Source organism: Lutjanus erythropterus, chromosome 11, assembly GCF_056507025.1.
Source record: "Lutjanus erythropterus isolate fLutEry1 chromosome 11, fLutEry1.hap2, whole genome shotgun sequence".
Taxonomy (NCBI): domain Eukaryota; kingdom Metazoa; phylum Chordata; class Actinopteri; order Lutjaniformes; family Lutjanidae; genus Lutjanus; species Lutjanus erythropterus.
In genome coordinates this window covers 31429892-31501980 of record NC_139327.1, presented here as the reverse complement: position 1 = coordinate 31501980, position 72089 = coordinate 31429892, and the positions used below count along the sequence as shown (strand labels likewise).

General features: G+C 39.9%; 14 non-coding genes across 14 annotated transcripts; all 14 read left to right on the top strand.

Moving 5' to 3' along the window:
- Window positions 1–41111: 41111 nt before the first annotated feature.
- trnay-gua (transfer RNA tyrosine (anticodon GUA)) lies at window positions 41112–41200 on the top strand. Its single transcript is given in 2 exon segments — window positions 41112–41148; window positions 41165–41200. It is a non-coding gene; the product is annotated as a tRNA-Tyr (tRNA).
- Window positions 41201–41592: 392 nt separating this feature from the next.
- Window positions 41593–41681, top strand: trnay-gua (transfer RNA tyrosine (anticodon GUA)). The gene is given in 2 exon segments: window positions 41593–41629; window positions 41646–41681. It is a non-coding gene; the product is annotated as a tRNA-Tyr (tRNA).
- Window positions 41682–42134: 453 nt separating this feature from the next.
- On the top strand, window positions 42135–42223 carry trnay-gua (transfer RNA tyrosine (anticodon GUA)). The gene is given in 2 exon segments: window positions 42135–42171; window positions 42188–42223. It is a non-coding gene; the product is annotated as a tRNA-Tyr (tRNA).
- Window positions 42224–42561: 338 nt separating this feature from the next.
- Window positions 42562–42650, top strand: trnay-gua (transfer RNA tyrosine (anticodon GUA)). The gene is given in 2 exon segments: window positions 42562–42598; window positions 42615–42650. It is a non-coding gene; the product is annotated as a tRNA-Tyr (tRNA).
- Window positions 42651–43076: 426 nt separating this feature from the next.
- trnay-gua (transfer RNA tyrosine (anticodon GUA)) lies at window positions 43077–43165 on the top strand. The gene is given in 2 exon segments: window positions 43077–43113; window positions 43130–43165. It is a non-coding gene; the product is annotated as a tRNA-Tyr (tRNA).
- Window positions 43166–43586: 421 nt separating this feature from the next.
- trnay-gua (transfer RNA tyrosine (anticodon GUA)) lies at window positions 43587–43675 on the top strand. Its single transcript is given in 2 exon segments — window positions 43587–43623; window positions 43640–43675. It is a non-coding gene; the product is annotated as a tRNA-Tyr (tRNA).
- Window positions 43676–44069: 394 nt separating this feature from the next.
- Window positions 44070–44158, top strand: trnay-gua (transfer RNA tyrosine (anticodon GUA)). Its single transcript is given in 2 exon segments — window positions 44070–44106; window positions 44123–44158. It is a non-coding gene; the product is annotated as a tRNA-Tyr (tRNA).
- Window positions 44159–44493: 335 nt separating this feature from the next.
- On the top strand, window positions 44494–44582 carry trnay-gua (transfer RNA tyrosine (anticodon GUA)). The gene is given in 2 exon segments: window positions 44494–44530; window positions 44547–44582. It is a non-coding gene; the product is annotated as a tRNA-Tyr (tRNA).
- A 426-nt stretch (window positions 44583–45008) lies between these two features.
- Window positions 45009–45097, top strand: trnay-gua (transfer RNA tyrosine (anticodon GUA)). The gene is given in 2 exon segments: window positions 45009–45045; window positions 45062–45097. It is a non-coding gene; the product is annotated as a tRNA-Tyr (tRNA).
- A 454-nt stretch (window positions 45098–45551) lies between these two features.
- On the top strand, window positions 45552–45640 carry trnay-gua (transfer RNA tyrosine (anticodon GUA)). Its single transcript is given in 2 exon segments — window positions 45552–45588; window positions 45605–45640. It is a non-coding gene; the product is annotated as a tRNA-Tyr (tRNA).
- Window positions 45641–45977: 337 nt separating this feature from the next.
- trnay-gua (transfer RNA tyrosine (anticodon GUA)) lies at window positions 45978–46066 on the top strand. The gene is given in 2 exon segments: window positions 45978–46014; window positions 46031–46066. It is a non-coding gene; the product is annotated as a tRNA-Tyr (tRNA).
- Window positions 46067–46468: 402 nt separating this feature from the next.
- Window positions 46469–46557, top strand: trnay-gua (transfer RNA tyrosine (anticodon GUA)). The gene is given in 2 exon segments: window positions 46469–46505; window positions 46522–46557. It is a non-coding gene; the product is annotated as a tRNA-Tyr (tRNA).
- A 455-nt stretch (window positions 46558–47012) lies between these two features.
- On the top strand, window positions 47013–47101 carry trnay-gua (transfer RNA tyrosine (anticodon GUA)). Its single transcript is given in 2 exon segments — window positions 47013–47049; window positions 47066–47101. It is a non-coding gene; the product is annotated as a tRNA-Tyr (tRNA).
- Window positions 47102–47437: 336 nt separating this feature from the next.
- Window positions 47438–47526, top strand: trnay-gua (transfer RNA tyrosine (anticodon GUA)). Its single transcript is given in 2 exon segments — window positions 47438–47474; window positions 47491–47526. It is a non-coding gene; the product is annotated as a tRNA-Tyr (tRNA).
- The last annotated feature ends 24563 nt before the right edge of the window (window positions 47527–72089 follow it).

Sequence of the window (72089 nt, the reverse complement as noted above, 5' to 3'; positions counted from 1 at the left end):
TGTTTTGCTTGTTAGTAATAATAATAATAATAATAATAATAATAATAATAATAATAATAATAATAATAATAATAATAAGTAATTTATAATACAGTGTTATTTAAATGAATTCTGTGAGAAAAACCGTTCCGGTGTGAAAGGTTGAGGCTTAAGACTTTTTATGAGCTAAACTTACGCAGGTTGTCTGGAAAAAACTGGTTGGCGGCCTGGAAAAATCATATTCATTAAATTATAATTATTATTTTATTATTATGATTTATAATATTTACAATATTTAACTTTGTCTCCGTTTTATTGGTCTGCCGCCTGACCCACGTGGAAACATTAAACACACGTCTAATATTTTAGTTTTCACTTTTCTAGATATTTAGGTATTTATTTAACAAAGATCAAAAACAGGCATTCGTTTAAGCTTAATTGATCACACTGGCTTTTTTGAATGTGTTCTCATTCACGAAAAATCACAATATTTTAGTTGTTGGGTTGGCAGCAGTTCATTTCTATAAATAGCGTGATTTACAACAGCAGGCCGCTTTTTGTTTGGATGCAGGCACTAATAATGTTTGTCTTCTCGATAATTGATTGATTCGGCGAACGGGATGATTATTTAAAGAATTAATTGTTCCGATCCAAATATTTACACCAGGTTGAAGCGATGTTTTGTTCTGCTGTTGCTTTAACATTAATCACAACATTTAATTCTAACAATATTTTTGTTTGTCCTGTGGCTTAAATGCTTGGAAAATACTTGAACTTGAATTTTTCCGTTTTGAAATAAATTGAGATTGACGATAATTAATATTTTCTGAAGAACAAAAGAAGATGCTCGGATGGGAACATTCAGGCCTGTGTGTGTGTGTGTGTGTGTGTTTGAGCTGCTGTAGCGCAGCGGTGGGGGACAGAAACAAAGACACAAAACACAACGGAAACGACGGAGACAAAAGACTTTTATTAACCTTTGAGCTACAGCAAATAAACTGATGATTCGGGTCAAATCTTCAGCGTTACATCACAGCTGTATTGAGACGCAAAAGGTCTAAAAAAGGTAAAGTAGGAAGCAAGTAGCCAAGACCGAGATTAGAGTGGATTTAGACTTTAAGATCACTAATTGAGACTTTTAATAAATAAAACCATGAAAATAAAAATAAAACGCCCATAATGAACTATTTAAAATAATTTTGTTTACATGCACAGGATTTTAAAAGTTGTTACACGTGTTATTTTTCATGCATGTCCTTATCAACATCTCTGCTGCAGAGTGTTTGATTGAATCGAGACAAAAACACGCTCTAAGGCTGGTTTTAAGTCGTCCACAGCCAAGATGTTCAGCCCACGCACAGCCAGCCCAGTCCCACCACTGAACCACCACCACAGCGCCTGTGTGGCACACAATATTTCCAGCTCCACATACTCCTCTCTTTACAAGCTCCTTCTTTTTGGCCCGAGACATGGGAGAAAGTGTGAAATTTGTCCCACCCTTACACTTTCCTTTTTAACTCGGCCAAGAGCTGCGCACGAAGCAAAGCCCGGCTCTGAGAGAGGGATCCTGGAGGGATTAAAGGGGAGCTGCGGGCCTCCCTCCAGGACACGGACAGACCTCCTTCCCATGGTGCCTGTCGGAGAAACCGAAGGCTCTCTCATCTGTCCTCACGTCAGCTGTTTTTTTCCCCCCTCACCGGGTTAGTCCTGCATCAAAATGGACGCATCAATATTCGTATACTGCACATACAGGTGAGATGCAGTGATGTAATCGAGTGCAGAAAAATTCAGACATACAGTTTGGACTCATTTTCCCGCAGCTCTTGCTAAATTTTTATGTCAAATAAAGCAAAAGTCAAGATTAATTCGCCTAAATTATAGAAGAACACAATACTGATGAGCTGCAAAACACTTGTGGCACATAAAAGTTTAAATTAAAGGAACAATCCACCCCCAAATCAAAAAAATACTTATTTTTCCTCTGGTCTGTAGTGCTGTTTATCCATCTAGATTGTTTTTGTATGAGTTGCAGAGTTTTAGAGATACTGGCCTTAAGAGAAGTCTGTCTTCTCTCAAAAGTAATGGAACTAGATGGGACTCAGTGTGTGGTGCTCAAAGCGCCAAGAAAAATGCATTTGAATAACTCAACAGCAATGTCTCTTTCCAGAAATCATGACTCAGTGATAGACATGAAACGGTATGAAAATTGTCAAAATCATCACCAATATTATTATTGTGTAATTAAAATGTGCTGAGACACTAAAATCACTTCATTTTTATTGAAAACCTCTCAACAGTTTGAAAACATCTTGACCTTTGTGATGTCACTGTTTTCACTGATTTTACTGTGGGTTCTTCAAAATGCACTTACAGCGATTATTCAGACCTGAAACCGTATCATTGTTTATCATGAAATCGATTATTGTTTCATCCCTAATTCAAGATAAACCTTGTGCTGAGCAGTTTCATGCATGCAGGCACGTTAATTATTAGTCACTAATCAATCAATTGTCCAGAAGAATTTGACCGATTCAACATGTATTAACTGAAAGTAACTGAATCTAATCTGTTTTGTTTGGCCGAGGTATTTTTGAAGGACATGTGGACAAGAGCAGCCGATTAGAGCGACAGGCTTACTGTTGTTTCATTATTCTGTTTGTGCTTCATAAATGGTTTGATTTGACTAATGAATTGAATACATTGTTTAAATGAAACTTAATCTGAGGGAAAAAAAGTACATTTTGTATCTTATTAAATTATGATGTATAATTAATTTGGATTGTTAACATGTTAAAGTATCAGTTAAGGAAAACGCAACATTAGCAACAATAGCAGAAACCATTTTCTTTTTCCCAAACTACATCCACCAACTGTACCACTGCACTAATCATCTCAGTGGTGCTAACGCTACAGCTCAGCTGAGCAGGACGCCATTAATCATTTATCATTTACACACCATGTCCCGAGGATGAGCCTCTCATCTATGAGTAGATGCACACTTCCTCCCCTGCAGTGACAGGGTTGGTAGGTGTAGTCTGGTAATAAAGAAAATAGTTCCTACATGAAACTGCTCATAACAAGGTCTATTAATTATCTTGAGTAACCGGTTCATGATTTCTGGAAAGAGACACTGCTGTTGCATTTAAAATGTATGTAAAGAGGCATTTATGTAGAGTAACCACAATTTACTGTAAACAACATGCAGATGTCCTCTGCCAATATGAATTATTTTCTTATTTTTTGTTGATAAATGAGTCAGATGAAATCAGACTGGAAACTGATGTTGTGCATTCTTATTTTTGTCCCTCTCTGTTGGGGCAAAAGAAACATAAGTGCTGGTCAAATGTGATGGTTGAATGAATGGATCACAAAATAAGTATTTAATATTTCTGGCATATAACACTCACTGGGCTTCAATTAGTCCTCCAGGCAAATCACTGGGATTCTCTCTAATCAATTTATCATGGTAAATTACACATTTGTGTCAAATTAGTCCAACGCATCAAATCCACCTTCAAGCTTAATCGCCTCTTACAAACTGTCCCTCAGATAAAACAGCCTGACAAATTGTAGCACACATCTGGACTGATGAGACCTCTGTTGGTCTTCCTCATGCCTATCCTGGGCACTTGTCCACTTGACCCTGGCTAGCACCAAGATAAGCTAGCATGATAAATTAAACCGTCATTGATACTTAGCCTGTGGATCACTCTTACAGATGATATACATTTATAATCTTCAACGTAAACATTACCATAAAAACAGAAAACACTTTCAAGTTATTACTTTTTTTTTTCAAAGTTAAAATGTCTTTATTTTTTACTATAACTCTGGTGAAATGCATTGGAATCGGCTGATTTTCGCCTGTGGACTAAATGACGTTGTGTACTTTGTCTGGACTGAATGACATGTTCCTGACTTCCATGTTACCCGGCTAATTTTGCCACAGCTCTCCACTACATCATTTTCGAGAGGAAGCACAAATCTCTAAAGCTGATGTGTCCAGAACTTTGCAAACTCGCACAAAAACAATCCAGATGTATAAATAGCATGACCAGCCTGAAGAAAAATATGTATTTTGGCATGTAGTTCCTTCAGCCTGGGGGTGAACTGTCCCTTTAATACAGAATTTGACCAATTATTAAAAAAAAAAAAAGCATAATTTTAGACTAAATATAAATTTAATTTATCACTGCAACTGTAAAATGGCTGCACCTCATGCTTAAAGACGTGTGTGTCATCCAGAAGTGTGTTCATGTGTCCCATTACGCCTCAATACTGACCCCGGTTTCTACAGCATGCAACTGTATCCACAAAACTGTAATGATAGGCAATATCAACCTGTCTACCTGTGAGGCCTGCATTGCTAAATAATGAGTCTTACACACACACACACACACACACACACTCTCTATAATTAGGCAGTAGGCAGGCAGGTAGGAGAATGCTGTGATTACTCAACGAGTGACTCGAGGAGTTAAGTAGTGCCCTGAAGGTGAGGCCGTGGCCTCATCTCTCCTGTGTAAATAGGTGGAGGGATTATTTAGCCCGTTTGGAGTGTGTGTGAAGGGGGAGGAGGTGTGTGTCTGTGGCCAGGGCCTGTCTGATGGTCACCCCCGCAGCGTAAATAGTTATTCCTAAATAACAGAAGGGCTGATACCCACGCTGCTGCTGCTGTGGAAAGGTGGAAAACAAGCTCGCACACACCCCATCAGGACACGAGTTTCAGTTTGGAGGAGGCTGGATGCGCGAGTGTGTGTTCAGGATACATTTAACACACACAAGCATCACACACAATTGCAGAGTCATGTGTGTTTTGTTCTGAATCAGGTGCAGAGCAGAATTGGCTTGTTTTAATCTGGTCTAACACACGAAAAAAGAGGACTCATCACAGGTGGGATGAAGTTGTTTTGCAAGACACAGGAAAGTTTAACAGGGTGATTTGTTGGACCCGGTTTTTGTTTTTGGTGGCTTTGGTGCAAATGTTCCCATTTTTCACTTTATGTTTAGGAAGACTGACTTTGAAGAAGGGTGAGGGAGACAGACGATAAAAGGTAAAGATATGGTTACAGGGCCTGACAATTTCTTATTCCAAACCATATTTTTGAGATAAAAATAAAAAATGAGGCAAGCACTTGAAATTTAACCAGTATTTTAATAGTATTTTCTTTAATAGTGTACTGTTTGTTATTAAAGACTGGAGAGGAAGGAGAAGACCATTATACTGTAAAGTATGATTTTCTGACATGTTACTTGGTACCCAGTTTTTATAATTTGGTTTGCACCATGGTTTATTACAGAACAACAGTTACCATGGTCAAAATAGCTTTAGGAAACCATAACTGTCCCTCTTTTTTATTTCATAGATAATAACATTTGATATATAAATGATGTATTGACTGCCAATGTGGAAATTTTCAATATTTTCATTTCAGAAATTCTCCTGTGGCCAAATCACTTAACCACTGTCACTCTTTGCTTCTTGTCTTCCTCTGTGTCTTTGTTGTTCATATATGTCTCAGTGTATCTGGCTTTGGAATAGTCAAACTAAGTCAAAGCACTTGTGCATTTGTCTACAGAAAGAGGCTTCCTGGAAGCTCCTTGCTGGCAGCACACAGCCTGTAGTTTATATGACATTTCATATGAAGCATTAAATACACTGAAATTATGTCTTTGTGTAAACCAGATTTTACCTACCAGTGAAATGCAACTTTGGACTGATTTAACAAACGTGCTTTGTGACATGCCGATTTTGTAACCACATTTTAGCTGGTTGAAAAGTGGGCAAAAAGATATCTTAGACTTTCAGATCTAATATCAACCCATTTGCAATGAGAGATCAACGTTTAAATCCCAGTTGCTGCACTTTTTGCATGCTGCAGTTCATTTTTTGTTGACCACATTTTAGTTTTTGTATGCAAATGAAATCATCTCTGCTATCAGTTTTTCCAACTGGAGCTCAGTAACCTAATGTTAGTTCTTTATGGTTCTCTCCTGCAACTTGATTGGATGCTGTCGGTTTTGTACAAACAAAGTGGATTTGGTGAATTCATAGTTCTTTGACAAGCTCCTCTGATGGACCTGTTTCCCCGTTATTCCAACTCTGGTGTATTCATGAGTCCATCCATCCATCTTCAACCGCTTATCTGAAATCGGGTCTTGGAGGAAACAGTTCCCAGCTTTAAAGTCGTATGTGGAAAAAACATGGATGCTACTAAGGGTGGGGTAGATTATGTTAATGCTGCATCCATGTAGAGCCTATCAGACTTGTTATCAGGGTTAATATCTTTTACAACTAATCCAGGTCACACGTTGTGGACAGCAACTATTCGTTACAACCTAATATAATATTACAAATTACATGTGAACAAAAACTATGCAACAGCACACAACTCGGCAACTCCTGTTACAAAGTTGTCTCTGACTTTACTAGTTGTTGGCACTTTTTAAATAATCTTAATGTTTGGGCATAGGACAGGGTGTTTTTAAGTCAAAAAGTGAAAGTGATGTCACAAGTACAAGTTGAGTTGCAAGTCTTTTTTGATTTTGTGAAGTCTAAATTCATCAAATTTGTGACTCGAGTCTGCAGCTCAGGGACTTGCTGTTCTTCCTCCTCACTGTAGCCCCTCAGTGAGCTCCCCAGCCAGGACAATCATAATAAAGCCGAGCTGGTGGCATTAGTATGTGAGGCCTGTTTCCGCTGAGCGAGGAGCAGAGAAGTGCTTTTCGACCGCGTGTCGTCCAGACTCTGTAGAATCAATCAGGAGGGTTTTGCGAGTTTGACGCTGGGCAGCTCGACAGCATGGAAAGCCTCTCTGTAACGTCGCAGCCGTTTTTCTAACTCGGAGCAGAGCCGGAGAGTCCGCCTGCATGTCAGCAAGCCAAACACCCGACCAGCCCCCAGACTGATACACAACGGCCTGATGGACACACTGCCAGCAAACCATGATATTTACAGCATAAAGTTTCCACTACTATGGATATTTATCTGCTTTGAAACATGTGAGCGGACGAGGATGAAGTCACCCTCTCATCACTGCAGCTATTATGAGGAATGGATGCTTCCCAGTTGCTGTTTTTTTTTCTTTGTAGCAATCCCCCTTGAAGTGTGTTGAAAACGCAGATGTCACAGTTTCCAATCGGCAGTGAAATTAGTGATGTTTTGATTGCGCAGGGCTCGGAGATTACCAACGTAAACAGGTCTGGTGCATAGATCATCGTTTCAAGAGGAGGCATCATCCCCTTTTTCCACTTTATCCAAACTCGGCGGGCCTCTTTGGCTTAGTGCTGATGAGAAGCGGACGTCCAGCTTCCAGTTTTTCATCTGAGCATCAACCTAATGCTGGCTAAAGCAATATTTCCTTTTGGTAGAACATTTAAATGGCCGACCACCAAAACTGGTTGCTCTTGCACCACATTTGGACTGAGCTTGTCTGCAAAAACATCTTTCAATCACTTCTGTTTTTGGATTAATGAATAACAACAGACATAAAAAATATAATGTCATCTTCTTTTAAGCCAGATTTTAACTTCACCAGGCATACTGATTTTGGAGGTCGAACACTGAACTTAATGCTATTTTAAAAGCATCCACCAAAGTAAAGCGACAGAGGTTTTCAAACTGGAGGGGCCAAGAGGGGTCCTTGAGTGGGTTGAGGGGGTTCCCAGCAACAGGAAGAAAAGAATATTTTAACTTTTACCACATTTTTTGGAGGTTAGAACAGCAAGGGAAGAAATAGTGTTTTTGATTTTGATCAAATGTGGTCTATAGTGATCCTAGTTTTATAATTGACTATACAAACACTTATCTTCAAACCTAAGAAAATACTCAGGGGATTCCTAAAGAAATCCTCTCAAATTGGAGGCCTGCGGTCTAATCTGTTGTGGGCATGTATCAAACCTCCAACTTAAAATACTCAACTCACTCGTGATTGACTGCTTGTGTGAAAATGCAGCACAACCTGAGTTGTAGTTGTAGTTTAGAGTCACCTGATCCTAAAATAATTCTGATCCTATGATATTTCATTGTTTATAATAGATTCACATTATTTTTTTATTCATCTCTATCCATTTTTTCAACACTCCAGACCCATTAGTAGTTCCATTTATCATAGCATATTGGATATATTGGAAATGCCTTGCTGCGCCCTCCTCTTCTAGGCATGTAGGAGAGCCTACAGTGGGCATGAAACATGGCGGCTCAACATCTCCCTGGAAGAGGACGCTCTCCCATAAAGAGCTCATTCAAAGCGAACAGTAGCACGATGATTCCTATCTTTAGGTGATTATACATTAATGAAAACATACTTTTGAATCCTATATTCCATTTCTGCTATATTCTGGCAATAGATGCCTGCAAGTCTTACACAGTGGACCTTTAACATGTCATAAAAAATGTCTAAAATCACATTTACTTTGTAATTTAGCCACTTTCTTTGGCTAATAAACATGGAATCCAAAAGTAGAAAAAGAAGTTATTTACTTTCTGTCTGTGTTTGAGGGATGTCAGGAAGGAAAAACTCGCCAACAAAGAAAATAATCTGAAATATATGAGCTGGACCTGCATGATACAAGAATAATACTGTATGTACCAGTTCTTGCAAACCAAAGCTTCAACAGGCTGTTGTGCACGCTGGCCGCAACAGGTAAATGGTTGAAAACTGTTTGATCCTCGTCACCCAGAAATCCTTAAAATCCTATGATTTGATGTCTTTAAGCTGCACACATCTGTCTCACCTTCATCAACCCGGTGAGTCAGTTTAGACCAAAGTGAAGAGCAAAAGATCATAAAACATTGTGCAAACATGCATTTTAATAATCAATTTCCTGCTTCCAGTGACTTACTTTCCTTCATTTAATTGAACCTTGGGCAGATTATAAGCGAATCTGTTGGGAGTTCTACTTGTTGTACATGTGTGTGTTTATATAAAAATCCTCTCTACAGTAGCTGTAAATCCCTCCAATACTCTACTTCCTCTGTGGTACAGCATGGAAATTCAAGCTCTTAAATATCAAAAATGTTTTGCAGGAGTCTGAGTAAACCGCTCCCTTTGTCTTGTTTTGTTTGAAAGCCGAGACAGACACAACAGCAGCAGGGACAAAGCCAGGATACAAATAGGTCCTCCAGGATCGAGTCCCAGGCCAGCAGGAGTTCATGTCCAGAGGCAGAGGTCTTAAACAATAAACCATCACTATGCTCTGCACGGTAAGATTTTAAGCCGTGGATATTTATTCCACAATGAGGTTTCCATATCTGTTTATCCCTTCAATCCACCTGCATCTATAAATGATAAAAACTAATCCAGAGAACAGGCCTGTTTTGTATTCAGAAACACCTTGAGCTACACGCAGCGCATGGTGCTATAATATCTGTGTTGTCCCAAATGGGATTAAAGTACTGATTTCACTTACTGAGGGAGTTTGTGTTGGACATGATGTATGTCTGGTTGGTGCCGTATATCCCACACAACCTCATTGATAATCGCTTATTTCCAATATTAGTTGCATGAAAATAAAAAAACTTCCTTTTTTCCTTCTTTTTTTGGCTCTTCAGTTTTGATAGATTGTTTTATTTACCGTCTCTCTCCAACATCTGGATTCTGGCCTCTGGAGCGGCACACAGCACTGAACAAGCTTGGCTGTGGCTCGGCGAGCTCGGAGATTTATGGCGGAGGCTTATAGCACTCTGCTGTGTTTGGGATAGCGTTGCCCTGCGCCGTCCCACTAAGATCACTGTACTCTCTCCTCCCCTGCTTCCCCCGCTTTCAATCCAGCCTCTGGCTCATCGAGCAAAACTGTCCGCCCCCTTCTTCCCCTCGCAGTCTGCTTCTGTCACCAGCGAGGGACAATAAAAACCACAAGGTCATGTGGCTGCTCTGATTACAGGAGAATGTCGGTTTGTAGGAAAGGCGCTCGTCGAGGCTGCGCGGTTTTTCACATTTGGGTGATTTAAGTGATCCTTCAGCAATACAAGATGGATTCCTTTGCCGTACATAGCTATTGATTATCTTTTGACAGATTAAATCCATTTTGTACACTTATCCTGAGGTCTAAATTAACAACAACAAAAAATTAGAGAAAACACAATTCTTCTGTCAAGACTTGTTGAAGCCACAAAAATAATTTGTGTGATGAGCAAAGGTAGTAGTCGCGAGACATTGCTATCATTTGGATAATGTTGGTCTCTTCTAAACTCTGACCAAGATCTTTTTTCAAACCTGAAAGAAATTGTTTGACATGTCGGGAAATGTGTTTATTTGCTTTCTGACATAAAATTAGATGAGAAGATTAAGCGACACTCTGTGCTGTCTGCTATTAAAGACAGCATTGTAGTCAACAGCTAGTTACCTTAGCCTGTAGACTGTAGACTGTAAACAAATTCTTCCTACCAGCTCACGTAAGAGTCACTAATTAAATGTTATATTTTCTTTGTCTAGCTCAAATAAAGCCTTGCAAATTGATAAGTTTGTGTTTTGCTGGCAGTTATCTGCCGGACTATTGCAGAGTAGCTGCTAAACAGCCAGCAGAGATTCCAGGAAGTTCAGCTCAGAGCCAAGAAATACTCTGGCATATAAACCCTCATAAAATGGTGAAATGGCCCTTTTAACACGTACATTCTTGTAGGGTTTAATCGAACAAGACCTAATATGTTAATTAGTGAGCTTTAGGGCTTGGGCACATTGTGTGTTTCCAGTTGTTCCCAATGAGGAGAAAGTGTCTGCAGCAGCGTGTGGTCGCCTATAGACAAAAGGTGCTGCACTCCACATCCCTACGCAGAGCGCTTCACCTTTTTTGTGCAGTTGCTCTGAGTGCTTCTGGCTGAAAATCTCTGAACTTTTCAACTGACGCTGGTATCAGCACCGTTTTCAGGCAACCAATCATACATTATATACATACACCCTGCTAACCACGAAAATGGAGGAAAAGCTTAACAGAGACAGAAAAGCCCATTTGTGTGCAGCATTTTTTCCCTCTCATCGCACATACATCCCCGCATACCTTAGCTTCCTGCCAGCAATTCTGTGCCAGAAGAAAAACAACAGAACAACAAAACCAACAATGTAGATGTGAGATGGGTGGAGTTTGATAGCTTTGGACCCCAGTTTGCAGTCTTTATGCTAAACCAAGCTCTCTTGCTTTAGATTTATACTATGCACTATACTTTAGATTATATTTAACAGGCCGAAATGTAAAGGTATCAGTCCTCTTCTAACCCTCTGCCAGAAAGCAACCAAGCATTCCTGAAAATATCAGACTTTTGCCTTAATAAAGTAGTTCTACTGTAATTGCTCAAACCTAAGTAAACCTTAACCAGAGGTGGAATATCAAAAAATGTTCATATCATTTATTTTTGTAATGGTTATTTCTAACAAATTTTGCAACATCATCCTGCTGGAAGGGACACCAGATCATTTTTGGAAGGCAATTAAGAACTACCTACATATTTGAGACTGGAGGCTTTCACTTTATGTCCATAAACTCTCAGTAAAAGTGTTTCATTGGAAATGACTGGTTTGATGAGATAAGATTGTTTTTTTTTTCTTTTTCCAAAAAACAGAAGCTTAAATTATCACGTGTTTAAGCTTATTTAAGTAAAATTGATTCATGATTGTATTGGTGCTGGAGGTCAAGGTGACTTTTTTGAACATCGCTGCCAGTGAAGATTTTGTACTTGTTCTCTGTTTTTCTGGCCTGTGTCGATTGTTGCTGCTCCACTTCCTCATTTTTGGGCTAAGAGAAGGGAGTACGTCCAATTTTCCATCATTTGAAGTGAATTACTCCCCCTTACTCTCTTTGTCTGTCGACTTAACCAGAGCTGCCCAGAGTGTCTGTAAAAATCCTTGTGGATTTGTATTAAGTGTTCCCATAATAAGAAATAAGTTTAAACATAATGAAATTGGACTTGAGGACTGATTTCTAGATAAGTATTGGGTTTTACCGTAAGTGCTAATTAAACTATTAAGCTTACTCAGCACATAGCTTGATAATTGGATTTTTTGGCACCACTAGGGCTGTGATGGTATGGATGGAGGTTTACTGCAACTACAGCAATATCTGCATTTTATTTGACTTCACTGAAACATAGTGTCATAGCTCCTTTAAGTCATAGGGCAGTGTGCAAGTGTTTGGAAATGAAGAAATGCAAGTGACGGAGTGATGGAAAACTTAAACTGAGCAGCAAGCTGTCAGTGTGGCAGTAAATGTACGGTTTAGGTTACTGTGTGTCAGTGAATAAAGGATGCAGATGCTCAAGACCACGAAAAGTTTTGTCTGTTGTTTCTTAACTGCTGGAAAAGTGATGGGCTGAGCAGGAAAGGCTAATGTTATGCTAATACTAACGCTAACATTGTACCTTTACATAACTTTGGTGCGATCACATCCCTTTCAGACGTTTTGTTATCCTGCCCTGAACTGCAGCCTTTTTTTTTTAAGACATGGAGAAATAAATCCATAATGGTAAATCCAATACCAAATGTCTTCTGTAGCTCTTAATCCAGTTTTTCATCTTGAAAACAGCTGTTGTTGTTGTTAGCATGTTGTTAGCTGCTCACTGGCAATCCCATGCTGCCTTGGGTTGAGTCTGTTGACCAATCAGAGGCTGTGTTCCTCCCTTATGTGTGACAGCACTGATGGGACTGACCCTAGAAAATAAAATTTGTAATGATGGTGGTAATGAGCGCAACCCCGCGGCAGGCATCGCGGCCCACTCCACCACTAATGTTAGATTTCACAGGACATATTCGAGTTGTTTATGACAAAATGTTTATGGCATGTGTATACTAGTTTATAGGCCTGCAGATTCTAAGCATCTTGCTCTAACTGGGCATGTAAAGGTAATAAAACAGGGCATGAGAACTGCCAAAGGTTACTGAGATGAAGGCTCTGCACTGGGCCTGATACATGTGTATATAAACCTACTGACAGCAGGCTGGAAAAACAACCTGACAGAGAGAGAGAATGGAAAGTAGAGTGGAGAGTAAACGAGGAAAAGAGAGAGAGAGAGAGAGTGTCCAATCCGACCCGCCCAGGTTTCGACCTATAGCTCTCTTTGTGTTCCCCTGACACAAAGATTTATTAAGCAAACATTACCGTTCCCAAAAATACATATTGAAACAATTTTTGGACAAACACGGCAGACAAAGTGAGCGTCCTGCACTGTCACGGGAGTTTGGAGCTCAGGGCGAGGTGGCGAGGCAGCGAGCAGACCAGCAAGTGCATTAGTAGTCTCGCTTCAGGAGCCCTGAAAAGGTAAGCAGGCCGGGGCGGCGTTGTGGGCCGTCACACAAGAGCGAAGGACTGTCAAAAGAGAAACAAAAAAGAGGGAGAAATGATTAAGAAGCTGCCACGGCCTCCCTGCCTGTCGGTGTACCTGCCGGCTCAGTGGAACCAGGCCGAGCAAAGGCTTGAACCCGCAGAGTGTAAACAGTTATAAACACACTCCCATGTACATGTGCACGCACTCGCTCACACACTCGTACAGCTGTATGTCCTCAAAGCACATGCACTCACAGACATGCGTCTACGCGGTTTTCAGGTCACTCACTCACTACAGGCTTTGTGTTGATTTATACCTTTGAACTGAATTATGGTACCTGTTCTGCAGGTACCTGTGGTGGCTCTGTGGTGAGTAACTGATCCACCTTTTCAAAAAATAGGTTATTCAAACCATACAGACAAGGGAGAAATTGTGATTGGCCTGCCTCTGCGGGACTCCCTAAAAACTTGGTATTTCGTCGAGGGGTAGTGCCTCATGTGTTGCATCACATCTTGTGTGTCTGATGTGCTCGCATTGGTCTTTCTGTCAATTTCTGGATAAACTAGCAAAAAAAAAGTTGTTTATTACCCTAATCTTTGCCTTAACCCTATTAAGACCTAACGCTTGATTTTAATTTCAAGCAGAGATTATTTTTCATTTTTGTGACCTTCAGTTTCCATAAATACACTGAGATTTTTACTCCTTGTAAAGCTGACATGGCTACAACAGAGACTAAATTTCCCTGCAGATTTTCAAATGACTTTCACCTGCCTGTAGATTATAACATTATACTGGAAAATATACCTGATTAGTGTTAAATTATATAAAATATATAGACAAGATGGACTAAATTAAGTCCAGCAACATGTGGGGTCTATATTCTGATAGCAGTGTAGTATTGGGCCCAAACAGGCTTACAAGGCTTACTAATATAAATAAACAGATCTCATATTGTATGCAGGATTATTCAGTCAAGTTGGTCTAATTTTTCAAGCTTTATACTCAGCACTCAACACTCAGTCCAACTATTCTTGTGTACTCAGAACATGAGCTGAAATGGTAATGGAGCTCACCCATAAGCTTGCCGAAGCGTGCACTGCCGCATCCTGCAAAATCACACCCATCTGGGTGATTTTAGACAAGTCCCCTGCTTCCACTGCTTCAGAAAACTCACTACTTCCTCCAATGGTCACACCAGAAACTAACAGAGTTGTTGTCAGATGTTGTAAAATAGGAAGTACTTGAAGCTTGTTAGCTTTCCAGTTAAATCACTTGCAGTTGACCATGCAAGTCAACGACGCAAAGCAAAGCACATGTCAGAAACTATGATGGCAGTGTAGCTGTGGCTGCACTAAACAATAAACAATCTGATTATCTGGAATATAATATGATGAGCTTGGAGAATAGCTTCCAGTAGTGAACAGTGGAATCCCTTCAGAAGTAAACAATCCATCCATCTGTCCATTTTCTGCTGCGTATTTGAGTTTTGCTGCAGTGACAGGAGGGTAGGCAAGGTTACCCAGGTGTTCTTCTCCTCAGTCATGTTCTTCAGCTCCTCCTGGGGGGGGATCCTGAGGTGTTCCCAGGCCAGATGGGATATATAATCTCTCCAGCGTGTCCTCAGTCTGCCTGAGGGTCTTCTCCCCATGTCAAGACAGTTTGCTATTCTTAACGTCGCAAATTTGTCTGTCAAAGTTCACTAAACTTGACGCTAAACCTCAAATTTGCTTCGCTGCTGTGAGCAAATCCTCTGGTCGCGACAGTTTTGTTCAAATTAACTGAATTTGGAGAGAATTTAGCAAACTGACCAGCTCCTTTTTCAGTGATGACGCGTTCCCAGTCTAGCAAATCAATTTCCATTCGATTACCACAGCCAATAGATACATTTGTAGAACTACAAATGACTCCCTACTTGCTCCACAGGAATATAATTCATCCCGACTCCAAAACCTTTTACTCTGTCAACCATAGAAAGAACTGTAAGAAAGATGTGTTCACTGTGGTTTCAGCTGCTGTCGTCTGGCTCTGCTACTATTTCTCTCCTCAGCTCCATCACATTCATATCAAAGGATGTTTTTGTTTATATTTAGCCCTTTGCCATTTTGCTTTTAAGAGCTGGAGAATAATATTTGTTGACCTCCTTCTTCAGACGTCTGACATGTCCCGTGTTTTCCCTGAAGTTATAGCAGCTAGCACGGCTAGTAGGAGACACACAGTTACCTTAAATAAATCAGATTTCTCTGGGTTTGAGAATTTTTGGAAACATTAGGAATAATGTATGTACACAACTCAACAACATATAACATATGTCTAGTATTTTTTTTACATTTTAATGTGGAAACATTACAGTTTTAAAAGAGGAACAGTTCGATTGCTACTGATGCTGTTGCTTAACAACCACAGCCCAAGTTTAGCTAGAGTTAGCTAGTTTCTTCTTAGCTTTAATGTTTCAGTTAGGACTTTTTTTTATGGTTTACATGCCTAAACTCACTGATGTTGGTGTCCACTTGTTTGCTGTTACTTGCTTTGAGTCGTCTTTTTCTTCTTGATTTGTTGGTTTTTCTTTTGTTTGATGTCCTGATCTTTCTCTGTCTCTGAAGTCGTCGTCCATCTGTATTTCCTTTCTTTTTGTTCCCATTCTTCTTTTTCTTTCTTCTCTATATTACTGCTCAGACAGTTGGGATGTAACTGCCTCCGTAACACTTCTGGAAACGCTTGTAGTATTCACTTTCTTGCCAAGAGTGAGGTCAGAAAATCAATACCATTTTGATAATTCATATCTGTCTCCTCAATATGAAGCTAAAGCCAGGAGACGGTTGTCTTACAAAGACTAACCGGGGGAAAGAGCTAGCCTGGTACTGCCAAAAGGTAAAAAAAAATCTACCTACCAGCATCTCTGAAACTCACTAAATAGACAGACGAAATCACGCCACTTCCTGTGTGCCACTTGGGACCTTACAACGACAAAAATATGAATGGTAGTCAATGACAGGAGACAAATAATTTTTTGATCCTGTTTGAATTGTGTCACAAATTTCACCTAAGTTGTTTGTCAATATAAAAGATAATTTTGCAAGACAAAGCAGTCGCAGTTTGTGGTAAGACTCATTACTCGTGTGACTACATCCTGGTACGAAAACACACAGTTGAAGTATTAAACTGTGAAGATGTGTAGTTAGAAAGACTTCATAACTGGCATCATGACTTTCTCCCTCCTAAAACTAACGTCAGCTGCTGAAGCTACAATAACTGTCTTAAAAGAAATGTTTGTCTGTTGCTGTTGACTGCCGTTGATATTTTTTCCAAAGTAATGTCCCTTGGTGGTCAACTGGAAAGGGCGTGACTTTGCCTCTGTATAAGACATTATATCTTGTTTGTTTAATCCGTACAAAAACTGAAGTTATGTTATGTGCAGAACTACTTCTTGGCTGGATGCAGAGACTTCCTGTAGTCTTGTCATCACAGCTAATAAGCATATTTCTCAAAATAATGAACTATTTCTTTAACTGTAGGGACACTGATGGAGGCCTTAGGATTTTTGCTGTTGTATGTTTGTAGTTAAAAGTCCAGTGTGCCCTTTTGTCTCACTTTTTTGCAGGTTTGCTGCATTATTACTTGAGTCACAAAGCTGGAAAAACCTGAAACACTGTCAGGTTAAACTTTTAGACTTTTATGGACTCAAATGTGGGTCTCACATCCAATAACGAATGCATACGGTGTATTGACTTACACCTCAGCTTTCAGAGAGCTGACAACACACCCTGAACTGACCACAGAGTCGCTTTATAAAACCACATGTGGATTTCATTTCAGAGAGGTCAATATATCAAACCATCTATTGAGGTGACATGTTCTTGGCGAGGTTCAAACTTCACGGCATCATGTAAGGTTCACGTATTGATCAAGAGAAACCACCGATGTTGAACGAGCCTCTTCTACATATTTGCTCAGGAACCTTAGTTTGTTTGTCCATCAACAAAAGGTCAACCGCATATTTAATTTCTCACAAAACACCGCGCTCCCTATTCGCTTAATCTGGGAAGCTGTTGGACCTGAGAAAGTCATGGACTGAGTGCAGTCGAGCACATATTTACATGCACACACACACACACACACACACACACACACACACACACACACACACACACACACACTCAGGCTCACATCCTCCCTTTAACAAAAAAAAAAAAAAAAGAAGTGATGTATGTGTTTTTCAGAAAGGACACGTAGGTGAAACTCAACATGCCTCTTCTCTTGTCTCTTTTTCTCAGAGTGAAAGGTATTCAGGAGGGAGAGGACAACGTCGCCCCGCTGGACAATTTACTGCCCTTCTCTGGGAATTCCACATGATCCAGGTATGGGAATGGAGAGTGGGAAAAGCCGGAGCGGTGAACTCACCCCGACAGTTTTATCTTGATTGTCAGATAAAATGGTATCTGCTGCTCCAAAGCTGTTCATGAGAGTCTTTAGCAAGAAGCACTTTAGCTCCTTCTCACATTCTGGCTTCTGATAAAAAAAAGAAAAAAAAGGCACAAACACTGTGTCATTAGCGAGGCCAATAAAAGTGCACAGAGGCCTGGCTTCTTCTGAAGGCTTCTCTTTAAAGCAGCAACATACTTGTGGAGAAATAAAGCCCTTTCTTTCAAGTTCATCAATCAAAATCTCTAAAATACTGAACTGCCACTCTGCAAAAGGGATATCATGAGCACTGCGTCCTAATCTAAGAGTAAGGATAAAACTACCCATAAAGATTTAGCACTATTCTGTAATTCTATAACAATGATGATTTACAAAATAGGACAGATGCCTTTTTTTGTCAAGAGATAGGGTTAGGTTAGTTAGGTGATGATCTCTCATGGCTGTGGTAATTATGGCTGGAGCTGTATTTTAGGCAAGAAAGTCTGCGTAGGAAGAAACTCACTGTTGAGTTATTTAAAGGATTATTGTGTTTATGTTATTTTCATGATATGAGATACCATACGTATTTTGACCCAACCCACAAGCTTTTCCTGAACTTAACCAAGTTTTTAACATCATTACACCACACGTCTTATATAACGTTCCTGACGCTGGTACCCTCTACCAGTCATGTTGCTTTGGGAGTCCATGACAATCGACCTATTCTGATTGTTTAGGTACGAGGATGTGTTGAAAATAGTGACAAATTAGATTGAAGCAAATTTTGTATTTCCATACATTTGTGTGCATCACATGACTAATGCAAAGCAATGCAACATAATGTAAGGTAACGCACACAAATTTACTAGTTTTGGTGCCTAAACCTGACTTTATGCCACCAAACTGTGACAGTTTTGCAACGATAACCATGTGTTTAACATCACATGACCTACATAATATAGATGCAGAGTGTTATGCCTGTTGCTGTAACTCTCAAACGGTCATATTTTTTTTTGTTTTGTGAGTCACTGGCAATTTAGATATAAAGACATGTTGACTGATTAGATTGATGCAGCTACAAAGACTGTTGTAGACTGACTTACAGAAATAACAACACTTAAATCAAACACATTTATTAACAGTCATCACAAGCCTAGAGCAGCTAGACATTGCTAACTGCTAACTGCTTTTGTGTTTACTGAACTGTCAAATTTAATATCCACATAGGTTTACTTACATCACATGAATTGTGCAACACAATGCAATGCAACTGTAACATAATGTGCTCATTTACCTCAAACTGTGATCGCTTCCCAAACCTAACCAAGCAGTTTTGGGGCCTAAACCCTACTTTAAACCACCAAACTGCAACTGTTTTACAACATTAATCATGTGGTTAATGTCTCATGACTCACAAATTGCAGTTCAAGTCTGGTATGCCTGTCGTCTGGTACGTTTTTCGTTTTGGGAGTCACTGGCATTCGATCAATTCTGTTGTTTGGGTATGAGGATTTGTTGAAAATGGATGATGAGCATCTTTTCACAGTTTTGAAGCACCGTTCAATATCTGAAATATTGCACTTTTAGCACCAAGATGATACTTTTCACTGCGCACCTGCTTTGGCTAAGATTTGCTCTTAAGCTCAAATGTTGTTGATGAGAAGCTTCCATAAATTTTAGCCCTTAATGCAAGAGGGAGCAACTTGTTTCCTCCCTCTCTCTATTTTCTCCTCTTCATTCTTTCCCATACTGTGTGCTGAGCCAGACACGCAGACACAGGTATGGATTAACACAGGTATACACACACACACACACACACACACACACACACACACACAGAGTAATACAAACACATACACACAGTAGCCTGACAGAGCAGGCCAGGTTAAAGAGGAGTTAGGGAGGAGGAGTAGGAGGAGGATGAACTGAGGGACTCTGGTTATCCTCAGTCAGGAAAGAGTGTTTTCCCACAGCAGCTCACGCAAACAGCTTCACATGACTTCTCGTGTAACACAGTGTTGAACTCCTCTGTCTTTACTGCTCCCCCTCTGTCAGTCTTATCTGATGATGTAGTTTCTATAAAAAGTGACCTCTCACTGGTGATCACCATAAAGCACAATCACTGTCCAAATACCGCATAGCCCCCCAAAATATTATGCTTTAATGCATTAATTTATGCTGTTTTCTCTCTTGCTACTCTTATCTTCACATTCCCCGCTATAAATTCATCTCAGAAAAGTCATGAAAAGGCACGCAAAGCTGAGTATGGTACTTAAGGACTTAAATCACTCCTCTGGCTCCCCCGGCCAATATAGAATCAACTTCAAAATTTTATGTATAGTCTTTTTAAAAAATATCCTTAATGGTTTGGCTCCTCAGTACATTTCTGACTTGCTTGCTGACAGCAATTCAACTAGTGCACATCAGACCAGCACATATGGGCACTTCGCCAAAATGTCATGGCCGCATCCCCTTTTGGGGGATAGAAAACTGAGGATCCCATAGACAACAATGCAATTTTACATGATTTTGAATTACAATAATGACAAGTTTTTATTGATTCATGTTGAGTTAAACAAACCTTTGTTTTATGGACAGTCAGCTGTCATGACAGTGTGTACAGTGGCCAGACTCTATTAATACGGCTGAAGTACCAGGTAATGTGAGGCTAAGTGCTTAAGATAGGCTGAGATTTAGTTAGAGACGATAGTCCAACACTGCTATACTGTACCAGCAGCACTCAAACTAACAGTAGCTCTCCAGCAGTAGTAACTGTTAGACGCACAATTCAATTCAGCCCATCCTCCCCAGCTCAACGAATGAGAGAGAGGGAGAGCGCGAATGGAGTGAGGATGCAGCCAGAATAAAGCAGTGAATGAGATAAATAAAATGCTATTTTCCGATTGTTTCACAGGTGTTACGGTGTGCACCTCTGCATAATGTCTGATTTTGTGTAAATGCAGCTGAAGTGAACCTTTATTCTGTCACTGTGTCCTCAGTCTCCTCTGTCCGTGTCTGTGTGTAAAACTCTTTCTGCAGCTCTCACAGACAGAGAGCAGACAAGAGACACAGATGGTGATATAACCATTGGTTGCTACGTTTCCATAGTCTAGAGATTTTCTTTTTTTGTTATGAAAAAGCTGCATGGTATTTACCCCCCAAGGCAGCTGGATTTACAAGAATCACTCAAGTCAGGATTCAAATTATCTGTTTGTGATCGCACCAAAAGTGGTTCAGCCAGTCAGCGTCCCAGGAGGGACTATTGGCAGCTAGGGGCGTGGTTTTAGGTGTGAGGACAGTGAGAAGCATCCATGGAAGCAACTCATCTCAAACAAACAATGGCAGCTGCAATAGCATCAGTTCCGTCAGAACCAGAGAGTATTTCTTCATTAAACGAGGAGCAAAGAATGACACTTAAGGCTTTTCTCCATGGAAAAGATGTTTTCACTCTTCTTAAGATCGGCTTCAGCAAGAGGTTGATTTCCATTTTGGCTCCACTGGTGGTAACCTGACACGCCAGATGGATTGTTACAAGGAACCAAAGGGTTCTAGTGTGATCTTGTGATCTCTTGAATCCAACTACCTTACAATGTAACTCTCCTACTGTGTCATATTGTTTGTTGATCAGGTTGGTTATAGTTAGCTTAGCTTAGATGTGATAAATAAATATTTAATCCAATCTCCAGCCAAGTTTTTTTTCAAAGTGTCTGCCCTTTTCTAAGCAGTTTCTGAGCAGACTTCCCTGATGGTTCTGTGTAACAAACCATCGAGCTCGTCAGGTTAGCATAGTACGCCTTTAAATAAAAAAAAATCTCTTCCTTGCCCAAAATAAAAGGGTTTTTAAGCTCTATTATTAGACATAACAATTGGATAAACAATATTACTGTAAAGCAAAGTGAATCAAGTTTCACCATTTTACTTTCTATCCAAACTTGCTGTCCTCCTTTTGTTTTTCTGTTGTCTGTTTTCTGTTCCAGTCTCTCCCTCCCGTCTTCTCTGTCCCTGCAGTCGTGACCTTCCACCATCTGACATCTGCTGTTCAGAACGAACAAACCGGCTCCCAATGTTTAGTTGGAGGGAAACACTAGAAACACACTCCAGTGATAAAGCAGGTGCGGGTGGCTTTTGTTAGACTCTTGTCTTACGCTGCGAGACTTTATTCCCAAATGTTTTGAATTGTTTGGAAAGGCTGAAGTTGGCAGGGATTTGCTGCTTCAGTGTGTGTATGTGTGTGTATGTCTGTGTGTATCGCTGTAAACTTTAGATAGCTGCATGTGAGGGAGAATTATACACACATCACACCAAATGTCATCGGCCTAATACTCTGATAATTTCGGTTTGACCAGCATTTGTTATTTATCATGATACATTTCAGTTTCCATGCCTATGCTTGGACAAACTTTAAGCATTTCCCAAGAATTGTGAAATGTATTGTAATAAAAAATAATGAAGATTTGACCAATATGGAAATGTGAAGCTGCTATTTTTGGAGTGAAGCTGCTGGCAAATAATTCCGCATATTCAGCGTTGCAGTAGAAATATTATTCTTGGGTAGAAAAACATATGAAACAGCATTTAAATACTCTGCTGTGGTCTGGAAGCACATTAGATATAACAAATATAACCTGTTTTTAAAAGGCCCAATAAGTCAACTATGACATTTATTGACTTCTTTTACCAACAGCGACTGAACTGCAAGTCACTTTGTGGGACTTAATGCACAAATACTGGCCTGACCAGATCTTTGCACCTTTTGTTCTTTTTCCGTCTTGTGAAACGTCTTTATTTCCTGTTGTGTGTAATGCTGCATGAATTTCTTTGCCCTGGTGAGGTGTGTACATGTCGCAGCACAATGAACATGATACAAGAGTCATTGCATGATTAATCTTCCTGGAATCATAATTTGTATCTAAAGCAGAGCCAACATTCAAATGAAAATGCAGAGAAACCTGAGCACCAGCTGAACACTTATCATTGAACAGATAAAACAAGCTGTGATGTAACTGAAGTTCCATATTCTAATTTTACATTACAAGTAAATATTTTGGGATATTCTGGTAGAATCACATTCCTTTTCATTTGCAAATAAGTGGTAGGTCGATAATCAGAACCTCTAGTTAAAGTAACTTTACAATTTAAGCTGTAAGTTAAAGATGCATTAAGAAATTCTGGAGAAAGACAGTTGATCTCATTCCCAGGTTGTTATTACCAACATTTTTGGACTGAGACTTGACAAATGAACTATTTTACCGGCCTGTGATTGGTCAAAGTCTCCCGTCGAAGGCTAGATTTTGCAAAACCTGAAAACAGAGCCAAGAGGATGAGCAGAAGTCTAGTTTTCTCTCAGAACAGTTTAATTAAATTATGCTTAAAGGTTATTATGGAACTGCCTACTCCAGCATTTGATGTTATCTGAACTGCTACATGACTATCTTGAATACAAAACAAGTGCTTTATACTTCAGTTACAGTCATCAATATCACTAACAGTGGTGGAAGAAGTACTTAAATCTCACCATGCCCTTACCGAGGTGAATATAGCAATAGAACAACGAAAACCCTGCTTAAATAAAAATTCAGAAGTGGTATCAGCAAAGTGTACTTGAAGTTTAAAAAGTACTCTGGCTAATAAAGCAGATTCTGATCTATTACGTAAAATATAATATGTCACCAGAAACAATTTTCAAGGCAAACATGTTTGACTCCGGTTTAATTTCTCTCAATGTAATAGACGTACAGCCAAGAACAAAACGTAATAAATAATGGTCAGGCCTGTAATGTACATATGAAAAATAGGTGTATATAACTGAGATTGTGTATGCATTAATGCGTAAGCAGCATTTTGATATTGTAGGTGTTTGTGGTTTTCAAGAAAGTGGTCAGGTCCTTTTAAAGGGTCACAAGATAAATCTGTGGGGTTCTGAGATGATTAAAGGGGTTGGAATAAATAAAATAACAAAATGTTGTACACATATTTATATTGTACTTTTTTTGAGAAGATTGAGATAAGATGAAATCTTAAAATCTTAAGCTTACTAATATCTTCGGCACGCTGTAGTACTCAGTGAGGAAATGGCCAGTTTTAAAGCTATGGTATATAACATTTCTGCATTATATTTCTGCTATATATTTTGTTGAGTTCATAAATTATCCCAAATGTTTCCAACAATGGTCAAACCCAGAGAAATCTGTAATTTATTTAAGTTAACAGTGTGTTTCCTACTAGCTGCTAGTTGCTACAACTTCCAGGAAAACACAGGACAGGCTGGATATGTCAGAGAGTGAGGAACGAAAAGCAACTCCCATGATCCCGCAGTGCTTCAAACATCATCAAACCTACGTCTTTTGTTGTTGTTTTAATGTTAGAAAGACCCTTAGTGGCACAACTAACATACTGTGCATTTAACTTAGAAATAGCACATTTAGTCACATCTGTGAAATAATGCTTACAAGTTTTATGCTCACAAAAACAAATACAAACAGTTGTTGCTCTGCAGCATGGACGTCCAATATGGCTGCCACACGGCAGTCATATCACCTGTCAGGCCCCTAAGTTGCACCCAACCTGTTCAGGTTTACGAAGCAAAGTTAAACACCGGATGGATGCATGTAAAGATAGAAACGCCGGGAAAGAAAAAGCCGCAGACTGGAGCTGCTGGCGGTGGGAGAGAGGTGGGAGGAGGGTGTGTAGGGTGAGGCTGAGAAGGGTGAGAGCCTTTCTCAGGTAGGTCTGCCCAAACATGACGGCTTGTTTACCTGTCAGGTTGTTGCTTTTGTCTGGGCCTCCCACGAGAGACAAAAGAGACAGAGCTTTAGCCCTTCTCCAAGCAGGACCACCAGTGGAGTGGGTGTGTGTTTGTGTGTGTGAGTGTGTACTTGTTGCAGAGGACTGCGCTCATGCTGGCGTTTTCGTCTTCACATGTGTGCGTTTAAACACCCTCACGTGTTTCTCCGTGTGTGTGGACACTTGTGCACATGCGTGTTGCGTGAGTGTGTTCATACTTGCATGAATGCGTGTGTGTTTGCACATGCGTGTGTGACCCTGAGTGCCTGTTGTGTTTGTTTCTGGGAGGGTTTGTGTACAAATGCAAACATGTGTGACTAATTCGTTTTCAGGAGCAGCAGACAATGTATGCAGTAGACGGCTGTGGAATTGGGTTTAGGGTGAGAGGGGTGTGTGAGTGTGTGTGTCTGTGTGTATGTGTATGTATAAGGGCGTGTGTGTTTCTTTGTGTCTGTCTATATATGTTAGGGTATGTGTGTGTTGTAATTTGAGCACTGGCATTCAAACAAGCACATTTATTATGGAGTCACCCCATTGACTTAGTGTATAGCCGACAGTATACAGTGTCATGCAGACATAATGGACGTAATGGTTTGAAGGTAAATGCAACTAGGAAACAATCTGACAAAAAAAACCCACATAATAATCACAATATACACACATATGCCATTTCAAAAGCTTTTACCCATATTTTGTGACTTAAGTATGTAATTTTGGTCATGTAACAGACAACAGGTGGTCGTCCACGGATGGAAAAAAGATCAAAGAGGCCATATTTGAACAGAGACCCCCAAATACTGTATAACCACATTATCACGAGTCCCATAGGTTAATACTTTAGTGATGTGATAACAGACAAATGCATTTAATGAAAGCCATGAGCTGTGGTTGAAAGGTCTGGAAACAAGCAGGTTTGACCTTGTATTGAATCTGTTCTGTCAAACTGTTTCCATGTTCAGGAATGAACCTTCAGCCTCCACTAATAAACAGTTTGAAATGTAAGGGGAACTATTAAGGGCATATTGAAGGGGGAAAAAAAAGAGAAAGAAGTTTTATTTTAAGTTTTGCATTTTGAAAACAAAGTTAAAATGTTGAGAATAAAGTCAAAATATCAAGAATAAAGTTAGAATGTTGAGCATAGAGTTGAAATGTCAAAAATAAAGACAACATGTTGAGCACAAAGTCCAAATGTTGAGAATAAAGTTAAATTAAAAAAGGAATAAACTGATAATATCAAAAATAAACTCAAAATATTGAAAATAAAGATGAAATATTGAGAATAAAATCAAAATGTTGAGAATAAAGTTGAAGTGTCGAAAATAAAGCTGAAATGTTGAACAAAAACAAAATGTCAGCTTTGTTCTCAAAATGCAAATAAAAATTTAAAAAATCATCCTCTTTTCATTTTTTCCACTTAATGTGGCCCTAATATTAAATGCATGTTAATGCTTTAAAAATAACAGAATTAGGGATAGTTATTATTCATTAAATTAAGAAATGTTTTTGATCTGACCACAGTTAACACAAGAAATAGTGGATAGGTATTAAACTAGGAATAGTATGGTGCATATACTGAATGCTTCTATACTGCAACTTCAGAAATGTGCAAATTAATGTTCAACTTATTTTTTAAATCCCATTTCTCAAAATTTAAAAATATTCTGTGACATGATGACTGTCTGAAACACTTAAAATTCATCACTTAATATGTCGTTTTATTCTCAAATAAGACACATTTTTATATCACCAGGTTTAAACTGTAAAAAAAAACCCCAAATCACAGTCTAAATTTAAGTGAATCATGTGACGTGTCCTGTCAGGTCCAGCAACACGCTCACTGTAAACTACCGTAGATTAAAACAAGTACGTTACGAAACCAGTGAGGTCAGGCTGAAACCACCCAGCATGCACCCCTGAATTCAGAGCCTCCCACCTCCAAGACATCCTGATTAGACTCTTCAAACATAATGTAGGAAATTAGCAGAGCTTTTAATGTGGAGGGTGAAGGTCAGACACACGCTGATGCCACCTAAAATGTGATATTAATATTTTCCTTTTTGTACTTTATTTGATCAGCAAGTATTTCTAATTTGTGACAAGAGACTTTGTGATGTATTTGAGCCCATCTCTGGTTGTATGCAAGTATAATGACAATAAAGTGAAAGAATTAAATGTAATTTAATCACAAATTTAATTAAACCTAACTTTTAATTTTATTTATCATAATTAATTTTATCCAATTTCTTTTAATTTTTATTATTAGTTTAATTTAGCAACTGACACAATTAAAGCTGTGTTTATTTATTTATTTTTTTTACAGTTGATCAATATCTTTTAATTCTGACCATGTTGGTGCCTGTTGTTCTCCAGGCGGGGTGTCTTTGTCTCCGCTGCAGGTGCTTATTGTCATTCGGGCGGCAGAGGCTCTGAAGCAACACTGAGATCATCTCAGGACACTAAAACTCTCCTTTAAAACCCAAAATCCTGTCTGTGAGGCAGGGTGACCGCACCTGTCCAATAACAAGAGAAACTCTGGGATGTGGCGTTACTTTCAAATGAAGAATTAATTTAGAAGACACATTCCTCACCGATGAAGACAGGAATTTTATGAAGCTGTTAATAAGAATCTTAAACAATGCGCTCTGCCAAAAAAACAACTCAACAGTCAGACACATTTTCTTTCATTGCACACAGATTTAAATAATCCATGTTAATCTTAAGCAGCACACGTTGCTGCCTTGTTGCAGGGTGGCCTCTGCTCAAACATCGCTGGTTTGTTTAGAGCGTTGCGCAGACTATGTGGGAGGAAAAGAAATCACAAAATTGATCACATCTATGCAGATTTGTGGTACGATGTTCTGTCTGTACTGTTTGTGACAAACCTCCTGGAAAACAGGGCTGCAGCTACTACTGAGGACACTGAGGGTGTGTCCTCTAACTCTTTCTGGGAATTTTATTATTTGTCCCAGGGGGCAATATGTGTTGCAGCAAGCAAAAAAACAAATAGGGAAAATATATAAAAGCACAAATAAACAATATGACACAGAAACACACAGTTGACATTAACCTGTGTGCACAGGGTGACTTGCGCACTTCAACATAACTCCATAGGGCCGTTAATAATTTAGTGACCATTAAAATATTGACATTTTCTAATAGCATAACCATTATCAATGTAATATACATCATCATCAGCAGGACATGACGTCACAATAATATAGTGTCAGCACCATCAAGTGTTACTGTCACCCTCTCATCAACAGCGTCATCAGTGCTACAAGTAGCATTTTACAGGCTGATTGCAGTATTTTTTTTTTCAGACAATACATTAAATTTGACCAGTCTTATCCTAATAAATAAACAGATAAAAGATTGATTATTTACCCATCATAGGATTATTCCTGTCCTATACATAGTCTGTCTGTTTGTTTGTTTGTTTTTCTTTGGAACCAAGTTTTTATTTTATTTTCCACAAGGCTTTCAGGCGTACATCAACAAATAAACTGTCTCAATAACATAACATATAGGTATGCTAAGGCACTGATAAACAGGTAAATAGTGAATCAGAAAATAATAAAATAAATGTGAAAAGAATATTTAAAAATAATACTTTATACCCTTCTCTTCATAAATTCATAACTTACCATTTAGTTACTACAGACCTACTATTATGACGAAGACACTACAGGACATAAATAATAATTCAGGATATTTGATAACAAAGTAAATAAAGTTAGGATAAAACTAAGCATTTATATCATTTTTCTTGCTGTGCTGCGTTCCTCCTTCCTCCTCAAACACACCCTGACCTGCCCTGTTCGTCCTGACAACTGAAAGCTCCACAGATAACATCTCTATTACTGCTGATGAATACATCGATGACAATGCTGTGGTTGTCACCTGACTGCAAACGTCCGACCACCAACATCTTTTTTTTTTTTTTTAGTAACAGTGCTTGCCAATTCTTCAATAAATCTGGACGATTAAAGGAATAAATGTTAAAAAATGCAAATCTCCCTGTTCAGGAGTTAAAACCAAACTCTCGTGGGAGTTAAAAGTACAACTCTCACCTTGAGTTAGTTTTAATGAACTCTCTCATAGTGTATACAGTCAACACTTAAACGTGTTTAATTTGACACTTATGGAATTAATATTTGACTACACGAAAAACACCATGTGCTTTTATTTGAAAATCCACACTTCTATTTTTGAAACTCCATGCTTGATGGATAATTACTTGCGTGACAAGTTACTTTTTGAAAAAAAATACATGAATACATCAGTCACACTGTAAAAATATTGATACTAAAAAAATATAAAAGAAGTTTACTGTATTCAATTGCAGTCACAGAAAAAATAAATAAAAAAGGGGATTATTAGCAGGATTACAATGTTAAACTAAAGAAAAACATACAACCATATGCAGAATGCACACATTACGACACATGAATCTCACCACACCACTCTGATCTGAGTGAAACCAGATAATTTTACAGTCGGTTCATTATCTTCTACTGAAAAAAAAATACCTGTTAGAAAACTACTTAAGTAAAAGTACTCTTGTTATATTAATCGTTGACATGTAATGGATTATGAACAGCACCATTCAATCAGATCTTAAATGTAATTTACTGCCAACTCCTGCACTGTTCTGCTCAGTGGTCATGCTCGCCAAACTAGGGCTGCAAACTTTGTGCTTCGTCCTTAACAGATAGTTGTAAATGTGAACAATTGAAGAAACAATCAATCATTAATAATTTATAGATAGAGATACAAAATGCATGGTGTTAATATTTTTTCTCATTTTCATTCTCTTGTTTTTTTTTTTGTTTTTGTTTTTTTGTCATTTTCAGTTTCCTTATTCAACAAATGATTACCACAAATTACCACAATTTCTAGACTTTTGATTAAATATTGATTAATGCATATTTAATTGGGCAAATTCCGACTGGCAACTAATCAGTTAAGGAATAATCTCAACCCAAACATCCCCATTCCAAACCTGTTTCTGCTGCAGCGTTCTGTTGTTTGTTATCTGTACGTCCTGGTTCTCATTGGCCTGTTGGTGTTTAAACGGTCTTATTGTCTACAAGAATGCAGATGAAAAGTTTGACTGAAAATTAAAATTTTACATAGTACTCAATTCTAATTTTAACAGTAACTAAGTGGTGTAATTCATATGTAAGTACGAATAAAAATACAGACTTGAAAAGGACAAGTATCCAAAAAAAACAACTTAATTACAGTAATTTGAATATTTGTAATCAGTTACTTCCAATTAGTAACTGTATAGGAATGTCATTTTTAAAGTAACCGTCTAAAACAGTAAACCTGCTCATGACAAACAAACAAAGTGAGATAAATCAACACCAAATGGTATGAACACCAAAATATTACTCCACCAAAGAGTATGTCTAAACACAAACTGCAGTCTAAATGAGAAAAGTAACCCCCAAAAATGTCATTTTATTTTTATTTATTTATTTATTAACAGGGACGCTGCACAGCTACTTGGCTGCACCAGAGCTGGCTATAAACTAATATTCATCTCTAGTCCCCGGGCAGGAAACAGAATAATTTCTCTGCTAAAAGACACTGTTAAAAAAAAAGCAGCAAGACACTGCAACAACAACAACAACAACAACAACAACAACACAATTTCACAACATTAAGACACCATGATGAAAAACTACACCATTTGAGACACAACAACAACGACAATAAAAACTAAAACAGGATACAGCATGATTTCATAACATTAGATGAAGTGTTTGAGTTTATGTTTGATGGGTACATGATTCGGTTGATTTTAGCCATGACAGTATCACAGTTGCATTTCAGTCAAAATAATCTAAATAAGATTTTTTTTTTTTTTTTTGTTTAACAATATTGTGCAGCCCTAGTGGCTACGGCCCTGGCAGAGAGAGTTCAAAAGAATCCAGTGGCTTAATAATGCACATTTTGAAACAGACACCTCTTGCTCAAGCTTCATATGCTTATTAAAACCACATAGTTGCAAAATGCTTTTGTATGACGGTTAAAGACAGACATTATTCAGTTGTCCCACTTTTGAAGTGATACAATGGTTCTTTTATGAGGCTGAATGAAACTCTCAAATTTTCATCAGTGAAACAGCAGTTAACTTTTTTTTTTAACTGATTGCAACATTACTGGATCAGTTTTCATACCTTTGGTGCTTCAGTTGTGTGTATCTTAAAGCTTTAGCTGCTGTCTGCTTGTGTGTGTGTGTGTGTGTGTGTGTGTGTGTCCTTGTGTGTCATGCCTGTGTGTTTGACAAAGTGTCTACCTGTGTGGCAGGAGGTCTAAACCCAGTAATCTCTGTTTGTCTCAGTCTGAGAAGTATAATGCTGTGACTCATTCCTCGAGCGGGTGTGCTAAAACCCAAAGCACTCTATCTATCATAGAAATCAACAGTCGCCACTGTAATTTACGAAACTAATCCTCAAATGCCAAATTAATATGTTAAGTATAGGTGTGATTAAATGATGTGAAGGATGCCTGTAGACTCTGAATGTTTAGTCGGTGTTCTCATCTGTGGTGAGTGAGGGTGAGTTTAATGTGGTAATCCTGAAGATTTCTGCTCCTTCTTTCATTCGGGGCTGCGTGGGCGATGCTGCGGTGTCTCTTTTCTTGGAATTTGTGTTGATCAGAGGTGGCGCTCTTTTCTTTTTAGGCCTGATTGTTGTTGTTGGCAATTCTAACAATGTAGTTTGTCTTCTGCGTGTTTAATCCAAACATGGTGTTTATTCTGCTGTCTGAGGATGAGCACAGATGTTTAACCCCTGCTGTCTGTTCCTATCTGCGTAGTTCAGCCACTTATCCTCATCTTTTGCTCTGTGCCTGTTTGGTTTCTTTGAATCAGGAACTCTAATGAATATTTTCACTTTGACTGGTCTTTTGTGAGCTCAAACTAGAGACAAACGGCTGAACATGTAACTTCTTGTGCAGCTGAGAAACAGACACAGGTACACCAGAAATAGAGTTACTAAAAAGAAATTACTGCAAGTCTCCTAGAAATTACTGTTATATAGTACTAAAGAGCAATATCAAATGCATTTTGGGAGAAATGTGATGATTGCCAGTCTTTAATTCCACTGTGCACATGGGTAACTGTGCCATGGTTTTGATCTGTCCTCCACACATTTTGTTTTTATGATTGTGAGTCTTTTATTTTGAATACTGACCCTATTCTCTATACCTTTCCTGTCTGACTTTCTGCCTGCTCGATCTGCTCCGTGCAGCTTGATGCAGTCTCTGTCAAAAAAACAGACACGGCACATATTCTCCGTTTCTGGGATGCATTGCTGGTTGAATTACAACTATTGTGTAGACTGGCCATAATCAGCTTCGGTGGCCACGGTGCAGCTGGAAGGATCCACATTAAACTTCTGAGTTTTCCACCGAAACACAGCACTAGCATCGATGAGCCAATGAAACTCCTGCAGCATCTCTAGTTGTTATGCAACCAGGGCTTTAACTCGTTTAAAGTTTTCAATCCTAACCTGACAGATGCTTCTTAAGGGGACACAGTTTGACAAGGCAATGTTGTATTAAACGTAGACCATTGAAAGTGAAAGTACAGAAATGGAATTTGTAGCCAAGAAATCCTGCAGTTTGACTGTTGCTTTGTCATGTGTAGCTACATCGTTACCTCCGGGTCATGATTATTTAGCAAATTTGCATGCAGCAGAAACGAACACACCAGCTATGGGGGTCACACCAGTTTTTGCATATATAAACAAACATCTGCACTAACAGAGCTCACTCTGTACGTCCACAGAAAGCAACAGGAAAAAAAATACCACCATCTGACTTATTACATTCATTATTTACTTGATTCAAATGAGACTAAATGTTCACACAGTTTCTCTTGACTGTCTTGTAATGTTACAACATTAGTCCAACATCGTGTCAGCCTGTGGGAATAGCCACATTAGCAACATGCTAGCACCAAATTCAACAGGATAAGCTATAAACTTGCAGCTGGTGTTGATCTATCATTGAGCTTGAACAGTAAGTTATAAGTAGCTGTGGACCCCCAGGAAGAGTAGCTAATGCTCGATATCAACTAATTGAGATCCTAATAAAATCCTAAATCAGGTCTGCATATATTATTAAAGTAACACCAGCAACTGTTACAAACTGAGAGTTGGGTCTGAAAAAAAGCGTAGCGGCCAACCAAGAAACGAACTGACCAGGTGTCAGCCCTTCGTATTTCTTGTCATACTTGGGAGGCACATGGTTCTGAGGACTCTTGTAAACTATGGCAGATGCATTTACAGCTTATATTTTAAATTAAACGATTGCAGTGGTACATTGGCATCCTGCTGCCAGACAAGAACAGAAAATTCTGCAGAATTCTGCAAAACCCTAGATTTAATGTTCTTTTTACACTTTTAATTTGATCACATGACAGGTACTGCATGGTTAAAGTTGCTGAATGATTATAGTTATTGTTAATCAAACTGCAAACTAATTTTTGATTGTTAATGATGTTGTTGTGGAGCACTTTTTTGTATTTGTCAACAGTTGCCACAAACACAAAGAGAATTTCTGGAAGGATAATGAACGAATCTAATGGAAACTGAAGGTCGCTGAAAAAATGAAATATAATCCTGGACATCCACCATCCTGACCTCCACACCTTTACTTTCTGCCTCGCTATATACACTACAGGGTGCATTACTCCAAACAATGAACATAATTCTTACAGTGTAAGAATCTGCCTTCAAATTATCCCACATCAGCAGATCTCTTCTGTTATGTCTCGCTATCCTTCTCCTCTCTACATCCATTGTCTTTCTCCATCTCCCACTCTTCCTCTGTCACCTTCTCCCACATTTCTCCATCTCTCACTCCCCATATCTCTTTTCCCATCTACCTCCTTGCCCCCTCCCCGACCCCCCTCCCCGACACCACCACCCCCCCCAATCCATCCATCCCTTCCTCTTGTTGTGTAAAACCAGCTGCTCCTCTTTCTCTCTCTTGGGTTGGTGAGCCGAGCGCTGAGGAGGAAGAAGCTAAATCCAGCTGGACATATTTCACGGGGATCGAACGAGACATACGGAGCCGAAAGAGGGAGAAAAGTGGGGAGAGGACAGAGCAGAAGTTTGGGGACAGAGGATATTAAGGGCGAGAGGGCAAGAAATGAGGGAGAAATCGAAAAAGATGAGGAGAAACGGCAAAAAAAACGAGAAAGAAAGGCGAGGCACGGAGACACAGAGACATATTTCAGGCTGTAGTGGGGGTCTGTGGAGGCTGTCAGGCTTTGATCTGGCCTACACATTGTGTGTAAGTGTGTGTAAGTGTGTGTTTGTGTGTGTCTGGCCTGTGAGTGGAGCTTACTGCCAGAGGCCAGGGCTGCAGGATTAGGGAGCAGCTCTCATCTGCTGGCACAAAAAGCAGTATAACTTCCCCTCGTTGGTTTTCTTCCACTTCACACTTGTTTACTTCTTTAAATATTGAAGATACTGCGTGGAATTTTAACATATTGAAACTTAATATATTTTATAATGCTCTTTAGAACCCTAACTTTAATCCTTTATCAAAGAATATGAACATATAAATTCAGGATTTATTAATATATAATTATATTGTTTGATGTCAGGTGAAACGTTGGTCATAGTTGAAAGAGCTGTTTTTTGAACTTTTACACAGTAAGAAGACAAGTGGAAAAATGAGTGGAGTGTCCCTTTGATAAGTTAGTTTATTCAACCTGATTGATACTACTAATCCTGCTATGAAAACACTTGTTTGTATGATGTGTCCATCATGTCTGAGAAAATAATCCTCGTGTCATGAAAGCCTGCATTACAAATTGGGGTGTGGAGTTTCAAAGACATTTACCAGGCAGGAATGTTCAGCAGGTTTAACAAAAAAAGATGCTATTGGTTGCATTACAGGAAATGTAGTATCAAATGTTTTTGTGGCTTAACCAGAATCACAGGCTAAAAGTCAGGATATCTGGACGTCCGTGTTGAGATGATAATGTGACTCGCTGCCCCACGAAACATTTGAAATTTAAAGTATGTTTTCATTAATGTAGAATCACCTGAAAATAAGAATGGCTGCATCTTCATTTCCTTACCTGAGCCACTTATATCTACAAAGGGCCCAGGTCCATGTTTTTCCCCAACACTGTTTCACCTAGTACCGCCCTATCATGCTAAGATTGGCTACTGCTATTGTGCCGTGATTGGCTAGTACTTGTTGCCTCGACAGCACATCCTTGATTGCGGGACTAGGTGGAACTGTCTTGGAAAAAAAAAACCAAAATGCACAAACCAAACACTGGCTCTAGAGAGGGCGTTTTCTATTTATCATGACTGCTATAGGTTCTCCTGCACGCTAGGAAGGGGAGCGACGCAATCTGCAAGCTGCCACAAAATCCTACACACTGGTCCTTTACAGGATAAAGTTGGTGTTACGTTAGTTTTTACTGGAAATGAATTATTCAAAGTCCCAAACCCAGTCCTAGACAGAAATTGTGATGTTCCTGGGAAGTTCCTAGACAGTCGTGATGTGGAGTTATTTAAAGGGTGTTCAGTTTTTATAGATTCTGTTATTTGTTATGATGCTAAATATTTCTGCGGTCGACTACATGTACATGTGCACAAGTATCCTGGTCATGAGTCTCATCCTGGTTTTGATCACACTCGGATATGGCGTTTACATGAAACATGAGAAACCTTGATCTTCATATCCTTCTATACATGGTTCTAACAGTATCTGGGTTTCGGGTCATCTGTGTGCTCTGTGTATCTTGATCGCTCACAAGCTCTGTTCAGCACTAACATGGAGTGTTCAGAAACCATGATAAGGTCTTTTACATGACACATTATCCTGGTTTAGTACTTCAGGTAGCATATCCAGGTTTCTCAAAACCAGGATAAGGTCTTATCCCGGTTTCTGAAACTGGGAGATTATGTGTACATGTGCAAAACATAACCAGGATACACCAAAAATCTGATCATATCCAGGATACTCGTGAACTTGATATCCTCAGAACACGCTAAAAGTGACATTTTCTCAGATCTCTCTTTTATAAACATGATTGTTGACTTTTATTTTGGATTTTTCCCAGCAGAAATATTAATTTCCATTCCATCTTTCTTCATCAACTCTTTGATTCGACTTATTCCATATTCTAATAGAACATTGTAACTAACAGGGAACCATAAGGGAATGTTCTGTTAATGTCCCAAACACCTTTTTGTAATGCCACAATTTTATCATAAAATAACGAAAATGGAATGTGTCCCAAAAGCCATATATGGAATGTTATGATATGACCAACTCAGACCCATATGGGAGCGTCCTGTTTACATTACAAATATCGTCTCTTTGTAACGTTGTGTTGTGAGCACTGCACTGCACTGCAGCACTTTCATAACCAAAACAGGATGTTTGAGGAACGTTTCCAATGTTCTGTAAAGGTTTGGGACATTCGTCACCTTTAGAGAACCTTTAGGGAACGGTCCCCAGAACGTCACCTGCTATATGGATTGGTTCATACTCAAATATCTGTATTTTTAAAAAACAAAACAGCTCATAAATATATTGTTTCATTTTGGGGACATGTTGGTGACTATTTTCAATTAATAATAAATACACTTTTGTTGATCTAGTGACTGCTGGGACTCTTTATCATCTCACATGAATTCAGAAACTGATTCTAGGAGATTCTTTTGGTGGGAGGCGGCATAATTTTTAATTTCCAAAAGGCAATTTATGCTTGACAAAGTGGATAAACTAATATCTTGAAATTTAGAAGTGTGATGTGATGAATGTGTTAAAAACAAAACTGCCTCCCTGTAGTGTTACTCAATTTGGGGAAAGTAAAATTTTCCTCCAGGTGTTTTCTTCTGACAGACAAATGTCTGTTTCCTGCCTGGCCAGTGGGTCTAACCTTTGCTCTGTTTTAATCAGGTAAAGTAGTGCCTCAGTAATCCACTGTTTGCAGCCATACTGTGGTGAGGTACATTCAGAGAGAGAGAGAGAGAGTGTGTGTGTGTGTGTGTGTGTGTGTGTGTGTGTGTGTGTGTGTGTGTGTGTGTGTGTGTACGCCTGCTAGTCAGACTGAGGTCTTGTAGAGATTGGAGTGGCCTTGAGGTCAAAGGTCAGATAAACACAGCTGGCACTCTCCTCCCGGCTGGCTTAGAAAAGCTGTTTTCTCCTTTTTTCTCCTCCCCACTCCCTCTTTCTTTATCTCCCCCTCCCTTGTCTATCTGTGTCAGTACTATTTTGTCTCACTTCTGTATCCCTTGTGATCTTTCTTTCTCCCTCTGTCTCTTCTTTCTTTTGCTTTTGCAACTTTTTCTGCCCTCTCCCTCTTTCCTTTCCTAATCCCCTCTTTCTTTTCTCTCTTCCCAGCCTTTTATCCCCTTTTTTCTTCTCCCTTTGGTAACTTTTTCTCTCTTTTGTTTGCCCCTCACCTCATCTGTCATCAACCTATTAACTGGTCTTGCTGGTCGTCCTTCCATTTTTTACCACTTTGAAACATTTGCTCTGATTTTTCTGTCTCACTGTCTGTCCTGTTTCCTTTCTTGTTCTACTCTTTGCCACATCTCCGCTTCTCCCTCTCCGTCTCCCCGTCACGTCTGTTCGGGGAGGAATGCTCCTTCGATGCCCAGATCCATCACATCTCCACATTGTTGTCAATAAATCAGCCTCCTCTGTCTCTTTCTGTCTCTTTTGTGTTTCTGCCCTGCCGTTTCATCTGTGACCTCATCAGAGGTCTGTCTATCTGCACTATACGGTCAAAAGTGTGTGGACAATCCAACTTTACAGCCATGTGATTGTTAAACGTCTCATTCGAAAATCCATGTGTATTTATATGCTGCTAAAACAGCCTCCACTTTTCTGGGAAGGTTTTCCACGAGATTTTGATGACTGAAGGATCAGAAACACCTTAAAAATAACCCAATATCAGAATTTGAGCTATTATGTCCAATAACATTTAAAAAGCCTCAATGGGCCATATCAGTAAATTAAACCATTCACATGTGTGGGGTGCCAGCAGGAAGTCAGCTGACTCAGCCAGAGAAGGAGGCAGGCCCGGTTCCTGAGTAAAATGACTGGGGGGTCCATCTGAAATTAGTGGGGGTGCACTAGTATCTACAGTGCAAGGCAGGAGCAGCAATGAAAAATAATAGGTGTTACTGGTCCCTGATGAACAGATTATGCTGGAAGACAACTGGAAAAAGTTGCAAACTGTGAGAGGTGAATATAGCATGTCACTCCTTTTCACAGCAACACTTTGCTTTATGGGTCCGCAGCCTCTGAAAAGTGCTGCACTGATATGGCTACACATGGCTGTTCACTGTGTTTACCTTCTTTAAATCACCTGAAAACAACACCAGACAGCTACAATATAACCATACAGACCTGTACACACACCAGACTGGTTGCTTGTAACTTGTCATTCAGGTGTTTTTATGAAGGAGATGTCTGATTAGCAGGGCTCGTCATAAGCTCTCCAACTTTCTTTTTAGCAAAAGCAGCTCATGTTTTATTCTTGAAACACATTGCAGTACAAACACCGTAGTATTTTGGGGGTGCTTTTATGCCTTTATTGATAGAACAGCTGAAGATATGACAGAGAGAAAGACTGATGACACACAGCAAAGGGCTGCAGACAGGAGTCGAACCCACAGCCACTCAAAGCCTCAGTACATGGCGTGCTTGTTCTACCAAATTAACTACTTGGCCAGTGGTGCATGTGCTGTTGTGGAACATTAATTACTAAAGTATGCAATTAGGTACAAGGTGTGGTAAAAAAGTGCATTGTGCCAACTGCAGGTCATCAGCCAGGAGGCACCAGTCTCTTTTGGTTTCTTTTTTTCCCACCATTGTTCTTATTATAACTAGCTGATACTCCATCTGTCTTTGGGTGCAGATTTTTTATGATGCATTCATGTCACGATGCTCTGAACTATCCAGACGTTTCCTGAAGTAAAGCTTTGCTGTGCTGCTGTTATCTCGTTTAACTGTGATTGACTAGCACAGCTGTTTCAGAGCAATGAGAACAGTGACCAGTGGACAGTATTTAGTAATCACGACACCCACTGATCTATATTCACCTGCACATACATGAGCCAAAATGGAAGATGCACATAGAGACAATCTGTGAGCCCTGAAGATATTCCCAAATGGAGGCATACATAGGCAGCTGCAGACACCTTGGCTGTCTGACTTATCGCCTTGCACTTGGCACTTTATCATTCACATTTCAACTGAGGGCGTGAGATATTAAACTGCGGGTACATGCTTTTGCACCTCCGTAGAACTGGACTGATCTGTGGGCCATGAAACTGCCTGAAACCTTTTCAGCATACGCTCCCTCAACCTGAAAAGCACTTAACACTGGAATGACTGGGACACCATTCAAGAACACGGTATCCAGCTCTCTTAATACATCCATGTCATGGCGACATGTCGAAATAGGAAAAGGCCTTTCCCAGACTGCTGTTGGTTCTAGATGAAAGTAAGAAGACATTATTTCATAGCAATCCATTCAAAACTGTACAACAACTGATTAACAGCCATTTCGGAGGCTACTAGCTAAAAATTGTGCTTTATGAGAATATGTATGAAAAACATTTGAAGTTTTTTCTGATACTGGAATTTCCTGAGCACTTGGTTGATGTTATGTTACTTCAGCAACTACTTTAACCAAATGAAGCGCCGGTTTTTCATAGTGGATGGTTAACCTTGCTCAGCGTTGGTCATCCTTTAACCCCCTACCCAAGGTTACTCTGACACTGTTTCAACTTTTCGCAAACACAAACTCGTACCCTAAAATAGATCTCCCCGTAAATCTCTCTCTTCTTAAGTTCAGATCTCACATCACCTTGGACGGTCAATCAAAGGGTTCTTTTAAAGGGTTTCCTCCTTCAGTTAGGAAGATTATGATGTCAATGCACAAGATTTATGTACATAAGAAAGACTTGCTCTCGTATTTTGTTCATGAGTGCCTGTGAGTGTCTGCGCCATTCGTATTACACACTGGAGAGAATTTCAGCTCTGGTGGAGTTTGTGGATGAGAGTCCAGTTATCCCATCTGGTATCTTCTTCCATCGTCCGACAGTCCGACACCTCCTCTGGTTGATGAAAGTGTCTCCATGGTAACATGAGAAGGTGTCCTCTTCAGTTTTGTCAGTTGCTCAGACTCCATCCATCACCGCTTCCTGCTTTAAGTGTCAGAGGTTTAAGTTGTACATCCACACATATCTGGGAGATCCTCTGCCTGGCAGATGAGACAACATGTTATGTCAGTATGTTTGCGCTGTTGCATCGGGCTACTTGGAGGACCAGAGAAGTTTGTGATTGTGAGCCGGGGAGTGAATCCCCATCTCAACCAGGAAAATCATGGCAGGAGAAGGGAAAGTATAAATCTCCCTCCTCCCTTTGTAAACAACATGAAGATGCCCTTGAACTAAAGCCTGTGCACCCAGCTGCATGGCGGTCAGGAGCACACAATTGTGGTTTTATTGATGTGAGTAACAAAATAGGTAAGTATAAATCAAATATCGGCACAGCACAATAGAGAACAAGGGGATTATGGAGAAGCCATGTATTGAACTGTATAAACATTAGACAGTAGAATAAGTAGACACAGCAACCATGCTGTCACCCACTGGTTTTTGGACTGCTGTTTTGGAGCCGTAAGTTTGGCATTATGGCGGTTGCCATCTTGTTTTTTTGCAAAGAGAGGATGCACGGTAATACTGACAAGAGTTTGGAGCTGGTGGACAGAAGTTGCAAAAGTACACACATTCTTCACTCCAGTAGAAGTACAGATACTTGTGTAAAAAAAAAAGAAAAAAAGACTGAAGTACTGATTCAACTTCTTTACTTAAGGAAAAGTAAAAAAGCACAGTCTTGTTATTTTACTTTCATCTTGTTTTGACTTTTTATGACTTTTTCATCTTTCTCTGTCTTGTTCTCTTTTTGTCTTGTAATGTTGTTTTCATCTTGTCATGACTTATGTAAGTTTCATCTTGTTATGTCCTTTTCACCTTCTTACATCTTTAAAGCTGTTTTTCATCTTGTTACATATTTATGGCATTTTTGTCTTGTTACACTTTCTTTTGTTTTAGTCTCGTTATGTCTTTTATGCCATTTTCACCTTTGGCATTCTGTTGTTTTCATCTTGTTATGTGGCTTTCTTCTTATTATGACTTATGTTGTTTTCTTACATCTTTTTCATCTTGTCACAATGTTGTTTTCATCTTGTTATGTATTTTACACTGTTTTTGTCTTGGTACGTCCTTTTTGTCTTGTTATGTGTTATGTCTTTTACATCACTTTCATCTTGTTGCATTTTTTTATGGTTCATGGGTTTCCAATTTGTGTCTGAGAGACACAAAAATAATCAGTAATCAATTTCACAAGTGTGGATTTGTTTGGCTGATTGGTGCAAAAGGAAAAAGCTCATCCAGGGGTTCATTAAGTGAAGAATGTCAATGTTGACCCGTTGTGGGTTTCATAGCTTGATTTGTTCAGACAAAAATAAAAGCTTTCCAATGTCAACTGGTAAATTAAGTGGTCAGCTTTAGTCTTTAGTAAATTTGTGGTGAACAGTACACTATGTAATGAGCTAATACTGTACATACACTAAGAAAGGTAGCTGTTTATATCCCTGTAACTCTTTGGAGTCTTAATTTGCACATTCCCTTCGATAGCTCAGTTGGTAGAGCGGAGGACTGTAGGTTGTTAATGACAGGTATCCTTAGGTCGCTGGTTCAATTCCGGCTCGAAGGATGTGCTTTTCATGGGTTTCCCGTTGTCTCTGGAGAGATGCGAAAACACTGAATTTCACAAGTGTGAGCTTCACTGCTTGATTTGTGTGGAAAGAAAAGGCTTGTCCACATCCAATGTTACAATTGTTCACCGATGTCAACCATGGCACATATGCAACGTAACAAAAAAGAAGTTGTGGTCTCAAAAGATTTCAAGCAGAGATTTCTGGGCAAGTTTTTCAGAGCTGCATTTTGCCCAGAGCTGCCACTGGTGCATTAAATGGATAACTTCTATATTCAGTAAATTTGTGGTGAATGGAACAGTATTTTTATAAGCTAATACTGTGCATACACTAAGACAGGTGAATTTTTGCAATGTTGCCATAACTCTTTGAGGTCCTCAATTGCACATTCCCTTCGATAGCTCAGTTGGTAGAGCGGAGGACTGTAGGTTGTTAATGACAGGTATCCTTAGGTCGCTGGTTCAACTCCGTCTCGAAGGATGTGCTTTTCATGGGTTTCCAGTTTGTATATGGAGAAACGCAAAAATAACCAATTTCACAAGTGTGAGCTTCACTGCTTGATTTCTTTGGAAAGAAGAGGCTTGTCCACATCTGATGTTACTCTTGATGACTGACGTTAACCTTGGTACATATGCAACATAGCAAAAAAGGGGTGATCTCAAATGCCTTCAAGCAGAGAGTTGCAGGCAAATTCTTTATCAGCTACTCCTTTCTCCATGTTCTCATCAGCTCTCCATGTTCTCCCAGTGCATTTTTGTAAGCTTCTATCTATTTTATCCTGTAACGAAAAAACAAATGCTCAACCGAAAAGGTCTCAGTTGACTATGAGGGCTCTAACTAATGATTCAAATCATCAAATATCAGGGGGCAGAGTAAAACACATGGCTGTTTGTAATGCCCCTGTAACTCTTTGGGATTGTACTCTGTGTATTCCCTTCGATAGCTCAGTTGGTAGAGCGGAGGACTGTAGGTTGTTAATGACAGGTATCCTTAGGTCGCTGGTTCAACTCCGGCTCGAAGGATGTTCTTTTCATGGGTTTCCAGTTTGTGTCTGGAGAGATGCAAAAGCAACTGATTTAACAAGTGTGGGCTTCACTGCTTGATTTGTGTGGAAAGAAAGACACATCCGATGTTACATTTGCTCACTGACATCGACCTTGGCACATAAAAGAGGTTGTGTTCTCAAATGACTTCAAGAAGAGATTTCCAGGCAAATTTTTACATTAAGTGGACAGCTTAAATCTTTAGTAAATTTGTTGTGAATGGAACAGTATTTAATGAGCCAATACTGTACATACACTAAGACAGGTGGCTTTTTGCAATGTTGCCATAACTCTTTGAGGTCCTAGCTTGCACGTTCCCTTCGATAGCTCAGTTGGTAGAGCGGAGGACTGTAGGTTGTTGATGACAGGTATCCTTAGGTCGCTGGTTCAACTCCGGCTCGAAGGATGTGCTTTTCATGGGTTTCCAGTTTGTATATGGAGAAACACAAAAGCAACCAATTACACAAGTGTGGCTTTTATTTCTTGATTTTTGTGGAAAGAAAAGTCCACATCTGATGTTACATTTGGTGACAGACATCAACATTGGCCGGTATGCAACATAGCAAGTGAGCATCACCTCCTCTACACGCTCTGCTGGTGACCCTGGATTGATGAGGTGGCTGACAGCTCTGCGTTTCTATCACTCTTCTCTTCTTCCATCACAGTTAGTTTTGTGGTGATTTTGAGACTCGATTTGTAAAGTTTACAGCCTGTCATGCTGTTGCATTGTTCTGTGTGCAATGACGTAGGTATAAAACAAGAGCTGAAACTTCTTTATCAGCTACGCCTTTCACTCTTTAATTCCTCACTGAAATGTTCTCCCAGCACGTTCCCTTCGATAGCTCAGTTGGTAGAGCGGAGGACTGTAGGTTGTTAATGACAGGTATCCTTAGGTCGCTGGTTCAACTCTGGCTCGAAGGATGTGCTTTTCATGGGTTTCCAGTTTGTATATGGAGAAATGTTTAAGTGACCAGTTTCACAAGTGTGAGCTTACTGCTTGATTTGTGTGGAAAGGAAAGGCTCGTCCACATCCAATGTTTCAATTGCTGAGTGACGTCAACCTTGGCACATATGCGACTTAACAAAAAAGAACTTGTGATCTCGAATGACTTCAAGCAGAGATTTCTGGGTAAGTCTTTCAGAGCTGTATTTTTTATAGCTTGACTTCTTCAGACAAAAATAAAAGTTTCCCCATGTCCACTGGTGCATTAAGTGGATAGCTTCTACATTTAGTAAATTTGTGGTGAATGGAACGGTATTTAATGAGCTAATACTGTACATACACTAAGAAAGGTGGCTGTTTATATCCCTGTAACTCTTTGGGGTCCTAACTTGTGCATTCCCTTCGATAGCTCAGTTGGTAGAGCGGAGGACTGTAGGTTGTCGATGACAGGTATCCTTAGGTCGCTGGTTCAACTCCGGCTCGAAGGATGTGCTTTTCATGGGTTTCCAGTTTGTAATATGGAGAAACACAAAAGCAACCAATTACACAAGTATGGCTTTTATTTCTTGATCCGATGTTAGGTTTGGTGACAGACATCAACGTTGGCCAGTATTCAACATAGCAAGTGAGCATCACCTCCTCTACACGCTCTGCTGGATTGATGAGGTGGCTGACAGCTCTGCGTTTCTATCACTCTTCTCTTCTTCCATCTCAGTTAGTTTTGTGGTGATTTTGAGACTCGATTTGTAAAGTTTACAGCCTGTCATGCTGTTGCATTGTTCTGTGTGCAATGACGTAGGTATAAAACAAGAGCTGAAATTTCTTTATCAACTACGCCTTTCACTCTTTAATTCCTCACTGAAATGTTCTCCCAGTGTGTTCCCTTCGATAGCTCAGTTGGTAGAGTGGAGGACTGTAGGTTGATAATGACAGGTATCCTTAGGTCGCTGGTTCAACTCCGGCTCGAAGGATGTGCTTTTCATGGGTTTCCAGTTTTTCTGGAGAGATGCAAAAGCAACCAGTTTCAAGTGTGGGCTTCACTGCTTGATTTGTGTGGAAAGAAAAGACACATCCGATGTTACATTTGCTCACTGACATCAACCTTGGCACATAAAAGAGGTTGTGTTCTCAAATGACTTCAAGCAGAGATTTCCAGGCAAATTTTTACATTAAGTGGACAGCTTAAATCTTTAGTAAATTTGTTGTGAATGGAACAGTATTTAATGAGCCAATACTGTACATACACTAAGACAGGTGGCTTTTTGCAATGTTGCTGTAACTCTTTGAGGTCCTAGCTTGCACATTCCCTTCGATAGCTCAGCTGGTAGAGCGGAGGACTGTAGGTGGTTGATGACAGGTATCCTTAGGTCGCTGGTTCAACTCCGGCTCGGAGGATGTGCTTTTCATGGGTTTCCAATGTGTATCTGAAGAGATGCAAAAGCAACCAATTACACAAGTACGGTTTTTATTTCTTTATTTTTGTGGAAAGAAATGTCCACATCCGATGTTACGTTTGGTGACAGACATCAACATTGGCCGGTATGCAACATAGCAAGTGAGCATCACCTCCTCTACTCACTCTGCTGGTGACCCTGGATTGATGAGGTGGCTGACAGCTCTGCGTTTCTATCGCTCTTCTCTTCTTCCATCTCAGTTAGTTTTGTGGTGATTTTGAGACTCGATTTGTAAAGTTTACAGCCTGTCATGCTGTTGCATTGTTCTGTGTGCAATGCCGTAGGTATAAAACAAGAGCTGAAACTTCTTTATCAGCTACGCCTTTCACTCTTTAATTCCTCACTGAAATGTTCTCCCAGCATGTTCCCTTCGATAGCTCAGTTGGTAGAGCGGAGGACTGTAGGTTGTTGATGACAGGTATCCTTAGGTCGCTGGTTCAACTCCGGCTCGAAGGATGTGCTTTTCATGGGTTTCCAGTTGGTATATGGAGAAACACAAAAGTAACCAATTTCACAAGTGTGAGCTTCACTGCTTGATTTGTGTGGAAAGAAGAGGCTTGTTCACATCTGATGTTACTCTTGATGACTGACGTTAACTTTGGTGCATATGCGACATAGCAAAAAAAGGGGTGTTCTCAAAAGACTTCAAGCAGAGAGTTGCAGGCAAATTTTTTATCAGCTACTCCTTTCTCCATGTTCTCATCAGCTCTCCATGTTCTCCCAGTGCATTTTTGTAAGCTTCTATCTATTTTATCCTGTAACGAAAAAACAAATGCTCAACCGAAAGGGTCTCAGTTGACTATGAGGGCTCTAACTAATGATTCAAATCATCAAATATCAGGGGGCAGAGTAAAACACATGGCTATTTGCAATGCCCCTGTAAATCTCTGGGATGGTAGTCTGTGTGTTCCCTTCGATAGCTCAGTTGGTAGAGCGGAGGACTGTAGTTTGTCAATGACAGGTATCCTTAGGTCGCTGGTTCAACTCCGGCTCGAAGGATGTTCTTTTCATGGGTTTCCAATTTGTTTCTGGAGAGATGCAAAAGCAACCAGTTTCAAGTGTGGGCTTCACTGCTTGATTTGTGTGGAAAGGAAAGACACATCCGATGTTACATTTGCTCACTGACATCGACCTTGGCACATAAAAGAGGTTGTTTTCTCAAATGACTTCAAGCAGAGATTTCCAGGCAAATTTTTACATTAAGTGGACAGCTTAAATCTTTAGTAAATTTGTTGTGAATGGAACAGTATTTAATGAGCCAATACTGTACATACACTAAGACAGGTGGCTTTTTGCAATGTTGCCATAACTCTTTGAGGTCCTAGCTTGCACGTTCCCTTCGATAGCTCAGTTGGTAGAGCGGAGGACTGTAGGTTGTTAATGACAGGTATCCTTAGGTCGCTGGTTCAACTCCGGCTCGAAGGATGTGCTTTTCATGGGTTTCCAATGTGTATCTGAAGAGATGCGAAAGCAATCAATTACACAAGTATGGCTTTTATTTCTTGATCCGATGTTAGGTTTGGTGACAGACATCAACATTGGCCGGTATGCAACATAGCAAGTGAGCATCACCTCCTCTACACGCTCTGCTGGTGACCCTGGATTGATGAGGTGGCTGACAGCTCTGAGTTTCTATCACTCTTCTCTTTTTCCATCTCAATTAGTTTTGTGGTGATTTTGAGACTCGATTTGTAAAGTTTACAGCCTGTCATGCTGTTGCATTGTTCTGTGTGCAATGACGTAGGTATAAAACAAGAGCTGAAACTTCTTTATCAGCTACGCCTTTCACTCTTTAATTCCTCACTGAAATGTTCTCCCAGTGTGTTCCCTTCGATAGCTCAGTTGGTAGAGCGGAGGACTGTAGGTTGTTAATGACAGGTATCCTTAGGTCGCTGGTTCAACTCCGGCTCGAAGGATGTGCTTTTCATGGGTTTCCAGTTTGTATATGGAGAAACACAAAAGTAACCAATTTCACAAGTGTGAGCTTCACTGCTTGATTTGTGTGGAAAGAAGAGGCTTGTCCACATCTGATGTTACTCTTGATCACTGATGTTAACTTTGGTACATATGCAACATAGCAAAAAAAGGGGTGTTCTCAAAAGACTTCAAGCAGAGAGTTGCAGGCAAATTTTTTTATCAGCTACTCCTTTCTCCATGTTCTCATCAGCTCTCCATGTTCTCCCAGTGCATTTTTGTAAGCTTCTATCTATTTTATCCTGTAACAAAAAAACAAATGCTCAACCGAAAGGGTCTCAGTTGACTATGGGGGCTCTAACTAATGATTCAAATCATGAAATATCAGGGGGCAGAGTAAAACACATGGCTGTTTGTAATGCCCCTGTAACTCTTTGGGATTGTACTCTGTGTGTTCCCTTCGATAGCTCAGTTGGTAGAGCGGAGGACTGTAGGTTGTTAATGACAGGTGTCCTTAGGTCGCTGGTTCAACTCCGGCTCGAAGGATGTTCTTTTCATGAGTTTCCAGTTTGTTTCTGGAGAGATGCAAAAGCAACCAGTTTCAAGTGTGGGCTTCACTGCTTGATTTGTGTGGAAAGAAAGACACATCCGATGTTACATTTGCTCACTGACATCAACCTTGGCACATAAAAGAGGTTGTGTTCTCAAATGACTTCAAGCAGAGATTTCCAGGCAAATTTTTACATTAAGTGGACAGCTTAAATCTTTAGTAAATTTGTTGTGAATGGAACAGTATTTAATGAGCCAATGCTGTACATACACTAAGACAGGTGGCTTTTTGTAATGTTGCCATAACTCTTTGGGGTCCTAGCTTGCACGTTCCCTTCGATAGCTCAGTTGGTAGAGCGGAGGACTGTAGGTTGTTGATGACAGGTATCCTTAGGTCGCTGGTTCAACTCCGGCTCGAAGGATGTGCTTTTAATGGGTTTCTGCTTTGTATCTGGGGAGATGCCAATGTAATTGAATTCAGAAGTGTGGATGTCATTGCTTGATTTGTTTGGAAAAACGTCCACATCCACTGGTTCATTAAGTGAACAACATTGTAACATAGCGGAAGTGTCATCTGTCATGTTCGGTATGCAGGGATAGATACACCACAGAATCATCTTAACAATGTGCTAAAAAATCCATTTAAAATTATAGTTTGAAATCTTTCTTGATGTTGGAACGTGGTGCAAAATGATGTAAAATAAAAATAAATAATTAAACAAGCTTATTTTGAAAATTTAAGGAGTAGAAAGTATAGATATTTGTATTAAAATGTAGAGTAAAAGTAAAAAGTTGTCAGGAAAATATATACTCACGTAAATTATAGACACTTGAAAAATCTACTAAAGTTCACAAATTACTTGTACTTAGTTACTTCCCAATCACACAGTAGAACAGCCCTAAAACATCCACCTCTTTATCATCTCTTTTACTGTAAGTGGGACTATAATTTATAAAATAAACATCATGCCATATAGAGGAAGACTTGGAACTAGGATTGAAACCATGAACTCATTAGGAAACTGTTTACTGAGGTTATAAATGAAGTTAGAATGAGCCTCCTTTTCTCATAAGCCTCCATACAATTGAACTTTTTTTTGCAGCTAATAGAGTCACGTCCTGCTGGCCATTCAAAGAATGCAGATTTAAGGCACTTTCACATTGGGTTCACTTTTCAGACTTGGAGGCTTTGTCAACTTATTTTACTGTCTCTATAAATGTTGAAACAGGCCGGTGGAGTAGAAGCAAACTGTCTCTGAATAAGTACACGTCAACAGTAGATCACACTTTCTGTCAGTAGATGTAAGATGAAAGAATATTCTGGTGTCCTAATTGGCATAAGAGCATGCGGATGTGGTGACTGTTCTCAGAGACATTGCTGTAGTAGGTGTGCGCTTTTTCTTCCTCTGGACATATTCATCATTAGGTGTAATGAATCGCTGCTCTTTTGTCAGCTTTCCAAACCCTCATTATCGTTTCTGAAGCACACAGGATGTGTCACCTTGATGACGTTTTCCTTTTTGTTGTCGTGCCTCGTCTGAGGCCCTGCCAGCGGTTTCGGGGCATTTTTCAGACCCACATTCTTGTGTTACTGCCTACCTGTCTTGGCAGCTACTCAAGGCTGGTTTGATTGCATTGTCATATGTATGCAGATGTCAGCACTCCTCAAAAGCACAGTTGGAATAATTCATGCACACCCCTCCCTGTCCCACTGCTACAACTAGCTTTGCACCTCCGTTACTGATTGTCTCCAGCCGGCTCCACCTGCTTAATATGAAGACTTGCCCATTGCAAGGTAGGTTGGGACATTCGCATTGCATGCAAAGGAGTTGGTTGGCTCCTGACAAGTGGCCACAGCTGCCAAATGAGAGACAGCTTCATCATTGTCTTCATGTTACAGATGGATGGCAGCGCTGACAGACAGGCGGAATAAATTGGTGGGGATATCAAGGACAGACGAGCTTACATTTCAGAGCTTCTCTTTTTTTCTGCGTCAAGGTGCATTTTTATTCAAATGCAGAAGGAGGATGAGAGAGACTGTTGGCCTCGTGCACATGTTTTGTTAAGGTGATTTAATGCAAAGCAAAGCATTTGCGTGTATCAGTTCCCTGTGTATACAAAGTCTCGCCCTCTGCATAACTGGGTTGTGGTGTGGGGCAGAATAGATATGAACAAAGGAAAAGGCATGAATTAAAATATGGTGTTTATAGTTTCATGGTGAACCACAAATTGTAGTTCAATGCAGAACTGAACTGTACAGAGTTGTGCACAAATGTATAGTATACACACATATAATGTTCGGTTTCCTTTCATTTCAGAATCAGATGTTTTCTCTGTCTGTAAAGGACTCAGTGGATCTGCTTATATAATATACAAAGTGTTTAAGGAATTAGTTGACAATATTTTTTATTATTTATTATATTTTTTAATGTACAGCTTTCCACTGATGATCTGCATTTAACGCAAGGGACCAGTGTGTTTTCAAGTTTTAGCTCATCACTTACAAATCATATATACTTTACATTTTTGCAGGCTATTTTTAGTTTATGCTAACTAGCCTGCTGTTGGTTTCTAGTTTGCAATCCAAGGCAGTGAACATCAAGTCTGAATTACTTTTTGTCACTATGACTTTATTGTGTCATGACGGTGCAGAAGGATTTTGAAAGTCTGCAACATATTACCTCATAACAACTATGTTGTCTTTGTGTTTTGGACAGTAAATAAATAATGAATCAATCAATAAACTTTCAATAATATAGCAACATACTCTGCAAAACCAGATTTTTAGAAAATGGGCAAAAATGTGCATAACCACTGGTCAGGCATTATGCACATTCACACTGAAGTAAAGTATGTTAACCTCCCCTATTAAGCATTGTATAACCCTTTTATAAACAGTTTTATAACACAGTATAATGTTCAGACAGATTTCCGCCCATCCTGGATCTCCTCAGGCCAGTTACAACCTTTTATTGAATATGGGGCGGGGCTGATATGATGAGGAGAGTCACCTGTCTGGATTTGAAAAGTTACACGTCACACATTTCAAGTGCAGCGCGCCAGGCTTTTGAAACTCAGATCAGACTCTTGGAGCGCTGGTCAAATATGAATCAAGATTCTGTTAAAATGTTGCCTGTTTCCCACCTCAGATGTTTTCAGAAGCACATTTTAGTGTAGAGTTGAGCTGCATTTGAGAAAGTTTGACATGAGGCCACCATTAAAAATGTCCTCCTTATAGCTACATCATAATGTCCTACAGTGTCACCAGAAGTATTTTCTAAGTCCACTTTTGTCCCCCGCAGATGTTCAATATCATGTTCTGACACTCATCGGTCTTCTTCATGTCTGAACTGTGTCTGAGCATTCATACTGCAAACAATGCCTTTCAGTTCAATTCAGGTTTACTGTATTACACATATGCTGAACTTTGCGCTCTGCACATTGTATTTGAAAACAAAAAGGTCAGGAATGAAGGTTTTAAAAAAGAAGTATCCACTGAAATCTCACTTTTAATCATAATAATGAAAAACTATTTGTATAGCATCCTTCATACAAGAAGTGCAGCCCAAAGTGCTTTAAAACAAAGAAATTACATATTACTTTTACAGCATCAAACACTGCAGCTCTCATGCTTTTCAGCTATTTCATTTTCACATGGCGCTCGTGCAGAAAAGGCATGACTGTGCCTGTGTGTTTGTACTGGTCTTCATGTTCAGCCTAATTGTTCTTTTTTTGTTTAACAGCTTGACTGTTGGTGGAACTTCCCTGTGCAGAGGCCGCTTTAACATCGACTCGTTAACCTGAAACCAGCTGCACACACACGTAGTTACAGATACAGACTGTCAATGTTTTATTCATATTATCCAAAATACATGTCATTAATTGCTCTGTTGTTTGGGTATGATCTCAGTGTGACAAATGCACAACCTGCTAGAAACATCCGTACATCCTTGTTTGTTTTTTTAAACAGAACGTCACATCACATCATTGTTTCAACACACATTTTTCAGTCCCGGTTTTGACCAAACACCTTTACTGGTGAATTATGTCCCCCAACTCCGAGGGGCTGTTAAGGTACTCTGGGAGAAAGGGGCAAGCAGTATATTAAGTCCAATTTCCATAAGCCTGGCCCTAAATTAGACATTTGGTGGGTGCTTTAACTAAAACCTGAAGGTAGCAGAGGCCAGAGCGGAGCCAGGGAGATCAGGAAGATATATGGTGACATCAAAGCTGTTCTTTGCACCCCACAAAACCTCGACAGAATCAGAAAAATCCACCCGACTTAGAAGTCGAAAGGGGGCCTGTGAAATCTGTTTCTGCTCTTTGTGCATGTGTGTGTTGGTGGCGTGACTATTTGTATCTGCGTATTATGTCAAATGCATAGACAGAAAAATTTAGTGTATTTTGGTGCAGAGATGTTTTTATGTTTAGTGTGCATGTTAAAGGGCCAGTATGTAGCATTTAGTGGCATCCAGCGGTGAGCTTGCAGATTGCAAACAGGAGAAACTTGCAAGAGAAATTACAGTGGAAGCAAAAATTGTGAAAAATGTCTCTGGTTGGTTTGTCCTTCCTGGGCTACTATAGAAACATGACGGTGCAACATGGCAGCCTCTGTGGAAGAGGACCCTCTGTAGATATAATCCACACTATCCACATTATACACTAATGAAAACAAACCTATGAATATTATACTCAATTTCTGCCGTATTCTGCCCATAGATCCTTGTAAATCTTATACACTGGACCTTTACAAATCAATAAGTTATGTTTGTATATGAATGTGTTCCTGGAATACTTTTGGTTCTACACTTTAGGACAAGTATAGCATCTTTCACTTGACTGCTTGAAGATTTTACATGCAAAATATTTGAATAGATTATAATTATGATACCATGCAACACTATATAATAATAAGAAGAAGAATAATTAGCTTTATTTATATTTTCAAAACACAGATACAGAATGTTTTACAATTAAATCAGAACACACTTTAAACAAAAAGAAATTAAACTAAAAGCAATAAAAACTGAAGACCGTAGAGGAGGAGGAAGAGCCCAGATCATCTCAGGCAGGTAATTTGTCAGTCCTGGAGCCCAAACTGAAAAGGCTCTATTCCCCTTAAGTACAAATCTGGACCACAGAACAACCAGCAGTTGCGCATCCAAGAATCTCAGGGAGTGCGGGGAAACATAGAGCAGTGAAATATCAGCTAAACAAGTTGAAGCTACATCTTTCAGGGCTTTGTAAGTAATATCTTAAAATGAATTCTAAAAGCAACAGGTAACCAGTGTAGAGAAGTCAGGATGGGAGAGACGTGGTCATGTTTTGTGGACCAATTCAGCAGTTTTCGATGAGCTGGAGACCATATGAAGTGGTTCAAAGATCTGTGACACTGGATAAATAGATCTCCATACATTATATATATAGGTATCAAGACCAACAACCGGTGTCGTGTGAAATATGTCTGGATGCCTCAAGTGAATTTGAGAGTTAATTTGTCGTGAAATCCAGTCACCAGAGGGGGAAAACTGTGTTTCCCCAGTCTGGAGGCCAAGAGTTCAGACTCGAGAGCTAATTTCTGCAGGATTTCAGCTGAGCCATTTGGTTGAAATGTGTAAAATGCCTAAGAGAGACATATGTAGCATGTGTAAGGCTGCGCTTGTCAAACCTAAAGGTCCAACGTGCGGAGTGTTCGGTAAGAAAAATAAAACGAGGAGGGAAAGCTTAATTGTATTGGAAGTCGAGGGTTGACGTCGTGTGTGGAGGAGAATAACCGCTTTGTTTTCTTCACGGCTTACAGAAATTAGAAGGAGGTCTTCTGTCCCACATGACACCTCAAATTACCTTTTGTCAGAAAATTGGTGCGATCTGGTTCTTCTCAATCTCGCCGTATTTATGTGCCATTAAGGAACGATAACCTTAAACCTGCTCGCCAAAGCCAAACTTTATGAAGAGGTTACACTTTGATTTCCTGCGCCAACACTGGCAGTTTTCAGGCTGTAGGAGATGTTTGCCGCAAGACAGTTATTCCCGACCACACATATAATTAAAATCAATTATATACCTGTATCATTAGCTGTGCCTTTCCCTGTGACTTCTCCCCCCGCTTTGATGTTGCACTCTGCAGGCTTTTGAGAGCCATGAGTGTGTGACTTGATCTTGCTTAGGTTGCTTTTCTCTCCTTAAGAGAAAATTGCATGTGATTAAAGAGAAATGTCAGCATTCACTGCCAACTGGTAACCCTGTGCCACATTCTGGGCGTCTTAACCCTCATAAAAAAAACAAAAATTACGATCTAAAAAGATTCCTCTACACTAGAAATTAGATCACATCTTTATCTAAAAATCAACTTAACATCTCACCATTAGCACTTGATTGCTCAACACCAGTTTATTCTGGCACTGAAACTGCATTTCTGATGTATTACTCAGTAAAGAGAATACATTTTATAAGCTGGAACCGGTGGTGGAAAGTCACTAAGTATTTTTAGGGGAGACCGGGGATGGTAATAATAATTTTTGATTGAGCATTGCATCAGTAACTGGTAAGCGGCTGTTTGTGCGAGATCGCTCAAGCTTTGATACACGTCTTCGACAAATAAAACTCACTTGGACGAAAGAAAAGAGTTCTGTTGTTACAACCCACCTCACTACTGGGGTAAGTCGTAACACTAGCTGGAGATAGATGTAACAATGACAAGTCCAATAAATAGTTTTGAATAAAGTGAGCTATTTAAAGTGACAAAAAACACTTACTTCTCCAAAGATTTAAAGGAGCAATTTATAACACTTGTGCATCACAAAGTTAGAAGGCTACTGCAGTCTAGTTATTAAATAGGTTGTTATCCTATTTAATATGTGATCTATGGTTAAAGCGAGTCGTTTCACCTCAACCCCCTCTTCCCCAGACGTGAGGAAGCTGAGGCAGGCTGCAGGAACACTGCAGGAACGTAAGATCGAATCGACAGTAAAAAGCAACGTCCTACACTGGACATGTTATTCAGCCGTTATAACTGTCAGTTGTCTGCCAGTGTAAAGTTAAGCGCGTTATACTGAAAATAAAATCCCACTGCTCTGAAAATACACACTGTGGACTGTGACTGTCTGTCTCACTGCCTGCCAGACTCCATTAACATATCGCTCAATTTAACCATTAATAACATCTACTCCTTATATAAGATTATTAACGATTTCTTACAACTCATAAGCAGATACTTATTTGGCGAACATACAGCATTAATTTAAATTCTAATTAACATAAGCAAACAAAATTTTAAAGGAGGACACAGCAGCTGCATGTGTTGATGTCAAAGTAGCTCACAGTATATTTAATAATGTTTCAACATGGCATGGTTCCTTAATTTCTGGTGACATGTCATTTTATGAAGGGTTCAGTCACAGTCACAGTTGTGACCACGGGACGGCTGCCCCTGAGATGCAGACTTTGTGGACCCAGATCTAACAGTGTACACACTTGACCCATGCTCCTTTTTGACCTGAGCTGCAAAGTGTGCAGAAATTCTCCTCATTTTAATGAACTGTTAAAACTATCCCCACCCTAAGCAGCCATTACATAGCCGACTGCTTTAACATGTGGGTTTGAAGGTGGCATAAATGCAAATTATTTAAATCAATCGTTTCTACAATACGATGAACGCTTTGCAAAAAATAACCGTGACTGGTCAAACTGACAGTGTTGCAACTAATAGTCCAGTATCCCCTACTCAAACACAATCTCAAAGTACTTGTACTTGAGTATTTTGCATTTTGTTACTTTATACTTTTACTTTATAACATTTTTTGAGGCAAATGTTGTGCAATTGAATATTTTACACCTATGGTTACTTTTAATGTTAAGAGATTTACAAAACTAATTAAATAACAAGTAGCGCTTACATGTAAATGCATCAGCACACCAAAATAATGTGTTAATTCAATTATATAATAAAATAACAATTATAGGTTGGTACTTTTACTTATGTCAACAATGTGAATACTTATTCTGCCACTGGTTGTAACTTGGTAATGATCATTTTAGTTTTCATAGCTGTTGTATTTTTATGTTAAATTACTTAATGCCAACTAATTAGATCATTTATGTGGATGTGTTTATAGTAAATAATTGTTTTTGTCCAGATGCAATCATTCCACAAGATAAACAGTCTTCTTCTTCCTTCTGCGTCTTGCCTATTAACAAATTCAGAAATGTTTTGACAGAATGATTGTGAAGCAAATCCTGGGGGGATACAGGTGTGACAGCGATACTGTTGTTTTGACAGCATTTGATGGTAAAGTCCCACCTGAATTATTCAGACGTGGCCACTGAAGTCATTGCACTCAGACCCCATATGAGCCCTTTGTAAGCCCCGTCTGGAGAGAGGGGGGAAAAAAAAGAAAGAGAGAAACAAAGAATTCAAGGAAGAATATATGAAAAAAATATCAAGACAATAAGAGACTGAAACGGTGAAGAACAATTGGAAAAATCAGGAAAAAAGCAAAGTAGGAATAGACAGAGACAGAGAAGGTGAGCGAGCAGGGACTTACAGTGGACTTACTGTAAGTCCTCGCCCTGTCACTCTGCTATCGGACCCTAATGCCGACACCTAAGTGGCCCTCATTAGTCTGTTAGGAGCCGCCCTGGTCAGCACGTGTGAGTGAGGTGGAAGCAGATACGGGAGAGGAGGGGACGCCGGGGTTAAAGTGGGGATTGGCTGGATTTGGTGCAGCAGAGACGTAATCCGGTCTCTCCGCTGCTTGAGATTCAACCTCTGTTTACGAACCTGTGCGGAGATTTGTTTCCAAACCGGCAGGTGCTGCATCTCTTCAAGGAACCGTGCCGTCAAATTGGTACGCTCTCAGAAATCGAGGCGTCAACTGGAACCATAAAGGGTTCTTCTGCTTCTGTCCCCACAGGAAAACACGTTTTGGTTCCAATTGGAAACCTTTCAGAGAGTTCTACTCAAAACCCAGCACAAAGAGTTATATGTGGAATCATCTGTGAACCCTAAATGAGCGGTTCTATGAGAACCCACATATGGTGTGATGGTTCCACCCAAAAACCTCTCTCTTTCTACCTTCTAAGGGTACCAACAATAACCTGCAGACGATAAACATTTTACATTCATGGGTTTTATCAAGGGACCACCCAGGAGGTTCTACCAAGAACCTTTTAATAAGATAAGGGTTTCATCTGAACCACACTCAGGGGGTTCTACAAAGAAGGTTTTTATAAGCAGAGGGTTTTATCTTGAACCCATATTTTGAACCCTTTTTATATTCCAAGGGTTTTATCTATAACACACTCAGGGGCTTCTCTTGAGAACCTCTCTATATTTTTAAGGGTTTTACCTAGAACACAATCAGCCAGTTCTAATGAGAACCTTTTGCTATTCCAGTGGTTTTATCGACAACCCACCAAAGGGGATCTACTAAGAACCTTTTTAATATTTCAAGGATTTTATCTAGAACATGCTCACAGGGGTCTACCCAAAACCTTTTTATATTCAAAGGGTTTTATCTAGAAACGCACCCAGGGGGTTCTATCAAGAACCCTTTTACATTATGGTACAACGAAACCCATGACGAACCCTTTGTGAAAGTCTTTTTTTGAAATCACTGAAGAAAAGAGTTCTTTAGATAAAAAATGTTAATGGACCTGCAGTCTTACAAAGCACCCTTTATTTTAAAAAAAGGGGGTTCTTCAGAAGCAAATGGTTGTAGGTAGAACCTCAGCCCTTTTGGGACCTTTATTTCTCAGAGTGTCCAGGATGGAGACGCAGTGTGTTGAGGATGAGAGAGTTTCCGTCGGTGTCCCTCTGGGGAGGTTTTGGTGCGTTCGCTGCTCAGTTTGAGGTCCTGACTGCGTGTTTAAAGCAGCAGCAGCGGTGAACACACAGCCTCACTGTCTTAGCAGCCTTTGCACAGGCTACACACACAAAGTGCAGACAAAAGCCTGAGCTTACACCTGTAAACGTGCCTCACTGAAACTGCCTGTTGTAATCCTGAGAGCCTCCACAATCCGCCAGTACAAAGGGAATTGATGATAGGGTATTATGGCAGTATACTAAATATGGCCCACCCTTAGAAGTGCCTGAGATGATACATTAACACTGTTTCCCGAACTGCAACTGTACCAACACTGAGCTGCTCTTTAGTTTGTAATTAGATGATGGATTTTTAGATCAATCGTCACATGAAACTATGTTGTGATGAGGGTTCTTTGTCGAGATTTGAACGGCTTAAAGAATAATTAGTGTTTAGACCAAATTGTTGTGATTCATTTTTATCGAGCGGTGTCATTAAAATAATGATGCTCTGCAAAATCTGCATACTTTTAAAGTACGATAATGATGCCAGTATTACTCTGTAAGACCTGCTCATCATGTCCCAGGGTTTTTTTCAAAATATAGGTTGCAACTGGGTGATTATTACTATAGCTGATGTCAGACCTCACGTTGAAAGAGTTGCCCTATCAGAGAAGGTGTGGTTGATTAAAAGATGATTAAATAAATCAAACTTTAAGAAAGCTATTCAGGATACGTGACTTCTTTATAGAGCTGAAGTCCTGGCGTCAGCTCAGGGCTAGCTGCTGTTCCACGCGCATTTCTTTCATCTGTCTTTCTGAAAGACTCAACTATGTTCTTGGGGTTTACAATCCAAACTTAAAGGAAAAATAAGAGCCTATTCCAGCACTTGTGATTAGAGGTAGAAACGACAACAGCTCCTAAGATTTAGCAGCACAACAGCCAACAGTTTTTTGGTTTCTCCACAGCCCTGACATCCATACATGCATTATTGTAATTTTTCTAACGTTTTTGTTTTAGTATCTACTGTTTTCAAGACATCTACATCATTCAGCCACCTCTGTCCTGCTGTATATCCTGTTTAGCTCAATCTCATTCCCAGGTCATCAGATACTCAGTCTATAGGTGCCCTAATGTCTGCATGAGATGAGCTTTTTAAAACCAATCCGCATATCACTAGTAAAGGTTGTGCTTCTGTTGTATCAGTCTGGATCTGAATCCTGGACAGTGATGTTAAAATCCTGCACTGTATGAAGGAGATTATAATAATGTATTGTTTAAAAGGCATTGTCTGTGAATGTAATCCAGGCAGGAGTTACGTTCTCACCACAACATAATTATGACAGCAATTTAGTTATATAAACAATTTTTAAGAGCCAGGATAGTGAGAGAATAACTTTTTTGGTCACTGACGGGGCAGATTTTACATACAACAAATATGTGGCTCCATTTTTCATCCAACCAACAGCAATGCTCTCTATGTTTTGCTGTATAATGAGTATCAGAGCTTCACGAGGCCACCGGTGTAGTTACACACTTTCAGGCTTATAGAAAGTAAGTCTGTACTCAAGAGCGGATTTATTAAAGATCAACATTGATGTGGTGTTACTCATTCTAATTCTTCCAGCTGGGCCTGACAGGCTGGTCACAAAGTGGCTTCGCTTTACCAGCATTAACTGACGATGCTCAGACAGCCGAACTTCATTAAAGCAACAGAAACATCAAACAAATCCTGTCGACTGTTGTTTGTATCAGCAGACCTGATGTGGAGTCCAACAACAACAACACGACGCAGGGCAGTAATAACTTCCCTGTCTGTTTAGTACGAGTTCAGTGCCTCCAAATGGCGAGTAAATCCGAGTTGCACGAAAACAATGGAGGCTTCAGTCTGTGACATCACAGCCCCGAGTCAAATGTTTCGCCTGTTTGTCACAAAGTCGCACTGACAAGGACAAGGCACATAGGCGTGTGCATACAAAGACCTAGAATACACACACACAGGCGCACATGCTCACACACTCTGCCTCTCGTCGCGGCACAATTGGAGTGTCAAAGTGTCAGAGGAGCAGTTGAATAGCTGCAGTAATAACAGTTAAGGCAGGGCATCCGCGAGACGCAAGACTGACACTCTTAACCTGCCTCCATCAACACACATGAACTGCCTCACTGGCAGAGCAACTATTCTCTCACGGCGCTAGTCAAAACAAAGTGCAGCGTTCACACACTCTGCGCTGGCCAAAAAACTCCTCCTCGACACACACAATGCTTATTTGTTGTATCCACACTGAGAGCACAAAAACAACATGCTGTTCTCATGAAATCAAAAGACCCCCGAATCCAGGTGAAAGCCCTTATTTCCTATTGATTTCACCTGTTAAATCCACTTCCAGCATGAAGGGAAGGAGACAAAAAATAAAGTTTACAAAAGGATTTCAAGCCCCTAAGAAGATTTGGACGAGGAAGGTGAGGCGGCTGCAACACAATATTGTAAAGATGGCGCTAATAGTTTGTAAATTCACAGTAGATTGTAGCAGCATTTTTTCCAGATCTGGGCTGAGACCCAGAGGTGAGTCAAGGAGAGATTAAAATGGGCTTTCTGAACCAATCCTGGGAAACTGAATATTGGCTGTATGACGTCTCCAGAGTTTTTGAAGTTCTCAAGTTTATACAATGCTGGATAAAGGAGCGTGGTGTAAAATCGGGGTATCAGTAGTGGACTCAGGTTTTTTGAGGGGCAGGGGCAGAAAAAATAAAAATGGTGGGGCATCAGTGGGCCGAAAGTCATGAGGGACAAGAAGGGTGCCCTAGAGGGGCACTTGAATATATTTTGTCTGATCAAGAGCCCCATAGAAGGCACTTTATCACAATTTATCAATTAGAACGGTACCCCACAGGTCACTTTATTATGTTTTGTCCATTGGAAGAGCATTATAGAGGGCACTTTATCACATTTAGGCAACTGGAAGGGCACCTTATAAAGCTTTTTACCACATTTTGTCCACTGAAGTACATCCTATGGGGACTTTATCATCACAGGGGCCACCAAGTGGGCATTTGTGCAGCATTTTTGGAACATCAAATCACCAGAGGGGGCAATCTCCAAACTAACAACCCCCCCAGGATCTAACAGTGCAGGGTATATTATCTTTAATAAATTTACACTATTTCTGGCTGCAGGTTCTACTCTCTTCTATTCTGTAGTCACAGCAGACAGTCTGCGGTTGACTCTCTTCATCGCTCTTTTTAAACAACAAAGATTTATGACCTGTAATCATTGTAGTGACTCTTGCTTGTGGTTTTGCCTCAATCAGCCACCATGTTCTTTTCTCGCCTATGATGAGTCAAAACAAAACACACTGCCTGTTAAAAAAAAAAAAAACTGTTTGAAGAAATCTGTCCCGCAAGCAGCTTGTATAATTTCCACGCTGAAAGATTCATAGGGGATATTTTACACCCTCATTGTGTTTACATTAGAAAAGTGGGTGTAAATGTAGCACGCTGCTGAATGTTTTATGAATATATATCCCTTTGGTGAGCTGCACGTGGTAAACTACACGCTGCGAGGATGTAATGAGGGATGATGATAGCCTGGACAAGTCAGAAGAGGGTAATGAGGGCTGGCTGGGTTGGGAGAGCTTTGTGCAAAGGTTTGGCACCATTAAGATGGGCGTGCTCAAGTAAGACAGTGCAGAATTAAATACAAAAAACTACTGCATGTAACTGTTGAGATATGCCTGTTTGCTGCTGTCATATCACCTAATTTTAGCGGCACCCTATAAAATTTTTAAGCTAGTTGTAATGTGCTTACCACCTTAAAGGGAAAATTCTCCCCAAAATCAAAAATACACATTTGTCTAGCTTGTGGTGCTATTTATTCATCTAGATTGAAGCAGAGATGTGTGCTTCTCTTAACTATAATGGAACTAGATGTCTTTCTTGACAAAAGGTCTATTTAGTACCATTATATACTAGAAGACACAAACATCTCTACAACCAATATCTCTAAATTCCTGCAACTAGTTGCACCCTTCATGAAGTAAAGGTTTGTGTATTTTGCATTTCAGTTTTTTTTCCAAAGTTTAAGTTTGACACGACTGTTGGAGCAGCCAAACTGCACAGGTTCTTCCTGACTTTACAGACACTGTCGACCAAAGTAACAACATAAAAAGTAAGTGTAAAAGTAGAAAATTGTAAACTTCGTATGATGGCTCGCATTCATTCACCCTCACACTGCAGTGAGACAAGACTACAGCAATGGTGGCTTGGCAACCTCCGGTCCTTTGCCAGATTTGTCTGTATGATGAACCCTCATTGAAATGGGCTGAAAAATCTAAATGTTATAGTGTTTTGTAATCCAGAAAAATGGCAGTGGCCATTCACAGGCTAAAATGGCATGTGCATATGAATAAAAGTATGTCCAGTGTTAGTGTTCCTTTTGAACTGTTGGTCAGTCTCTTGTGATAGTTTAGTTTTAACCATCATTACCTCTCAGAAAATGCTTCCTGTACAGCGACAGGAATGATTTCGATCTGCATCTTGTCAAGGTTAAGTGGAGGGGGTGAAGGACGCTGTAATTATCACCGGGCAGGTTTTCTCCTCCAGGCCTCCTCGCTGTCTCTCTCGCTATCTGCGTTTCCTTTCTCAGCGTGACAGAATGCCCTGCAGGGTGACCTGTCAGTCACTGTTGTCACAGTAGCACGCACACAACCGCACACATGGAAGAGAGGCATAATGTACAAATGTGCACGTGAGAGTAGAAATGCTGCAGTAACATGAAAAGAGGCGGGACGACAGGTTAAGATCCCTTGGTGCAGGTAGCGCACCGTAATGGTAATAGCCAAAACACACACGTGCACAGGAAAACACTTTGATATTCACTGTAGGATTTTGTGTTTTTACTGTCTTTTTTAGGAATAATGCACAAAGTCAGCTTTAAATTTGCAAGAACATGCATGTGCACACATAAAAAGCAGTGCTTGACTTTGAACTTTAGCAAGCAACGGAAATAACAACACACCCAAATGACTCATCATGACACGGCCATTAAGGAAATCTGTAAATGATCTTTTATCAGTTGGCGGCCGCCTGAGGGAATTTCATTTGTAACAATAAATTCAAGTTTCTAGGACAGACTGGGAAGCCTGTAAGGCTGAACTGAAGGTCTCTCTGTAGGTCCGCCATGCTCCATCTATGTGCTAAATTAGATAAATGAGCCAAATGGATAAAGTCATAAGGGAGTAGAGTGGTTTAATGCTGGACTGGACATAACACACTGAAAGTTTAAACCAATGAGGTTTCAGTTCAGGACAGCGGAGTTTGGTTTTATGGGAGGAGCAGGAGGGCGGGACTCTTCAAGCTGCAGCATGAGGTCATGCTTTGTTTTGTAGGAAGTGAGAATTTTCCAGGTATTTTAAGTGTCTATTTCATGATCAGCATTAACAATAATTATTTTTGATAGATTCCCTACCTTCAAGCAGCCATAATTTCTATTAATTTAGTATCAACCTGTAGAGGCTTGGTGGTTATTTGAGCTATTTAGAGTTTGTTTCAGTCTTGATCAGTCGTATTTACTATCCTGTCTTACCATCTTGATACTGTTAGTAAAACAGACAATTAAATTATAACTTGTTTTTCAAAAAAGAGGAGGAGCTTTTTATTTGAGAGACATTTAGAGACATTTTTAATAGGCAACTATCGTGTCTTCGGTTGTTTGTGTTTTTGAACGCACCATGATAGAATAACAAACTACAGGAGCCTCCAGAATCAACAAACTATGAAAGTGATTTAATTATTTATCAAAGTTACATGGATTCTTAAGCAATTTCAAGGGTTTCCATGACAATTTTAGCAAGAATTTGAAATAATGGCTGCGTGAACGGTAAGCCATTCCTCTAAACCGACATGTGTCAGGATCAAATCAGGGCTGCAGCACAATTTATTCCAGGCCGCAAGATGATTTTGATTTTCTATTTATAGTGCATGGCTGCTGGCCATAAACTATATGTTTCTGGTTTCCATGTTGCTGCACTAATCCCCAGCAGCATTCTGCGTGCATGAAAATGCGCAGTTACAAGTAACGAGACTTAATGGATTTAAAAGGTTGCTTTCCAGAAAAACAATTCCAGAGGGAACCTGCACCCAGATACCCCCTACTTTTTCTACACAGCAGACAGACAGACAGAGTAACATCAGAAGAGTGTAGCTTTAGATATCTCAGGTGTGTGAGGGGATTCCACAGGGGTTGGTAATTATTCTTTAATTTTCTGTACATGTGAAGTTATTTTTTGCCACCCCAAAAGAATCACTTGGTCCATTCAAATGGCTCCAGTAGGAAAGTTCTGGCTATGCCCCTGCTTATCAGATCTGTAAATTCATTTTTATTTTTTAAGACGGCCTCTTCAGTTATTAAATTTGACACCAGTGTAACAGTTTCAGTTTGCTTTGGAGATGGTTTGACAGCAAATGTTCAAACAGATCCATCGTTTGTCTTTTACTCCAGTATTCTGAGACATCAAGCTTGCAATTAATGTGACTTTTAATTAATACACACACTCACACACAAACACACACACTCCTCATACAGTCTGCCCTGCAGGTTCTCTGTAGGTTTAACCTGCTCATGTTTTCTGCCTGTGTGTGACATGGACAGTAGCCTGTCAGCTATTCACAGAGACGCCATCTGCACTTCATCAGACAGACAGATTCTTGTAATAACCCCTCTCAAATATCATCCTCCTCTTTTACATAACACCACGCTGCTCTGACACAGCTGGACTAAAAGGAGTTGAAGTCGAATTGAATGTGCAGTTTTCAGCCTTTGTGTTTAACCTACATAAGGAAACAGATGGGCGGAGGTTACTTCATGAGAGGATGTCAACGACACAAAAAGTATACCAGGTGTATTTTTAGGTCTCACCCACTTGGTACATCTGTAATAGTCTGTTAATTATGATGACATAAAAATGACCAAAAGTCACTCCATAGGAATTCTCTTGAATGAATGTTACCAACTATATATGGCTGCATTATTATTCATGTCACTAGTGCATAAGTATATTAAGACAGCAAAATTAAATTAAAGCAATGAACCCAAAGTATCTTGTACATTACAACCAATAAGGCAGACACTCATAAAGGCAATTTGACAAAGTCGTCATGAACCATATGTGTCTCAGTCTTCAACTGAGCTCATGAAAATAGTTAGCCAGCTAGTTATCTTACTAGCTGCTTAGTGGCTTTTTTTTTTTCATTGCAATACCACAAGTTGCCACTGGGAAAAATTGGAGGCAAGGCTGAGCGAAGGGACTGTATCCAGTTTTCTTTTATACATCTGTACAGAGTACGGTGACCAGACTTCCTGGTTTCACTGGGACCATTCTGGTTTCCTGGTGTTCTTCAAGGCTACATGGGCAAAGCATGCATTGAACCCTCAGTTTAATATTTTGCAGCAACAAATAAACTTTGAAGAATAAAGGCACACAGACTGTGTTTCCATGCACACCTTCTGTTTTGGTTCACGTATGTGCAGCGGCACAATGTGCAAAATGCCCGAGTGAAGCTGAATATAGATTAGCCAGTGGAGATAATCAAATATTCTCTGACGGGTTACATAACTGGTTTCATTGCTCTGAAACAGCTGTGCCAGTCGCAACTATACATGCTGATGACAGCTCAGCAATATAAAGAAATTGATTTGGTGACGATCACATTGGGCCAAAGCTATTTTAGCAACAGTTCTAATGTAACTCAGCTTGTATGTAGTACTGTAGAAACATAGTGTTGTTTTAAGTTGATTTAATGAACTTAAACACAGTGAGCAGCCATGCGTGACGGCGCTGTGCTCTGGCACTGCTGCCTTCAGGTGCTGCAGGGGTTTTATGAACTGAAGAGAAGCTTTTGATACAGTGTACAGCAGCTGTGCACAGCTGTAAGATTCACCCGCTAACAGTCATCATTCATGGATCAGTGCAGACTGATTTACTGACTTTCCTGCTTTAAACACATTAAATGTTATTTTCACCCCCACTACGTTCTCAGTCATTTTGTCCTGGAACTGGGCCTGTCTGTGGGTGTGCTAAGCACTGAAATAACTGTCCCTAGTTTATCATTTTAATTTATGATAATAAAATTGTATATGTTTTTAAAAAGTTCTGACAAAAATACATGTGGTGCATGCATAATTGCATACATGTGCACGTGCATGACTGTACGGTAAGCCTAAGTGTAAAGGTATGGGGTTTTGAAAATGTTTTTTAAAAAATCATGAATAATCAAAGACCAGATGTTATATGGAAACATGATTAATTTGATGTCCTAAGATCCTGATATATAAAAAAGATACGAGATCAATGCACTATAAGTAAATAGTATGCTACGATAAGGGTGGAACATTGGTATGTTACCATTAGCTATCAAACAAACCCTCCTACGTTGTTTTATAAAGTGGCTTCCATGAGTTGTTCAGTTCTACTGATGCGTGGTCCTAGTCAGCGTCTCACCCTCCTATATGAGTCATATGTCTGTCATACAAACTGTCAGAGCTACACAACCATAGCATGTTAACAACTAGTGCCAAGTATGTTGTAAAGGTCAGCTCCCGACTTCTCACGTCATTCGTACAGTGTGTTTTCAGGCGTTTGTTGTTACTTGCTGCTTTTCAGGACTTTGAAGTCTGAGTGTTGCCTTTAGAGTTTGCAGTGAATGACAGCTTGTGTTCATTTATGCGCCTTCACACATTTACATTTTTCATGCTGGTGTTAGATGTCAGAGTGCTCTGTTGCTACAGCTGCTAACAGCTGCAGCAGACACTAACTTGTACATCCTTCTCTGCCTCTGTTAGTTGGACTATCAATGCTTGGAAGTGAGGTTGAATAAGGTGCTTATCTAGAGTCAGTGTATTAACTACAGGAGGTGGTGGTCAGCATGTCACCCAACTTGGCGAAGCAGAGAAGAGTACCAGCATAGAAGATAAGCAATGAACTGCCAACAAATTCACACCAAAATATCAATATCAGTTAAGGAATACGGTATATTTAAAATATTTTCACTGCTTTATATTGTCATTAGACAGCCTCCTCAGATGGGAAACTGCTATTTTAAAAGCAAAATATCGCTCTCTCCAAAGCAACCAGACTCCTGAAGGAGAAATGGTAATTTCACTTCACAGAACAGTTGCTGGTCTACTGCTTCCTTGGCTGGTGATTAGTTTATGTTACTGTGTGACTTCTGTGATTGTGAGCTAAACTTTTAAAACACAGGAGTAACACAATAACACAAACTAACCAACCATTCAACACAGTGATAGTCCAGCAACTCCCATGTTCTGTGAGGCGGAATTGCTGCTTTTCTTTATGGAGTCTGGTTACTGCGGAGAGAGTGATATTTTACTTACATAATGGTGGTTTCATGTTGGAAAGACACGATAAAGCGAAAATATACCAAATACAGTGCATACTTAAAACTGACATTGTTTTTTTTTTTCAGGTGGGCCTTATTCATGTAGGTAAAATAAATTTGTTGACTCAGCACTTGGTCTTTGTAGGAACTACTGGGCTTGAAAAGTGCCATGAGACAGCCCTGTTATGCTTTAGTGCTATACAAATAAAATTTAATGGAATTGAAAGTGAGAAATATACACAAATCTATTATTTTGTCATTAATTCTCATGCATGCTGTAATCTTAGTCAGCACTCCCCTGGCAGTAGCACGGTAACTCTCCATTTCCCCTCACACTGTGCACCCCAGGCGGTAGACTGGCAGCTTTTACTATGCTTATAAACATTGTGACAGCAGGGCAGGCAGACAACACAGAATGAAAACAAGGTATTATAGGGTGGAACAGAAGATAGGTGCAGCAGATTTTCTAGTGGTGAGAAGAAGTAACTGAGTTTGTTTTGTTCACTCACAACAAGCGAACCGACTCCACGCATCCATCAACCCCCCGTCATCATAAGTTCAACCAGGACGTGTTCATTGCCCCACCAACTGCAGCAAGAAATATAGTTACATAGTAATATTCATGGATTGTCAGTCAATAGTATTTGAAGTAAAGTAGCCCGAGGCCAAAGATATTTCAAGCACAAGAATCTGTGACACCTTACATCAAGTAGAATCGACACCTGTGGATTTACAGATATCAAAACACTTACAGTCTTTACGAAGGTGAATCTTGGACCAGCTGCCTCGGGACACGCTTGTTTTTGTTTTTGATCAGTGGAATCTATGTGAATATTTCTGTCTTTTGTCTCCCCAGCTGCTGTTTATTCTCTCTTGATGTGAATCAGGACGGGAGCCAAACAAATGACACGTATCACACTGGATCAAAACGTGCATTGCTTCACTCTCCACTCTGCTAATCTGAGTTTCTGCCAATCAAACCTGGAAGACAAACAATACACACAAACCAAGTCAAGCTGAAGCTTTGCGGATTGTTTAGTGCTGCTCGGGGTTTTAGCTCGACCACACATGGTCTAGTAATGGTGGTTATATTTCTTTCTAACTTAATCAGTCTCTGGAATGTCATGGCTTGCAAGCATTGTTTTCTAGTAGCTAGTGTTCCTCTTCAGAAAAGGACAATACCAACAAGTCAACAGTCACTTTTAAAGAAACAATACCTGCTTCATTGTTAACCTGTCAGTCAACGTACCTGATAACCTCAGACATACATATACTGGCTTCATTAGAGCCCAGTGTGGTTTGAGATTATTATTACCCCTGCCAAGGAGGTCATGTGTTTAGTTTCGTTTGTTGGTTTGTTTGTCAGAAGGAGAACCAAAAATCTAGTGACCGAACTTTCATAAAACTTGGTGGAGGGGTGTAGCATGGCGCAACGGAGAACCCATTAAATTTTGGAACAGATTGAAATCACGGTTTGGATGCATAAAATTATTTTTCAGTTTGGTTAACAATGCCAGACAGGTCAGTTGTAACACCGGTGTCTATTCGTAAGCGCACAGCTGAAACAATGAGTCTTCAGCCAGGCACAACCATATTTTAACATAATTCTAATCCAGACACATAAAGTCGTTGCACTTGCAGATTTGCATAACATAGAAAAACGGACTATTAGCCCAGGGGGAGGTCTAAATTCTTTCAGTGACCCTTGATTTACTGCTTGTATTTAGATGTTTACTAGTATTATTATTATAATTGCCCCCACCAGAGGATAAGTGAGTATGTATATGATCAATGGACCTGTAACTTGTTGACTCCTAATCTTGCATATTACTGAACCGATTAGCCTAAATTTTTTGTGCACATTCATGATTGCTGAATGAAGGACATCACTGATTCAGATTTTTTATTATATTCTATCTCATTATTATTATTATTATTTTATGGTCATCCCATTCTTTTGAACACAATATGTCAAGAACGCCTTGAGGAGCACACTTGGCACAAATGTCCACTTGAATGCAAGCATGAACTAATTAGATTATGGTGGTGAAAGGTCACAGTGACCTCACTCAACATATTTTTGGCCATAACTGAAGAATTCACACACTAATTATAACAGTTATGACATGTTACTGAGGTTACTCTTCTAGCTCTGTATGAGATTGGTTTCTTGTTCAAGATGTTTTATTGTCTTTGTTCGATTTGCCTCCTGTCGCTGCCCCTTTGCCAAGTCGTCATTGCAAATGAGAATTGGTTCTCATTTGACTTATCGGATTAAATAAATGTACAATAAAATAAATTATATAACTAAAGCACGAAGCTTGATCTACAAAAAAATCTGTGTTGTTTTGATGGGTTTTTTTTTCACACAAGTTAATGGCTGAGTTCGTCTCCATGCCAATATGTCAAAAATGTAATGGTCAAAGTGGTGTTAATAGTGAAAAACCTGTAATAGGAACCAAAGGACAAGTGTGAAAACTTTACTCCACAGTTTGATCATTTGTCTGAGAGCTCCAGTAACAAACGTCAAGGTCTCCATTTAACAAGTGTTTTTCCTTCTTGACATTCACTCTCACGTCTCTGGTGTCAAACTTGTCCTTTAATTTCCCTGAAAACATATATGTCTATATGCATCTTTGACCCTTAAAAAAGTTCCAGTCTCCTTTAATTGACTCGTCTCCGAGACGGGCTGTCACGTCCGTCTCTCTTAACAACCACATCCACAATTCACCCAGCGGAGGATAATGGCCAGGAGGGAAGGTGCCTTCAGGTGCCTCCGAGCCCTCTCTTTTCTGCTACCTTGGCCTGATTAAAACAATTGAGGGGGAACACGCGAGGTACTTGACCCAAACGGTGTATCGTACCAAATTGCTTTTGTTAGGTGAACCAGCGCTACGCCTGGCCTGCCCGTCTGCCCGTGTCCAGGGGGGATTTGAGATGCATATACATGAGCGCTGCAGGCTGGGAGGGGAGTCAGGTGGAGTTCTGGAGGCCAATTTAGGCCTGGCGGGAGAGGTGAGGAGGACAAAGGAGAACGGAGAAGAGGGCAGGAGGCGAACCTAATAGAGCTTCCTGCTAACAAGCCCCATCTCTGGGCTTTAAGTCTGATGTCACCACATCTTCTCCTCCTCCTCTTCTTCCAGCAACGCTCTCTGTTTGCCCCTGCATAATTTCCCTCACTCATTTCGTTCCGCTGTTATGCTGCTTTCTCGCCTTTTTCTCCTTACACACCAATTTGGATGGGCAGCAGCGAGTTAAAGACTTTTTCTCTCTCTGCCTCATTTGTGGAGGCAGACAACAGGACAGGTTCTGGTGTTTGTTTGCATCTTTGCGTGTGTGTGTGTTGTCGATCTGTCTTTGTCAGACAGGTGCTTTGTTAAGCTGCTGCCAATCATTGTCTGGGTTGTCTTCTCCTCCCGAGGGGCTGAGTTTTTTCCTTCCACGCACCGTTTGTTTGCGAGTGAAACCAAAAAGCAGCAGTAAGGTTCAGGAGAGGAGATTACATCTCTAAGTTTTCTTTCCCTTTTGACATTTCTCATGCGTCCCACGGCCCAGACAGTCAGAGGAGTTCATTAAGGTGCAGTTCCTCATAGCAGTGCTCTGGGCATGGTAGGTAGCAGGTCAAAAAGTTTCCCCCAGGCAGAGTCTACCTATTTAACAAAGTCACACAGACAAGTCTTTTAGAAGTGTTTTTGCCTAATTTGACTTACAGGAGCAAAGTCACATTTCTTCTTTAATATGTGGGAACTTTTGGTTTGGTATATGGTTTTATATCTTATAAATCAGAATATAAGAACAGAAAGAAAGTGCCACACATTTGTTGGCAGATTAATAAACTTTCAGACATGTAAAAACTGTTAGAATGGGTGCTCCATGTTAAAATATGTTTCAGTCATGTTGTCGAAACTGAAATCAGTCTCCCCTACCAATGATTCTCTCTATGGTGTTGCAGACTGATATCAATTGCTTGCTTTAAGTACAACAAAATCTTCATCCTGGACAAAAGTTAACTCCCACTGCGAGGCAGAATAAGTTAAAGCTTCAAACGTAGTTTGCATCACAACATTCTACCTCGATAGTTTCTTCAATGAGGAACCAAAAACCCAAACCACGAAAGAGATAAGTATGTGTGAATGTTTTCTTATTGTCAGATATGAATGACAACTGATGAAGTGTTCTCACTGAAACTGAAATGAATACACATCCAAAGAAAACACTGTCAAGTGCAAACTACAATGTCAGGTACTCTACTAGACCAACACACCAAAATACAGAAAACATACTCTTATGTGCAGGACAACAAGCTTAAATACCCAAAGAACATAACAGGTTATCTTGTTAGTGCAGGCCAAAATGATGCTTATTAGCATTTTTTGTTCTTTGAATAAAAGATCACATTTTGTTTTTGTGGTGAGGACACTCTCACACTACACTATTATTATGTTCTGCACCAAATCAAACCATGCTTTAACTTATCATTATGACATTAATGTTAATCGAACACCGGGGCACTTCCAGACTGTTTTTTTTTAACTAGGCTGGTCCAAGCGGGGCACTGACTTATGCAGGGATGGCTCAAAGTGCATACCTGCGTACACCCAATTTATGCACATGCACATGCGCAAGTGCACATTAATATACCATTTCTCATACTCATTTCTTCAGCCATGCTAGCAGGTGTTGGAGGCTGCACTTTGTGTTACGGCCTAGTCAGGTCTAGGGATTTTACTTGCAAGTGTCTGAGAGGGAAAACTGAAACTGAACTGGTTTTCAAGAACAGAAAAACAGTTGCGATGTTGGTTTGCTTAGCAAATAGCAGGCAAGCAGTTAGCATGTCCCTCAGACCGGGCCTCACCGGCACTGGTCCCTGCTCTTGTGAGCGGCAAGCTCTGTCTAGTTTCTTCAGTTCAGTTTAGGTTGCTGTTGGATGGATCCCAAAAATAGAGGAGCTGATTTTCAAACAAATGTCTTTGAGCTGGAAGGTGGTGAAGCTGCACTTTGTCCTCAGTAGAACTTTTTCAAAGCCTGGCATCTCAGTACTCAGTCATTCAGCCACTGGGCGCTCTCCACGCATGCCTTAAGCTCATCGCATCATTAACCACTCCAGGGGTGCATGCACACCTCACAGTGACTTCATTTCCACCACCACCACAAGTTTAACCACACTTCATTATTATTTCTCAGTGAAAACCAGTCCAAAAGGTTTTGGGGAAAAGGTAAAGGGAAAATAGGAACCATAATCTCTCCTATCACTCTTAACACTTTGGTACTTAGATTTTTTAAGCAAAATATTAACATGCTAACATGCTCACTACAACAATGCTCATATACTGATGCTTCGTGTTGACCAGGTTTACCATCTTAGTTTATCTTAGGATGCAAATATTTGGTAATTAGTACCAAAATATTGGATGAATTAGAATTTTGACCTGCTGGTGGTCATGAGGAGTCACGCTCTGTGGACTACAAATACCTACAAATTCCATGTAAACCTGCTAGTTATTGAGATATAAGTCTGGACCAAAGAGGTGAATCGAACCAACCGAGCGATGTGGCCCCATGCTTATAGACACTCTGCATGTGTGTCTCAAATTTCCCAGCATGCAGTCCAGCCTGTCAATCCAGGACACCCAAATATTGTTGCAAATTAAAATTCGAACCCCCTGTTGACCCCATAAAACCTCTTGAACACGAACAGCTGCTTCAATTGAGTTGTGTTACCACTTGATCATGCAGGAGATGTTCTGTCAGACAGAGAGGGTTAAACTGGGGGCTTGTCTCCCTGTC